Source organism: Trachinotus anak, unplaced genomic scaffold, assembly GCF_046630095.1.
Source record: "Trachinotus anak isolate AG129_WGS33_773 ecotype Australia unplaced genomic scaffold, CSIRO_AGI_Tana_v1 ptg000021l, whole genome shotgun sequence".
Lineage (NCBI taxonomy): Eukaryota > Metazoa > Chordata > Actinopteri > Carangiformes > Carangidae > Trachinotus > Trachinotus anak.
The window spans coordinates 7,294,388-7,349,186 of NW_027273872.1; the positions used below are offsets into that span (position 1 = coordinate 7,294,388).

General features: G+C 38.6%; 2 protein-coding genes across 2 annotated transcripts; one reads left to right on the plus strand and one right to left on the minus strand.

Annotated features, from left to right (window-relative positions):
* The first annotated feature begins 925 nt into the window (after nucleotides 1–925).
* Nucleotides 926–17,010, plus strand: aga (aspartylglucosaminidase). The gene is made up of 9 exons (XM_071457511.1): nucleotides 926–1,236; nucleotides 4,019–4,172; nucleotides 5,717–5,829; nucleotides 7,742–7,854; nucleotides 9,510–9,618; nucleotides 9,955–10,030; nucleotides 10,483–10,590; nucleotides 12,698–12,831; nucleotides 16,829–17,010. Exons 1-9 carry the CDS (start codon nucleotides 1,128–1,130, stop codon nucleotides 16,927–16,929), a joined length of 1,017 nt encoding a protein of 338 aa, XP_071313612.1. The 5' UTR covers nucleotides 926–1,127; the 3' UTR covers nucleotides 16,930–17,010.
* On the minus strand, nucleotides 14,266–26,262 carry neil3 (nei-like DNA glycosylase 3). Its single transcript, XM_071457510.1, has 10 exons — nucleotides 26,015–26,262; nucleotides 25,824–25,933; nucleotides 24,325–24,459; nucleotides 23,714–23,927; nucleotides 22,695–22,769; nucleotides 22,217–22,383; nucleotides 20,079–20,242; nucleotides 18,155–18,569; nucleotides 17,662–17,842; nucleotides 14,266–17,498 (listed from the first exon to the last, which is right to left on the minus strand). Exons 1-10 carry the CDS (start codon nucleotides 26,117–26,119, stop codon nucleotides 17,316–17,318), a joined length of 1,749 nt encoding a protein of 582 aa, XP_071313611.1. The 5' UTR covers nucleotides 26,120–26,262; the 3' UTR covers nucleotides 14,266–17,315.
* Nucleotides 26,263–54,799: the final 28,537 nt, after the last annotated feature.

The following is a 54,799-nucleotide window of genomic DNA, read 5'->3' on the forward strand; positions in this document are numbered from 1 at the left end:
CGGTCTTCCTACATAGTTAAACATTAGCATGTTAATGTGTTTTTATGATAGGTTGCTAGAATTGCCCACATAGTTAGAAGTGATTATTGCCTAGTTAAAATACTAATGTGGGTCCACTGGGTCAATAATGTTTTTCTAACATGTGGAAACTGCCCTATACATTTGAAATTTACATTCTTTTCTGTCTAATTAGCTATTTTAGTCTTTCTACTGAAATTTCTGGCACTTCAAAACATTATTTCTCATAATTAAATTTAACAACATGGATGCTACAAAGAAGATGTGCTGTATTTTATAGCCCAGGGCTTTTAAAACAAGTTGATAGCTATTTCTAGTATTTGTGTTACTAATTATCAGGGTTACAGCTAATAAATAACTTTTCTAACTAATCAAGGCCACTCTACATAGACAAAAACTAGCGGTTACAACCTAAGATATCCAAAATTAAATGTTACCAAAAAACTAATATGCAATATGTGAATTTGCACCATTAATCAAACGTTTCGTCCGCTGTTTCTGCGTATATGACGTCAACAGCTCGGCAAATCCTGTTGAGGGCGCATTCACTTGAATTTTCCCAGTGGGAAACTAAATTTTCCTATTATTCCGACACGAATGCAGAGTATTTCCCTGTGTATTGAAGTTATATTTCCATTATTATATTTTCCAAATACATTTATCATTATATTATTATCATTATTATTATTATATTTTAAAAGTCTTGCAACTGTTTCATTTGAAAGGCTACTGCAACAATGGTTAAATGCATGTGGGCTATTACATTCAACTTAATATTTTTTTTATTTTATTTTTTTAAAAACAGGACATTTGTATCACATAGTCTCATACCACAAAGCGCAGGCCAGATTTCCTCCTGCTCCGAAGTATTTGCACTGCCCCTTTAATGAAGACCCCGCCCACTCAGCATGTGACACAACAAGGAAGTTTGACTGTAACGTTTCAATAAAACAAAGTGTTGCTTTTTAGGAAATATACATGTAACACTGTTTTCTGTGTTTGGCGGTCTTCTAGGATGCGAGTTCTCCGTGGCGTGAAAAGTAGCAATGAATAGGAAATAGCAGCCGTGTGTGTCGTTGTAATGCTCATGCAACGTTGTGTCAGGGAAAATGTTCATATCGCTGCTTATTTCCACTCTAGGGTTACTGTTTCCACTTGGTCAAACATCACTCCCTCTCGTTATCAATACATGGCCTTTTAAGAATGCGACGGCTGCAGGTAGGCCTTGTGGTGTCTAACTATACGGTATTGCTTGAAAAGTTTCAGTCCAGAGCTCAGTCATGGGACATTTTGTCCAAAATCTGCAAACAAACATAGAATACCAATAGATACCCACTCAGAACAGTATTTGTGTATGTTGGTAATTAGTTTCTGTATATGCCTGGGTGTTAAATAATTCACTGAATAGCTTACCTCAGTTACAGGAAATTCTGCATAACACTGTGCTTTATACACTATAGGCTACTATACTCTCCTTATCCATTTGAAAATGAGAACTGTTTGGTTTGGTCATTAGTCTGCTTGCTAACAACCTGTATTGGCCATTATAAAAGCGTATTTTCTATTTTTAATGGTTTCCAAAGTATTCTGTAAAGAGGTGTTTTTATGTGGTGATAATTGAAAGAGAAGTAGAGGTTGGATAAACCTGCAATTCTGTTGACGGTCTGACATGACTTATTTTTCTAATATATCATCTACTTTATGTTTTTTGAAACCCATCTGTTACTTATCGACACCTGCATGTCTAACAGTCCAGTTAGCTGCAGACAGTGGTTGTAGTTTTATAAATGAATTCAATAGTATCATTTACTCATGTCTGTGCACAGTCATTTTCCTCACCATCATGTAAGGTGGCTTAATGTGACGTCCTTGACTTATGATGGTGTAAAATCTAAAAAATATATATGTAATTTAACAGTATGGTTATAGTGTTATGGTGGTTGTATTCGCTGAGTGTACGGTGAAGGGCACTGCATTATTTGCTGGGCTTAACTGTGAATAATCCGCCCTCACCCTCTTTAGTATTTATGATTCTTCAGCTTAATTATTTTTTTTCATTCCATTCCTGATTAAATTTTAATAAAAAGCCTAGAACTGAAATGATAAGTCCGTCAAATGACTTGTTGATCAACAGAAAATTAATCAGCAATTAATTTGATTATTGTTATCTATTTATCCATTAAATATGTCAGCCATCCTCTGGTTTACTCTGGTCTTTGTCATATATGATAACAAATTAAATTGGATTTGGTCTCTTGTTGGAAAAAATAAATGTTTTAATACATCACTTCTGGCTTTAGGAAACTGTGAAGCAGTTTTCAACATTTTCTTGCATTAACCAAACAATTAACCAATTAATCAAGAAAATGATTGCCAGACTATTTAAGGGTGAATATTATAGTTACCCTATGACCAGTTTTCCATCAGGAAAGGAGACAGAGTGTTTATGTATGAGCGTTGCATGTGTAGTGGAGTGCAATCCCTGACAGGCTCCATAACCAGGATTTTCAGGAATTCCTCCCTTGTATTACTATAAAATGTTTTTTTTTTTTTTTTTTTTTTTTTTTACACTATACGGTACTTGTGAATCTATTGCAGCTTAACCGCCGAAGTATGTAAGACCATCAGAGTCTTAGATGCTGATAGAAAATGGGCAGAACCCACTCGTCTTCATAACTGCCATTGCCAGCTCTGCCCTCACTCTATTTGATTTCCTTCAGGATGATACATTGGATATGTTCAAATTGAAACAGTTTCAGCATTGCTTTTCACTTATCAGTCAAGTGGAGCTCCACCAGGTGCAAAGCTCAACATGAAAAAAAAAGATAGAAATGTGTTGAAAACACCTCACGCAACAGGTGATTAAAGTGAACTTAAAAACTCACCATTTGAGAGATGGATACCCTTTAATTTATCAGATGTACATCACATGTTTTCCTCGAGGTAGCCATGAAAATGAAAAATGTACCAAGCCATCCATTCTGTAGGTAGACATTTAAAAGTGAGGTCTGTGAACCACTACTATTGATCCACACATGCAGATCTCTTTTCCTTTGGGGGCTTATGGAAGCAGCTGACAATAACAGACTAATCTCCTCTTCCATTCTGCAGCATTTTCTAAGTAAAAAAAAGATTGTAATGCTGAGTTTAATATTAAAAAAAGAAGAAAAAAGAAAATTACATCCTGAGACAAGAGCACTTACCTAAGATGGTAGATGAACAGAATTTAGAGATGGATAAATCATAACTGATGTGAGGAGGAATTTGTGGTAGTATCCTGCTGAACACAGAGTAACGGTCTGAGAATTTAGTGGCAAGCTGGTGACAGTGCTACCAGTTGGTATTTTGATCCCCCATGGGCACTTGGGGGATCAGTGACCAAATGCTTGATGCTTGTCAGCGCACGCTCCTTGTTTATTAGAAATTTACTGTAGTGGTCATCTTGTGCATCATCTGAACTTTTAACTCTGACTAAATCTGCTCAGACAGATTTTCTTTTTTTCCTTTTTTTTTTTTTTTTAAGATTTATAGATTTTTTTAGATTTAGTAGTTAACTACATCATTTGGCCTATATATTTAAAATCGTGCTCTACAAGACAGCACTAATATCGAATATTACATACTAGATATTACAGTCACTCCGGTAATTCCTAAATTGTAAAATCTTCTTCTCTGAATGTTTAATTTGACATTTACTGTCAAAAATGTTGTAAAACATTGTGATACAGTAAAGTTCCTTCAGAGCAGGACAACTTTTCTTTGTCAGCAGTGTCTATGTCAGACTCAACCATTTTCTGTTAAATAAAGACTGACAGGACAGAGTGACCCTATTCTTCCACTCCCACAGATAAGGTTAAGCTGCCTAAATGTTTGGTGGCCCTGACAACATGCTCCAAATTCTCTGCACGCTGTGAGGTTGTGTTTCCTATTGTGGGTGCAGGGTCTGTTTTGTAGTATATTGTACACTGAATGACTCTCTGTCTTCTGTTTTGTACTGCAGCGTGGAGTGTCCTGCAGTCCGGTGGCTCACTGCTGGATGCAGTGGAGGCGGGCTGTGCCCGCTGTGAAATGGAGCAGTGTGATGGCAGTGTAGGCTATGGCGGGAGTCCAGATGAGTCTGGAGAGACCACACTGGATGCCATGATCATGAATGGGTAAACCATGACACTAACTGCACTTTTATTAAAAGTAAAAATAGGAAATGACATTGTAAAGCATATTTGCATATTGGCAACATAATGAAGCAGTAATGATCGGTAAGATGGAAAATCTATTTTGCAAATATGACGTTTTAGCACTTTTGGTGAAAGCTTCACTCTCCGGCAATGCTCTCCTTCTGAATTCCCTAAATTGTAGAAAATATGAGAAAGAAACAGCTCTAGATAAACAGAGAACTGTTTGTGATTATTTTTAATCATAAATGACCTACGTATAATTGAAAATGATGACAATCTCACACTAATTAGGCATCTGCTGCTGTCAACATATTGTGTAACTGTCGACAGTTAGCTGCGGTGCTGTCTATGCATCTTAAAAGTTTACGGGTTTAACCAGTTGACCTTTCCAGCCAGCCGTTCTTTAATAAAGCACTAATTAAGAGTCTCATTAGGATCTGAAGGCTTGCCAATTATTAGGTCCTTAAATACAAACATTTACACACTCAGAAGTTTTCACTGGAGGCAAAAGTCAGCACACGATGGAAGACAAAAGACAAGCAGCAAGCTGTTCAGTATTACTCTGAGGAATGTTCCTTCCTCCATTTTACAGGAAAATTGACTTCCTCTGGTTGTGTAGTCATGAATATGTTCTAGGGCGAGGATTCAATATAGCTGCATAAGAAATGCGGTAGTTATCACTGGCAGACATGTTATACACAGTGACTGAGAACGAGAATCGAAACACCTGTACAATTTCATGCAATCCAATAGAACAGCCGCACAAAAAATAATGCATTTGTAAAAACTCTATAAAACAATGTTCAATTTTTGATATAGTGCCAGGGTAAGTTGACTCAACTCTGTGGTTTAGTTTGGCCTCTCAAGGCTTTAGTTTGCTGCGGTGGATAAATATTAGAAGCATCTCTCAATATAAAGCAAATCCATGAAGCCTCCACCACAACCCACAGCCTCAAAAACTAGATCACAGATATGAGTTCACTTCACTCTGACACCAGATCAGAAAAACTGAACATTATACTACAGATTTAACATTTCTAGTCAATTGCACTGCATTGAGAGTTCCTGTTTTACAATATGATTAGCTAACTCATAGATATCAGACACTGGGGACTGTAACGTTAACCTGAGCTGCATTTTAGGGGCTCCACTCATTTTGCTAATCAGCTCATCTCAACCACAATATATAAGGGATACAAATAATATCTACACAGTTTACTGGAAGAAATTTGTGTAATATTTATTGAGTCAAAAGCTTCTGAATTACCAACAACAACACACTATTTTCACACACCTTTGGTCTAATTTGCTTCATCATCTACAGTGTGATATAGAAATTATCTGTGCTAATCACTGGACAACCTTATATCAAGGGGACATGGGGTTAGTTGAGGGAGGACAGCATCAGCTGATTTATAAAGCTCATAGACAGATTTTCTTACTGTCTCTTAAATCTGACATTACTTGTGTCCAGCGGCCCAGCAGGAGTGTGTTTTTTCTCAGTGTGTATTCTCTGTGAGCAGGGACACAATGGAGGTGGGTGCAGTTGCAGACCTGAGAAGAATCAAGAATGCCATTGGAGTAGCAAGGGCTGTGATGGAGCGCACTGAGCACACACTGCTAGTGGGAGAGTCAGGTATGTGTAGATTTATTTCCCCACAAGTGTACAGCATCAGTCATTACAGGATGTAAATTCAATTCACTGACCGACAGAGTCTAACACCCTGTTATTCTAACAGCTTCTTTTTTAAAATGCTGTTGTGTCGTGCCACGGAAGAAGGGGAATAAAATATGTTTTATGAGACACCGTGATACATGAATTTACATTAGTTATCTTCATCAAGCAGCTGTCACATTAGCACCAAAGCCTTTTAGGCATTTATGTAATGCGTGGTTTTTGCAACACTCGAATAAGCTTTAATCCGTTGGTCAGTAGCATAAGCAGCTGGTGATGAATGCATGGGTCAGAGCTGCAGTATAATGCTCTGAGCATAAATAGAATGATTGCATAACAGACAAGTGGCCAGAAAAGGAAACATACAGTCCAGACAGTATTTGGACCGTTGAATGTTTTTTGGGGAGCTGTGTTTTCGTCTACATGTTAGGTCATGCACAAAAGAGCTTATACACGGCTCAGAGTTGACTGACAATGATGAGACTCAAAAAAGCTAAATTCCATCAGAAAGAAATCAAAGGTGGTTTGCACACAATTTGCACAGGGAAGAAAAACCTCCTGGTAGAGTTCTGCAACGCAGATCTCTGGACCAATGAAACGCAAATCATCCTCTGTCAAAATGGAAAGAGGAAGATGTGAATTAAAAAAGGATCAGCTCATGACCCAAAGCCACCACCTCAAATTGTCAAACATGGTGCTGGTTCTCTTGTGGCTTGGGCATGACGGCTGCCAATGAAACTGGCACACTGGCATTTATTGATGATTTCACTGCTGACAGATGCAACAGGGTGAATGCAGAGGTCTGCACTTTCTCTGTGCTCAGATTCAGCCAAAGGCATCAAAACCCACTGGATGACATTTCATCATTGAGCAGGACAACGATGCTAAACCTACAGCCAAAGAGCTTTTCAGGGTGGAGAGGTGGAGTAACTTTGACTGGCCTGATCCTACTGAGCTGCATTTCACTTGCTGAAGACCAGACTGAAGGTAGAGATCCCACAAGTAACAAGAAGTTGGTTACTGTGGAGGCCAGGGAGCGCAGGGGAAGATACAAAGCATCTGCTGGTGTCTGAGACTTCAGGCAGTCACTGAGTGCAAAGGCTTTTCCACAAAATATTGAATGAAATGACTAATTATTTAAATATTATTTAAATTATTAACTATACATAAAGATGTTTTATTTTGACTTACCGCATATCTGTCTAATTACATTTGAGTGCTTGCACTATGTTAGCCACTGTTTTAAAAGGGTTATATCTCCCACACAGCTCTTTCAATACTGATATACAGTAAACCTACGCAAACTAAAGCTGATACCTGGCACTTTGATGTAGTGTGCATTGTTTTATTTCAACCTGAATGTTGCTGAAGCACAAACCCTGAAGAACAGTTAATGTGAAACTGTCCAAATACTAATGTCTGGCAAGTGAATCCTTTTAGTTTTTTTTAAGGACAGTAATAAATGAATACATAAATGAGTGGAGAAAGACGAGGAGCACACCTCTCTCTGCAAGTCAGTTAAAGTGAAGTCCAATATTGAAGCCTTTTGTCTCTATGTGAAAAGTGTCTCCTAAATCAAATAATTTGGCTCATATGTCAAAATATCACAAGACCAACTTATTGTATTTTATACCAGTGAAATTCAATTCATTTGGCTTTATTCACCTGTAGTGGACCGTCATTCTTATGGAATGCTAAGGTCACTGCTGTAGCGATGTAAGACTTCCTCACAAGCTAGAGCTACAAGCCTAAATGAGATGAGATCGCCTCCAGTCCCTCCTTTATTTGTGACCCTTTGTTTTTCTTATAACCCAAGGTCAGTGTGGAGCAGAATGTGTAACCTGACCTGAAAGTATTGCTTCTCTCTTTATAGCGTCTGTGTTTGCTGAAAACATGGGCTTCATTGCAGAAGACCTGACTACCAACAAATCTGTGAATATTTTCTCGCAGTGGCTGAAGGGCAACTGCCAACCTAATTACCGAAAGGTGTGTGTGTGTATTTTTCTCTGACTTGTTTTGGCTACAGGCATGCTGCTTCTAAAAGATTGATATTAAGCTAGGAAATTGACAGGCATACTAAAGCAGTTAATAAAAAGTCAGCTTTTGTGGTAAAGGTGATGTCCTACAGCGCTGGGCTTTTTGTTATTCTTTAAAGCTCCACCTGTTTACCTCCCCAATAATGTCCCAAAGTCTCCAGAGTAAGAGTTGTTTTTCCTTTCAAGTCAGCTGTTATCTTTCCAGAGAGAGTATGCAGTGCTCTATTGATCAAACTTACAATATTTACACTTGGGGCTGCCTAGCACAAGTAGTCCTCTATTGATGGCCAATGTGCAGCCTCGCTACAAAACTTTAGGAGTTAAGTGCCTTGACAGTAGTTAAGGAATGGAAGACGCTGATCAATTCTACCATCCAAGTTCTCCCTTTCTTCACCTTTTCATGCCAAACAAATGCAATACTTTTTAATCAAAATTAGTCATATATACAGTAGTTGGTGCAGAGGCATAGCAAACTTTCACCAGTGAAAACTGAAAAATGGTTTACGATAAAAGTCAGAGGAAAGAATTCACAGGATTGGTCTCCATATATGCTGTGTGCATCTAGCACTGCCATAAATTGTGCAATCCACGTACTTTTAGAATAAAAAGGATATCAGATGTAATAAAAGTGTGGTTAGGTGTGGTTGTGTTTAAAATTTACAGCTGCACCAGCTTGAGTCTGCAGAGAGGTGTCATTATTCTCCTTTTACCTTGTAAACAAATTATCCTGTTGACAGGCTTTTTTGTGAAACTTCAGATTGTTGCTGAGGTCACTGGAGAACAACTGTACCTGTATTATTTATAACTAAAGAGATTGTTTTCAAGGGTTTTACCCTCACCTTCATGAAATGGAATATAACTGACTTCGTTTTATGAATAATGCACAGGCACTTTCATAAAACAGACTAGTTGAGCCCAACTTTGGTTTACTGATGGCATAATGAAAGCCCTGTAGAAAAGTAAAGCTGATATGGATACATATACTAAATGAAAAGATTCTAGTTTTGTTTTAATATTTCAGTTTAACTTTTATGGCTCCAAGCCTGCATTTTGTTACGGTTCACTTTAAACTAAAAATGAGACTTTTGTTTCCTAATCCCACTTATCTGTGACATCAAAGGAGCAGAAGACACTGGATGAACTTTTCACACCTCTGTGCAGGTCAACCTGGTACACTCAGTCACTCATGAGAGCAGAGGAGTCGCCCTGAGGTAGAGACACAGAGAAACCTTTTGTCAAACGACATGGCACTCTGACAGATAATCACATCCTGTGCTCTATCCAGGTCAGCTTAGATTGAATGAGCTGCTACAGTAGGCTGTCTGCGTCTCAATAAAACTGGTACTGGACTGCTGGAGGACACATTTTGGCAGCAGCAGGAATTTAAACTGGGATGTTTTGCGCATGAAATAGTCCAGACCACTGGGAACGTAATTTTTGTATGACTGCCAACCATGCATTGACAATCGTGCTGATTGTTCAGTAAGTAAATGCCCACGGATCAGCATGTCTTGCTTGTGTGTATAATGCGCGCGTGTGTGTGTGTATATACAGTACATAGTGGCATTCTGCAAGCAGCAATGACGTTTTCTCTCCTTTCAAAAGAATGTATTTCCAGATCCTTCCATGTCCTGCGGACCCTACAAGCCCAAGGCCAGACTGAAACAGAGGAATAGGGCACAGCATGCTAATACACGCTCCCATGACACCATAGGTAGGTTTTTATCAGTTAACAGTCAAAGTGAGGTCAGCTTTCCTCAGGCATTTTATACTTCAGCATATAAGCACTTCATTGAAACAAGACAAGATGAGAGCATGTTTAGCAGCACAACGTGCCAAAAAGCCGACTGAAGCAGAGCTTATCAGGGTCTGATTTGATGTCTCGTTTTTGTGTTTCTGTCAGAAAAAGGATCCAATCTAGTCACAAAAAACAGTGTAAGCAACAGCTCACACAAGGGCTTGAAATGACTTTGTCACACTGTTTTCTAGCTACTAGGATACCAGAGTGATGGCTGATGTTTCCATACCACTTGTTTTGTTTTTGCAACAGGGATGGTGGCTCTTGATCAAGATGGTCACGTGGTTGCTGGTACATCAACCAACGGACTAACTCACAAAGTTCCAGGGTACGTAGGTTATGTTGATATTAGTGTCAAAAATGAACAGAAAATGTATTAGTATGCTTGGCCTTGGGGAACATGCGTGTGAGAAAATAATGTATTCAACAGGTTTTATGCATCTCATATGTTTTAGCCTGCTGCTGAGTAAAAACACAGGTGTGCAGGTGTCTTTAAATATTTAATATAGGGTTCTTTTCAGTTGGAAAGAAACTATGAGAAGAATCAGTGTTGTTGCTAAATTACAAAATCAATTTGGTTGAAAAGGTTACATAATGCATTACAATACTAAAAGTTATTATGTTGTATATCTGCATAGGCATTCAATGCAGCACCTAGAAAGACAAACATTAACAAATATATTGATTAAAAAACAGAATTTAACTGTTTGTTTTTCTTTATTTGTGTATTATATATGGCAGTGGTCTGTGTTTAAACCCTGTCATTGTCCTGTCCTGCAGACGTGTTGGGGACTCTCCTGTAGTTGGAGCAGGGGCCTATGCAGACAGCTCAGCTGGTGGTGCTGCTGCTACTGGAGATGGAGACATCATGATGCGCTTTCTACCAAGGTACCTCACCTTTTGTCCTCTCGTAACACTGGTCATGTTCAATTAAAAATGTCCTTCCCATGTTGTTACCTTGTGTCATTGTGTGCTTCTCTGCATGAAATAGGACATTTATAAAGGGAAGGTCAGGAATCTGTGGGCCTACACATGGGTTTTATTTATCTCAGAAAAAAGGACCCACTAAAGCATGTGAGTGATGTGACAGTATTTTTCAGTGTCAGCAAAGAATCTTTAAAAATATGTATGAAATTTTTCCTGTACGTTGCAAAACAAAAAAGTGAGACTAGAATTTCACTTCTTGTAGGAAAACCTTGATGACCTTTATCTAATGTAGTATATCCAGATTCCCACACTTTATGGTTTGCACACCAGTTCAAAATGTATATGAAAATAATTTCCTATCATAAATTTTGATCCATCCCTAACAGTGTTGCATTCAAAATTTCATGAGACACGTTGGCTGGAACCCAACTCCTTCATGCACCCTCACCAGGGTTCATTTCCCAGCCACCTTTTTGAAGAACAAGTCTGTTAGATGGCTTTTTCTCCACTGAAGAATTATATTTCCGAGAATATTGTCATGCTCGACATGTGTAGCTTTTAAACAGCCAATTTCTGGTGTGAGCATTTAGGTGGAAGAGCAACAATGACAATATAAAGAGTGGAGTGGACTGTGTTGCCCCAAAACTGTCATTTGTACAATCCACAGAAGAGGCGAGATGTCACTGAAGCTGCTGTTTGTTTCCAGGCTGTGAGAATATGGCAGTCTCAAGGGTTTTTTTTAAAGCTTTATTTATCCAGGATATGTTGGTGAGCACACATACTGTTCTTTTAATTTTCACTGTTTTACATTCATAGTCACACACCACCACACCAGAGGGCTGCCTGTTTCAGTCATATGTTTCTGAGTCACATCCTGGAATTACTGGAGGTTTCTTTTTTCAAGAAGACCTTGCAGGGAGTGGACTGAAGTGTGTTTGTCATTCATTCTCCGTGCCCTAATGTTTCACAGCAGTCTGGATATTTTTAATTGATAAGTGTGTTTACAAGCCTGCCAAACCAGCCAGGGTTGGGCTGTTTTAAAGCAACATGTCATGTATGTAGGTATGCAGGACTCTACAGTGCCAATATTTCACTCATATTTCCTCCTTAAAATATAGATGTGCAAACTGTGAAAATAATGGAGGAGCACAGTGTGCAAGTAAAGATTACAACCATAAGACTGTATGAAACTCCACAGGGCTTTTAATTTAAAACAACGGATACAGTTGTACACATTTTTATGTTGGGCCTTTTTGAGCCCTGTGAAAGTGAAATTTAGTAGCAGTCTACATCACAATGCCTATTTAATAATGCTGCCAGCATCCATCCCTCCATCCATTTTCTGTACCGCTCACCCGAAACCGGGTCGCGGGGGTTGGAGCCAATCCCAGCTGACACTGTGTGAGGGCGGGGTACACCCTGGACAGGTTGCCAGTTTATCACAGGACTTAATGCTGCCAGCATTAGGACAAAAGAGTCCAATGTAATAAATAGTTTGTTAATACACTTTGTTACTTTAACATTTTTCACTGTGCTATTAAATTTCTTTGTGCACATGTGTACTTCCTGGGAACCTACAACTTCAACTCTATTTCCTGCCACAAGATACAGTCAAATGTAAACTATCTCTCTCCAAGAAAGGGGACTTTTCCTCAAGCTTATCTGCATGCTGTCTTGTGTGGGAAAAAAACACATAACATAATACATCTCCATTTTTTCCCACTTTAAAATCCCACAGACTCATTGTTTTATACATTTGACATTAGGCTAATGGAGTTAATGGCACCTGTGTAATTTAAATTGCAGTGATGGCAAATTACTGCAATTTCTCCACATGTTATGTGTAATACAGTTGCGAACACCTGAAAAGTATTGTCACGACTTTCTTGCATAACATGGAGTGCGGGTGTTTCTATTTTTAATCAGTGTTACTTAATATCATATTTGTTTGCACGAGATTTATCCCCCGCCATAATCGCTAGCACATCCCCGTCATCATCCTGGTTGGTGGCCTTGACAGCACTCGTTAAGTTTGCCTCATGTGTACTGCATGTAATCCTGCCAACAGTTACTTGGCCGTGGAGCTGATGAGAGCCGGGGCAGATCCCTCGGCAGCCTGCAAGACAGCTATTTCCAGAATCAAGAGGCATTACTCAGAGTTCTTTGGAGCCATCATCTGTGCTAACACAACAGGCCATTATGGTGAGTGTTTGGGTTCACAAATATAGACTATACAGCTTCCTGCCAAAGGAGCTAAGGCACACACCTGACACACACTCACATATCTCTGAAATTTCTCTAAATAATTAAACTGCAAGTTAAAATTTCATGACATTCTTGGAAAAGACAACCCAGGATTCTCCAAATCCAGTGTAAATTAGGCTTGTACGGGTGTAAAATAAAAAATACATTCAGAAGTTTTTAGCTTTTAAAAAAAAATGATAATCAGATGAATACAGGCAGTTACTTATCACACATATTCAAAGACTGCGTGGCCAAATAAATGGTCTCTCTGGAATCTGTCATAGCAATGGAGAGCTTTAATCCTTGCAGACTCCAGCACAATCCTTTCTACCTAGTGACTGCTTTGTTCTCATGACAACAGAGACATAGTTTAAGTCACTGCAGCAGCTGAGGTACCCATTTCTCTTACCTCCGTCAGGGAAATCATTAGATAACCTTTTCATTTTCAAACAATCTACAGTTTGCTCTGGATTATATCTATTTACCTTGTATCCTCAATGTTTAAACAGCCTGCTTTGCACCACAGTGATGAAAAATAAGATTGGAATGTAATAAGACATTAAAAACAAGCATGAGACATGAAAAACTTAAGAGACGGAGATTTAATTAGTCTTCAATTTCCTGAAGTCAAGGTTCTCAGAGAGAAACTTTAATTTCCAATAAGTTAAACTTATGACACATTCACATATGAAAAGAAATATATTGAAGGGAAATTTGTTGTAGTCCATGGATATCTGCAGGATGTTTTAGTTACTTCTCTGAGTGTTTATGCGCCTCCGTGATCTGAATGGAAAGTCTGTAAAGAAATCTTTGAATTATTAATCTCGGAGGCTCAGAGTATCTTAATTTGTGGGAGATGCTTTTATGCTAGACTTCAGCCGACTGTGGATGCAGCCAAACTTTACTACAAAGGAAAACTGCAAAAAAATATCACATTAATGTTGGGGGAGCTGTGGCTCTCAGACATATGGAGGGATCTGAATCTGATAAACAGGGATTATACCTCTTTTTCCTCACCCACACTGTCTACTCTTAACTATTAGGATTAACTATTTTTTTATGTTTCATAGAAGGTGATACATTTCTAATATTGGACAACAGACTTTGAGACAACACCCCAATTACTATAGATTTTAATATTAGGTTCTGAAAAGAAGAGCACCATCTGGAGGCTAAACACTGGGGTTCTAAATCAAATGAGGCAGCAAATAAGGCTGCATATATATAAGATTATTGATGGGAAAGTGTCCCCATTGATTCTTTGGAATAAAAGCAAAGCTGTTCATAGTGGGAAAATTATAGGCTATTGTCCTAAGCAGAGAAAAGGAAAAAATTGATCATTTACAAACAGAACAAAATTGTAGAACATACACAGAAAGACAATGAAACAAAGAAAAGCAGAAAGGATAATTTATTAAATAAAGCATCCTACAACAAATTCCATACAGAGCAAATTAAACCCAACAGTCATTTGAAACTTAAAAAAAATGTATACACATATCCATTCGATGAAACAAAGATGGAATCCTTTTTTGACCTGATAAAATTAGCTCAAGTGAGGGGCGAACTAAATAAGCTTCTAATTAGTGTAATTCCATAAAAAGATAAAGACATTAAAAAGGCAATATCAGATTTAAAACACAGTAAGGCCGCAGGACCACATGGTTTTCCCTCAAAGTGGTATACGGAAATGAATGATCTGCTGATTCCTACAATGACGAATAACCGTGTGCTCAAGACTCACATATCTCCCTCTTGGAGAGAGGCAGTGATTTCTTTGATACCAAAAAAAGGGTAAAGATAAACTTGAATATGGAGGTTATCAGCCAATAAGTGTACTGAACCAAGATTATCTTTACTCTCATTCTTGCAAGAAATGAAAAAATACTTCCTCAAATAATAAGTCTAAATCAGACAGGTTTTATTCAGCAAAAGCAGACACAAGGTAATGTGACTGAGCTTAGACTAAAAAAATAAACTCCAGGCAGTATTATTGAGCCCTGATGCAGAAAAAGCTTTTGATCAAGTCATTTGGGAGTTTTTATAAAGAGTATTACAAAAAAATCTGGATTTCATCAGAGCTTTATTAAAACTATTCTAACAATCTATAATAGCCCAAGAGCAAGAATAAAAATAAATGGAGCCATATCAAACTCATTCAGCTTGGAACGAGGCACCCGACAGGGCTGTCCAAAAGAGCCCATTACTGTTTGAAGCCTTAAGTCATGGGATCACTCAGAATAATATTATTACAGGTATGAAAATGTTGGGTCAAGAACATAAAATTTATTTGTGGATGAAATCTTAATTTACTTGTCAAACCCAGAGAGTTCATTTTTGAAATTATTGTCATTCTTAGATAGCTTTAGTTCCATCTCAGGTTATAAATTCAATGTTCCCAAGATCCAAATACTATGTTTCAATTACAGGCCTAGACAGATTAAGCTCCAGCATCTAACTAAATTCAGATCTGGTTGACATGAAATATTGGGAGTAAAAATAAGAAAGAAAATTACAAATTAGTCTGCCTTAAATTTTAATGGTAGGTCAGAGAATGAAGGAGACTTTCCAATTGAAATACCTGAAACTATTCAATGACTGGGATCATAAATTAGTATTGGGTACATTTGGCAAGAGAAAAATCTAAATCCAAGATTTCAAATACTTCAATAGGCTAAGAACCCTGCCTAAAGGACTATTATATAGTAGCCCAACTGAGGATCTTGATTTGCTGATGTAATTCTGATTCTAATGCGAGATGGAAAGAAAAATGTCCATAGTAGTTCCAATTCAGACATAAAAGACTAATTAAAAACTTGATGGAAACAGGTAATAAGTGGATCAAGTCATCTCTGAAAACACAGTTAAATACTACCACTGATTTTGAGGAGCTGGTGCTCTCATGACCTCAACTTTTTTTTAAATCAGGGGACACTGGGCAGTTTTCTCACATTGAAAAGACTACACAGCTTTTTTAAAATTTCTTAAGGTACACTATCACACAAAGAGTCGGAGAGTCAAAAGGTATTTGAAATCAACCTATTGAAAGTTTTTATTAGTGCCTATAGGACGGATTTGCAGCTTAAAGTAATTTTAAGACTACATGGGGGACTTCAGGAGGAAAACAAACCTGGGAAACAGATACATCCTGTTAGTCTGGAAATATTTTGAATTTTAATGGAGGTTATCAAGCTCAACCTCATGGAGAGTGTTTAGGTGGAAGAGTCTCAGTAGATGTTTTATCAGACCTATTCAGAAGTCTGAACACTCAGACTTTCAGCCACTGGAGGAACTGTGGCTCCCATGAAGCTATTCACCACCACTGGGTTGGGGCCTGTCCAAAGGTAAATACTTTTTGGCGTAGGAGTTATACAGAATTATTGACTATATTCAGGGCAAAAGTTACTTTTATTTGGGACAACTCCATTTTAGGCTTCTACATTCAACATGTACAAATATTAAAACAAAACTGGACTACTGCAAGAGAAACAGAAATGACTTAATCCGGACACCCCATCCATAGTGGACTGGTATGATATTGTTTATGAAATCTTTGTAATGGAAAGAAACCATCTTCTCCATGAGGCTTCAGGAAACTACATTTGAAGAAATCTGGGAGACATGGAAAAGGCCTGTTTCCCCCAAACACCCTTCTTTTGTGTAAATTTGTTTTGTGTAGAATTATACTGTAAAAAGCTGAAAAGATGGTTCGCTCTGTAAAGGTATCCAACTAAAGATGACTGTGTAAATGATGATTCCAAATAAAACATATAAAAAAGAAAACATCTGCATTAATACAGTAACAGTTGAAGGAAAAGTTATATTATTCACTGTCAAGATAGAAAATGTAAATATAATTCACATTTCAACAGCAGTACTAAATGTGTAAACTTGGTGAGAAGGGACAAAGTTTTGCTCTCCTGTGAAATCATTGTTTTCTCTTTTGTCTCCCCAGGTGCAGCCTGTAACAAAGTCCCTGGCTTCTCCCAGTTTCACTACATGGTGTCAGACTCTGAGTCAGACACACCACTACTGAAATCTGTGGACTGCTTTTGAATGGTTTCTGAATGTGTGCATCCATTTTATGTACAACTATTTTGGTTTTAACTCATAAATAAAATGAATTAGAAAAGGAAACGCATTTGTCACTTGAAATTATTATAGTTGCTGCTTTGGCTTGTTTAGATTTTTTATAAGATTTATCACAGTTTTCTAGTGGTTACTTTGAAACCTTAAAAAGATGGACATGGTCAGGTCATAGTACAATTTAAATGCAAATAGACACTTAATAAGAACATTTTTTTTACAAACTAGTGACTGGGCATGATCTGAAGAATATGTTTGATATATATTCTCTAATACATGTATATTTCAGGACAGACATACCGGCATAAATATAAAGTTATTGCATCTTTGTCTATCAGTTTACTTATATGAATGCATTAACAACCAGGGAGGATGGTTACCCCTGGTCCATTCGCTGCCCACTGAAAAAAATCACACTGTTTACTCTTTTGAAAGCTGCAGGTGTAGAAATTCCGGCCATTGTTGGGTCCTAGTTTCAGAACAGTCCTCATTAAACAGCGTTTACCATGGTGACAAAAAGGGAAGTGCAAGTCTGCCCACTGCAACAGAGAGAATAAGGTTTCTTTGAGTTAGATTTTTTGCAGTCATTTTAATCTGATGCAGATTAAATGTTGTAGATGCAGAAGATACTTAGAAATGATTGAAGGTATTTATTTTCCAGGCTACACAATGCAGTAGAGAAAAGTTTCTTTCCATTTTCACCTCAAAGAAGTTGCACTTGGTCTCTCTGGGAAGCGAGCAGGCATAGAACTGTCGTCCCTTATTCTCCCCCTCCTTATGCACCACTCTGAGGACAGCTGGACGACGATGGGATGCACAACAAGGGGCACTGGGACTGGAAGAAATAGAGGAGCCGTGGCTTGTTGCTCCTATTCTGCCGGTACTGACAGAAGTGAAGAAACAGTCTTATTAGCTTGAAATAAACTGAGAATAAAACACAGGAATACCTGTCACATCAACCCTTATTAGCGAGCAAACAACCACTCCTCAACTGTGTGTGATGATGTGTGTGAGTAATCATTGTATTTGCATGATATCCTACCATAGCTATTTATCAATCTGAACTTTTTTAACAATGCTGTATTAAAAATTCCATAGTAAGATGCTTTTTTATCCCACTCATCTGCCTGAAGTTGCAAAAAACTTCTCTTATTATAAACTTATCCATGAATAGCTAAGCAAGAGATTCACTCACCCGGAGTTGGGGGTTCCATTTTGAGCATTGTTACTGGGAAAGGGACCGTGATCAATTCTCATTTTCTTGGATGGGTGACTGTAGGAGGCCAGAGATTCCCAATTGGAGAGCTCAGCACTTTGCTTCTGCCAGCCACCAGAGGCATAATTGGGGCTTGTTGTCCCTTGGCAGACGTTGTATTTATATAAACCTCGCTCTGCCGCCAAGGAATTCAAATGACTGCCGGCTGGGGAGAGTGGGGAGTTTACAGGCTTTGGCTTCTTGCTCAAGTCAGAGAAAACAAGGGTGGAAGTCCCGAAGGCAGACCTCCAGTTGACTTTGAGCTCCTCTTGTGGTTTCTTGAAAGCAGTGCAAGGGTACTTAATCAAATCAGCGGTGAACGGGGATGCCTCAGTGCTAATGTCGTCTTTGTGGACTGTGAAGATGAAGCCAGGGTGAGAGACTCATTTCATGTTCAGCAGCTGCAGCGTATTTAGATGGTCAGGCTGCTCTCGTAAAATGCAGGTGGTTGTTAGCTTTAAGTGGTTAGCTTGCCATAAAATTTACCAGTAAGCAGAAGACTGCTGCGCTGTGTAGTCAATAAGACAAAAAGTCACACAATCTGTTGTGCTGATGATGCCCTTATGCAAAATACTGTGAAATGTATCCCCATTTAATAAAACTTCAAAACTTAGCAATGGTGAACTACACTCCTGGAGGACTACAATTAATTTGCCCCTGAGCAAGGCACTTAACCCCCAACTGTTTTAGTGGCGCTGCACAGTGGTCAACTAATATATAACTGTAGAAATGCAAATCAGGGTATTACTGAAAAAAAAAAAAAAAAACTTTCCCTGGAGAAACAAGTGTCCATTATTCATTTGCACATTTTTAAAAGTTTAACTTCATCTAAAAATGGAACCACTGTCATTAATCACTCACACTCATGTCAGTTCAAATAAATGCAGATGAACTTTACTGTACAAATGTATTGAGATCTAGTTAAATCCTATTTGCTTCTGTTTGGACAGCTTACAGCAACATTGTTGAACACAGATGGTTACAAGTACAGTATTTACATTTTATACAAGCATTTACCCCCTTTGGACATTTACATACTTCACTGTTTTACAACACTGAATCAAAGGAGATTTGATGTGGCTTTTTTTTTTTTTTTTTTTTTTTAAATACTAATCAACAAAAACAATGTTTTTAGAGCTCAAAATTGATTTAATATAAAATACTGTAAATGCAGCCAGATGCCTGAAATTGCAGGTTTCTGGTGTCCTGTGCACAGTGTGGTTTCTGTGGAATGAGAACATCTGAACCAACTGCAGGAACCAATGCCAAAATGACAGGCTGACATATGATAGTCAGCAGTTTACCCATGCCTGGGAAGCTCAGCATAACAAATGAACCATGGGCAAACTCTAGTCTGGAGTGATACTCATACGGCTTTTCAGCTGTTCAGTCAGCTATCATTTGAAAAATATAATTTGAAACGTGGGAGTATGATCTTTAAAAAAAAAAAAAACAACAACTATCGAATAGAAAAAAAAATTACAAAGTAAACCATCCAACTGCGGTTTGGCAGTTACAACAGACAGATAGCAAAAACATTTCTTTCAAAGACTCGTTCATAGCTGTCGAAACGTCTCTAAAGACGGTCAGAGAAAAATGGCCAGTTGACAGACATGCTCATTACTTGCGCAGCCACATAGAGACACGACTACAGAGAAAACAGCCTGTTTGACTGTAGTGTCACTTCAACGGCTCTGTGTTTGGTGCCTTGCTCAGAAGTACTTAAACATCGATGGCAAGCGATACGTGGGATCACTCAGCTAAACAGCCAAACTATAGCTACTATTATTTTATCTCTTGCTAACAAGGACGTTCTGTCGCCTCATTAAATTCAGTGACAGTGAAGCCCGAACATTTTACTCACCCTCAGGTCTTGGAGTGAGGCATGCATCACAGGCTTTTGCTGCTGGCTGGTTGATGAGCGTGCAGAGCTGACAGGCCCAGTCCTCTTCCTCCTTCTTAGCCACATTATCATTGGTTCTCTCATTGTGTGCCCAGTTAGTCAGACGGTTTCTGACTGGGAGCTTACTGGATAAAGAAAACACAGGAGAGACAACAGCGATTCTAATAAACCTTTGTTACTAATGGATGAAACATGAGCGCTGAAGCAGAAATCATTCTACTGTGTTAAAACTGGGCTCTGGAGCCTTTTGTGTTTACACAGACACACACAACCATCAATGAGGGTAGACAAATGTTTTGAACAATTAAACATTTTCTAATATTTTTTCAATCACAGAGAGGAAACTAAATACAAAAAAACACCTCACAAAATAACACAATACAGTTCAACAGCATCAGGAACTGAAAGCCTCTAAAACAACAGTAAAGTCGATTCAACAACTCTTTAAAGCAGTTTCAACAAAAACTGATCATCACAACCATGAGGCTCAAAGATAATTCTCCAGCAAGTCCACCAAAGAGACTTGTGCTCCCTTTGGGACAAGCAGGTGGCCCAGAAAGCAAAAGGAATTATCAGTCAATCCGACCATGTTCTGTCAAGTGAGTTCACTCTAACGCCCTCAGGCCGAACCACTACCTCAAGTCCTTCATTTCCTCCATCAGGCAACTAAACACCGACAGCTGTCATTTTAATAACCGTTACATAAAAAACCTATAAATTCAGTTGTTCATCTTATTATCTAAATTATTTAGTCTCTTCAAGAATTGCTACAAATGTGTGTGTGTGGTTTTTTTTTTTAAACTGTGAAGGAATTGCCCTTCTTGGGATTAATAAAGTTGACTGAATCTGAATCATCATGGTAGAATTTATTGCAGGCCTGTTGTATTACACTGCATTAGTAGTATCTTGGTGTACCTAATAAACTGGGAAATTAGTGTATTTTGCCTTTGGAAAGTTACACTTCCATACTGGGAAATGTGACATACGTTACTATTTCACTTTATCACTGTTTAGCAAAGGAGTACTTCCATATTTATTTACAACTTAAATTTCCTTGATTACTTATGAGCAATCAGTCCTTGGTACTGCAAGTGCAATACATATAAGTTATAGAACAACCGGGGTGCCCCAGTAGCCTATTGGTTAAGGCACATATCACATAACCATAACATCTGTCTTGGCTGGGGGACCTGTGTTGCATGTCTTACCCCCTCTCTCCACCCTTGTGTTCTGTCTCTCTCTATTCTGACCATCAAACCAAGGCAAAAATAATAATAATGATAAAAAATTTAACCATTATTATACCCTGAATATAGAAAACACAAAGAGAAAACCTGAACTTGACAAACATTTGCAGTTCAAGCAGAGGAAGAAGATGTGTGGGAAGACAAATGTGCTTCACATAATTGCCCCGAGCATACATGTTAGTGCTCTGACACGAAGCTCGACTATGTTTGACAAGACAGTAAATCTGCAATGCCAACAGTCATGGAGGAGGCAGGGAGAAAAACTTTCCTCACAGATTGCTTTATCAGCTGAGTAATGTGTTGTAAGGGCTTTAGGCTCTAACCCCTTGCAAAGCTTTGCTCAAACACAACCCAGGAGGTGTTGAGCCCGTGCCCTGTCTGGCAAACACAGCCTTATATGCGCATTAATTCCCCCCCCATAACACTTCCCACTCCCTGCCAAGCCCATCTGCCTGCAAAGATGGCCTCTCCAAATTTGAAGTTATTATCTGAAATGCTGTGGAACTTTCCGCAGAGGCTAGGTTTTGAAAAATGACACTTAGCTTAACGTGTTTTTTTTTTTTTGTATTATAGTGGTATTAGATTTATAGCAACAAAATGTATTAAGATTTTTTTTTTTTTAAGTTTTATCACATTTCTACTGATTATTATTGTTCATAAAAACTAACAAATTTTGGTACAAAATATGCATCTATGCTGCTGAGAAAAAACACTGTCATAAGAGTTCTTTTATTCTCACCTTAAACATTATTGTATCACCCACCTACACCAACCTTCACTGACACCATCCTTACAAGAATGGAAGACAATGCCTTTCCACTCAAAGTGGCAATGGTCTATGAGAATGTCTACCTGATGTCAACCCTGCTGGGATCTCCCTTCTGACAGCGCTCACAGAAGTAAGTCATCCTGCCGTTGTCTCCAAGACGACAGACTGTGATGACATGAAAGCACTGGCCGCACTGGGAGCGCTTGTAGACTTTGTAATGTTTGTAGAGAGGAGAGCCAGATTTGCGACACTGATAGAGACGAGAAGGGCAGACAAGAGTGAATAGAAAGATGAGGATAAAGAGAACAAGACTTGTCTATTATGCATGGAGAAAAAGGAATATTTGTTTTAGCTATTCTCTGGGCAACGGAGCTCTGACTTCTGCTCTCCTTCCTGGGCAATACAGAATTTAAAATTAATCCATTCTTGCAAGTCATGAATGAGGTGTCAGCAACATACCTAAAAGTAAATATGTCTACATCTGAATAAACAGGACACGTACAGATATACAACATCTAGAATAAATCAAAAAGTGTTTCCACTGATGAACAAAAGTCTAACCTTATAAAACAGAAGAGTAAAATCACGTGTCATTTTCACCAAGTGATGGATCTGTTCGTCTGTCAGCTGCTGAACCTGAGAATGAGGCAGCACAGTTACTTCCAGTTCACAGAGAGTGAGTAAGTCTTGTTTGTATTGCCCTTCATTTCAAAACAGAGATGAAAAGCGCCTCACAGTCAGCAAATCAATAATACACAAGCATATAACCAATAAAACAACCAGACATGAAGGAAAAACTGGATTTAAAATGATGCCACAGAGAAAAATTACATATAAGGTATTCCCAAGACTGGCATCTGAGGCAACAAGGACCTGACTTAGGCTCAGACAGTGCAAAAAAGAAAACACTGCTTGTAGCTCTTTCAGGACACCTAGGGGCTCGATAATGGAGGAGAAGCTCATAAAGATTCAGTGGTCCCAAAAGAAGAAAGGGCCAAAAGTCCTAGATTGATGTTTTGGTCCAATGTGCTATATTCTTATACCCCAGACCACATCTAATACTTTCTGAGGGGAGCAGAGCAGAGCCCCTGGTAATAGTTGAGTAATAGAAGTATTCATGCTGCAAAGTGTCTCCTGCTGTGGATAGGTCACTCCAAAAACCACAGTTTTATTCTATAGTTTGCTTAATAAAAATATTCCCTAAGAGCAATGTGAAGCACTGGACCTGTCACATTTCAAGTGATATGATTTCCAGATCAGGACCGGAAAATTTTTTATTTGTTTCTTTAAAATAAAAATATGTTATAAATCAGAAGGAAAAAACACATTTGAGACCCAATAAAGACTATATACATTCATAGGAAAAAAAGAAATTCCATTTCCATTTCCAAACTGCACCGAGGGAAAGGCATATCTATGCTGCAATGCGCTTGTTTGTCTTTTCCCTATTTCTCCATCCTCATTGCAATGCATCACACAATAAAACAAAAGCTTAAACTTTTTTCTGTAAGAGATGCCTTGCATTTTACCCTCTTTTTTTTTGTTCCTCTGCTGAACACAATCCATCATCTTTTCCATACCTTCACGGCTGGGTGGAGGCCCGAGTCAAACAGGGCTTCGTTTTTAATGATGTTGCCTACTCCCGGCATGACGGCCTGGTCTAGGAGAACGTCACAGAGCAGCCTGCTACTCTGGCTCCTCACTGCCTCCTCAGAGTGGGAGAAGCTGAACTTCGGGGAGCACACATCCAGACTCTCCAAAGCCCTCACCCTCTGCTCACAGTCCTCTGTCAACCTGCAAGTAGACAATTCTATAGTACAGGAAGAATTTTGAAAATATAAAGCTGCTGTTACAGCAAGTGTGCCACAAGGTCACTGGTGCACTTGTGAGGTCACACATTTTAAAATTGTTTCTTTCATATACTCTGCTTGAGTTTATTTGTTATGAGATGGAGCAGCATAGGTGAAATTTTCAAACAGTAGAAATAAATGTGTCTGACTACTGAACACTACACCAGGACCTTACAGTCAATGAACAGGACAAATGTCGAGGCAGACAGACAGTGTTTTTCATGCAACAATAGCCACTGTCTTCAGACGCAGCCTAATGTAGGACATACTCCCTGTATGAGACTCATACCCCAAGGTGAACTTCTGTCACCTCAATCTATCTAGGCTGGTGTCCCTGTTACCTCATTTCCACAGTGCTGTCAAAGAAGCACACGGTGTCGTTAGTCAGGTGTATTTCCAACACTGGTATGGAGCCCTTCCTATCCTTCCTCTCCGCAGGGTTTATACGCATTGATCCATTCATACCAAAGTGGACTCTAAAGGATGTGAGCATGATAGAGACAGAGAAAGAAGAGACACATTTACTTTAAAGATAGCGGGTCTCAATCCGTGTAAGACTGGACAACTAAAAGGACAGAGAGGTGGCCTGATGGTTAGAAGAATCCACTGTGTAATAGAAATGTCAAGCGGTCCATCCCAGCAGTGTGTTTCTATCTACAGCGATGTGTGCTACTGAAGTACTCCCGTGCAAAGCACTGGCAATTTTTCCTGCTCTCTCAAATCTATTCGGCTATAAATGTTGATGACTGATTTTATTTAATGCTTAAGGTAATGCTATAACTCTATAAATTAGGTGTGGGTGATATGACAATGTCAACAGTAGACAATATACATTTGTCAATTGTTTAAGATTATACAATACCATTTGTACAGTGGTATCTATCCCTCTAATATCACTTGCTATGTTAGGCCATGGTGGCCAATGTTGCACATTAATGACTCGATTATGGCTTTACTGCATTTCTATATAATTTCTTAATCAGTGTGATGAATTATTTGGATTTATTTGGTATTGTAGTATGCCTATGTGCCATCACAGGTTCTCAAATAATTTCCATAAAAAGGTACTACACCACAATGTATATCAATATTGTGACCTAAATTTACAAAATACCATGGCAATTGCAGTCATTAAAAGATAAAAACAAATTTCAATTATGGTCCTCAAACAGCAAACAACCCAAGCAACAATGACACATTAGTTAAACAAATTAAGCTTTTTTTTCTGGTGAAAATGTTAACAGTACAGCTGCAATTTAAGATTGTTTTCACTATGAATTAATTTGCTGGTTATTGTTTTTTTTTTTTTTTTTTTTTGCTTAATCCTTTGTCTACAAGATGTCAAAAAATAGCCTAAAATGTCTATCACAGCTTTACAGAGCCTGCTTGTGCTGTTTTTGAACCACAGGTCCAAATACCCAAAAATATTTAGTTTATAACTTTAATTGAAAAAGCAGGAAATCAGAGTCAGAAGATATGGTCTTGTTTCACTATTTTGCTTACAAAATGACTGAAATGATTAATCAATTATCAAATCAGTTTATCGATTAACTGACCAATAACAATAACAGGTGGTGTATTGAATTCTGTGACCCTGGTTGGTATTTTAACAATGATGGCTCCTCCACAGTGTTTGATAAATAGTTCCTACAACGTTTGGGTGGCAAAAATGAGTTTAGTGTAACACCAGGGTTGTGTCTACAGTGGAGGAAACATTAATCCCACGGTTAGAAAACACTGCTGGAGGGGGCAGACTTTAAACAGCACAACGAGCAGGTCTTGAATGAGCATTTATTTGGAAATGTGGTGACGGACAGTAGTAGTGTTCAGTCCACATTACCTCAGCGCCTTTGGACCAAAGTACAGGAAGAGCTCCTTCCCCAGAGTTTCCACACCGGTGTACAAACAACCGTAGAAACTGTGGAAGGCATGCCCCCCGGGGTTGTTTTTCTAGAAAGAGACATATCACAAAACTAAAATTAACTTTCGCTTGTTACCTCGCTGCGGAAACAGGGACATAACGTAACTCACGGTGGATGTTAGCAAACTGCCTCTGATCTCTTTTGCTTTCTGTCCTTTCTGGACTTTAGAGCGGATCTTCTCTCCGTTCAATGTGCAGCCCGGACCTTCAACCATCTTGGGGTTCAGTTTTTAAAGCCAGTTTCGTGTCAAACTGAGCATTAGCGGATAAACTTCCGACAGAAAAGGTTTGTTTTCGTTCTGATTCCCCGCCACAAAATTTAATGTTGCGCATGCGCGGTACGGGGAACTAGGGCGTTAAAGGTGCATTAACCACTTTCTCAGGTGGCAAATGTTCACTATGGAAAAGATACAGAAGTGATTGGAAATTAATCAACTCATAATTTTGCACAACTTAATGCGAAGATAGCTTATAGATAATTGTATAATTAGGTAGCCTATGTGTGAATCCCTTCACTATTCAAGGAAAATTACAATGTGACATTATAAAGCAATGGAGAAATGAGAAACATAATATTGGCCCTGCTGAAACTGGTAGTTTAGTTGACACCAGCTGACACATGGAGACTTTTTCTAATCCCTTATTCAATAGCTTATTTATTTCATTCATTATATAACTCAGCCCACAATGTAATATAACATGTAAAACTAATTCCATGATAGCAGCTACTGTCATGTCTTTGTAATCTTTTTGAGTAGGCCTAGTTCAAACTATGACATCTTCTAAAGATCTAGCACTCTCATTCAATCTGATTATTTAAAGTCCTGCAGCCTTATTTTAGAGCTTATCTGAATTCTTAAATGGTAGCTATAGCTTGTAATCTTTGGACAGAGAAACAGCACAACAGATGACAACAAAATATGTTTGTATACTTACTTCAATGTATGCCTGCATCATAAATAGTTTTTGATTAGTTGCACTTAATAAGTGTTGAACATTTGCATTTCTGATTTGTTCTATGTCAGGTGCTGAATGCAATCAAGTTCCTAGCAATGGCCAATATTGATTGCATAGGAGGCATTTCAATTCTCAAAGACAGATTTTTACTTTATTTTGAAAAACGGATCACATTCCAAAGGATGATGTTGTCAGTGTCAATCACATTCAAACAAAATCTTATCTCCTCACGTTTCATCAAACAGCATAAATCTTTATCAGCCTTTCAAAAGTGTGTATTTTCACAGGAGCCAACAATTTGCTGTAAATTAACGGTTAAGAGTAGTTTTATAGATTGTCCACTTGAGGGCGCTAATGCATTATTCTTGGGCCTGCAACACAGATCTGTGATGTAACCTGTGCTTTCCTGAATGTATTTGAGATAGATAGATAGATAGATAGATAGATAGATAGATAGATAGATAGATAGATAGATAGATAGATAGATAGATAGATAGATAGATAGATAGATAGATATGACTTTCATTTAACAGTACATGGTGTGTTCAAGTTCCTGAAAATGACCTTGATATGCCTCCTCAACTCCATTAACTTTACCATCATCTGAGGTTGAACTGAAAGTTCAGTTGGCAGCCCTGCCAAATGAGAGCCTTATGGTCTAGTCATTTGACCTTCCATATCTCTACCATGTTCCTTCAAGGGGCCCCATCTGGATGAAAAAAAAATTCAAAGGACTTATAATTTGCCTTATTGTCAAAAGATTTTCTGCATGGCTTGCTTGCGTAATTGCAACAACTTGTTTGCTCTGCAGTTTTGCCATCCAGAAACCCTTCTGTGGGCCCAGATAAAAATAGATAGACTACATGTTCTCCAGCCAAATGTACAGCCATGCCCTCCTTCCAAAAAGGCAGCACTCAGCAATAATGTGTATTAAAGTCTGAAGCAGCTCTCTCACATCGGCTCCAAGGGAAGCGGGGCACCTGAAGCTGGGTCTCACCCAAGGAATTATGATGTAATTCAATCCAAGTTGCTAAAAATCGGATTGTGCCCTCTTGCAGCCCTCTCTCCTGCCTCAGGGCCTGAACTATCCTGGGATGAAAGCAACCATTTCCTCCTCCTGTATCTGCAGAGTTCTGCTCCCTCCACAGAATGAGACATATTAAAGATTAAGAAGCAACAAGTCCGCAACATTTCTTCTGGTGGGGCGGCTCAAATGCTTCAGATTCAGTTTGAATGGTCCTTTTTCAATACAGGCAAAAAGACTTATCATGACACAAACTTAAAAATCAGAAAATAACAGCATCAGCAGCAGGTTCGTGCATGTTAGTTAACAGAGGGGACTCATGTGTCAAACTGCATTAAAGCATTGTCTTATACATTGAAAATAGACAGAAGAAAAACCTATAAATACCTACAATCCATTTTCATATTGCTGTGTTTTTATAGTAGCTGCAGTCTGTGAAGTTCTATACAGTGCTTGAACCCAAGGGTAGAACAGCAGGTGACACATTTGAAGGTTACATGAAAATACTGTGTAAATAACAAGCACAAACAAATTTAATCCACTGTATTCCAGTCTATTGAATTTACCTGATCTACAACTATAAACACACTGTTTGCCATGTTTTCCGAGCGTAAACAGTGCTCATTTGTACTGTGATATTTTTACCACACCATCAATTGTACATCTTTCACTCTCCCCTTGCACCGAGCATGTGTTGTTTCCCCTGCTTTGCTTTGTGCACCAGTTTGAACTATGAAACTTTTAGTTGTTGATATGCCCCGACACCAGCCCCCGCCAAGAAAACCTCTTGTTTTGCTGCAAGATCAATACAGTGACATCTGCTTTGACTAAGTAAAAGAAAGGGTATACTGTAGGCTCTTAAGCAACTTTAAAGGGATTTTTTTCTGCATGAAACCTCAGAGACTAAACTCAACCACAGGCTCAATGGAGCGAGCAGCACAGGGCTTGCAGTTTGTCAGCTAAAATGTAAAAAGTGCAGCTACAGGAGTTCGGTATTCCAGGATCTAGATGATCATCCAGGCGTGGCCCTGGAAACTGATGAGCACTGGGGGGGAAAGTGTCAAGGTGTGTCAAGATAAACGCATCATGCTTTCAGGTGTGGCCCACGGAGAGGAGCCAAAAATGGATCTCCACAGTGTGGATTTGGACAACTTTGCCTTGTGCGTGTACGAACAGACGTGTGTCTTTGTGTGTCTTTGTATGAATGCCGAGTGTCAATGCTCTACACACACTCTCATATTCATCACATGTCTTAACTTACACAGCATATTGTGATAAGCTACTGCCCATACTTAAGCTTTTTCATATGTCTGCTGTAAACTTTGCTGCTATGTCATATAAAAGCTGGAATCCATAATATTTGGCACATTTCTGTTCATAAATTTCTACTAATTGTGTGTGTGTGTGTGTGTGTGTGTGTGTGTGTGTGTGTGGGTGTGTGTGTGTGTGTGTGTGTGTGCGTGTGCATGTGTGTGTGGGAATGGTGAATCACATATGTTTATATAATATCCAGCTATTTTATGGCTACAGAAGTGAAGGAAATCTGCCCATAAAAAACTTTATGAGCAAACATAAAGTGTTTTTGCATCTTACCAGACATTGAATGGACCCCTTGAAAACATGTGGGCAATGAGCATCATGACTATTTCCATTTTACATCAAACCCTACAAAAACAGTGTAAGTTTGGGTTGAATTTTATTGGTAATCATTTCCTATAAAGAAATTATTATGATTGAATCTCAAAAATCCAGTTTGAATCCACAGAACCTACATTTTATATATGCTGATAAATAACTTTTATTACACATAAGTACCAATTTCCTCTTAATCAGCTTCCCATTTGACCACATGCTTGTGTAAGAGATTAAAGTACCACAGAATCACATCTGGTAATCATTGAGCGAGGAACAACTCTGCTACTGCTGCACTGAGCTCCTGAAGTTTGAAAATGAACTTCATAACAGTAAAAATGTTTGTGTTCAGAAAATATAAACTTGATGTACATGAACTTCTAACAAGTGTCTCTAGCTTTGGACCTATATTCAAAGGTGAATTGAGAAAGGTTGTCACAACATACCCTGACACTAACCATGATGATGATCACAGACTTTCAGGCTGTAAGGATTTAAGATGTATGCACAGATTAAAGTTTGACCGGCTTGCACAGCAACTCCAGTCCACAAATTCAACTGAACCATTACAAGACTCTTCATTCATCAAGTTAATTCTTAATTTTCCTAATCAGACTCCTAATTGTTAAATAAATAAGAAATACATTCGGGGATTGCAGTTCGTGTGCAGCTGTTTATGGTGTATATAAATGTATGTGAATGTGTCTTTTTGTGCATCTAACTGTGGACACATATGGAGTGTGCACTTTCATTTCACATGCATGAATACATAAATCATGTGTGTTTATCTTCATGGGCTGTTTTGTGTGTGTGTGTAGGATGTGTAGAAGATTTGAAAACACAGATAGTTAGTAAACTGCAGTTCTGTGTGTCTTAGTGGCTGATTCATGAATGCTTCATGTGGTCTGAAATGACATAAAATTTCAGTCATTAAATGGGAATCAAGAGCCAATTCAACCACAGGGAAATGGAGCATAAAGCAATGACCTGGGTATTGACTTGCAGTGCATAATTAATTTGGTTAACACTATCAGAAGTGTGAAGTCAACTGTGATTTCCACGCTTATAACAAGGTATTTTCTGTAAAAATAATCACTTTGTATTGAGATTTTTTTTTGATGGATCTCATACTTTACAGGACCTTGATTTTGTGCAAATAAATAATATTTTGAAAGTATTGAATCTGTGGTTATTCATTTCTTGTAATATTTATTGTTTTACAAAAGTAACATACATGTGTTTCCAGATTAGCTGCAGTATTAAGATGTGTTGATAAGACACAATCTCCTGATGAATGAGGAAAAGTAAGCCTATACTCTACAGACAGAATAATGTTTATGTTTTTCTCTGGAAAAGTTTTATTGTATAAAACTGCATGTGAAGCAAAAATGACAGTTGTTTCTTTGGTGGAGAGAAGCTTAACTGCAGATGGAGATGTGTTGCTATGCAACTGGGATTTCAGAAGTACTTGCAGCACCAGGGTCACATTTCAGTGTCTGTCTCCACCAGCTTGGCAGGAACTGATGACTGCTAATAATGCTATTTTTAAAGCATCTCATTTGCAACTCTCCAAATGTGAATATTCTATAGAATATGAAATGTGGCAGGACTTTTACTGTTTCTGAATAATATTCCAGAAATCTGACGTCTTCCTTTTCTTTCTTGTCAAATCTCAATATACATTATCATTCCAGGGACATACTGTAGTGGCACTGCACACATTCATATGTTCATCACAGAATGCTACCAATAATGTTGGCAATCTGCAATATAAGGTTTATCAAATGTTCATCTCGGTAGTAGATGATAAGACTTGAAATAAACACCTAAATGAAAATGTAGAATGTGACGGAGATGGAAAGACCAATGACATTCAGTTTCTGAACATCATATTATCGACTCATCCTGTTACCCATAAAAATATTTCCATCCATTATAAATAAATCTCTGCTTTAGACGTCTACTACACCCACACCCAAGCTCCTACTCAATAATCTACAGGGGTAGAGGAGTATTAGATGCACCTCATATATAATGTGTTCACTGTGTCATCTTTGCATGGAGGATATTTTATTACTGTTCCATCACTGTTTTCAGCGCCAAAGGTCATGAATAGTAGCACATATTGGGCAAGGAAAAAACAACTAGTCACTCTCTACTCCACTACTCCACCCTGAACACATGCATGCACTCACAGTCCCTCTGTACCTTTATAGGAAAGTGCCTCTTGTTTGATGCTTTTGGCTGGAAACAACCTGAAGAGCTTTGTTTCTTCTGTGTAAATGACAGAGGTCTTACTGCTCATTTAATAAAATATTCATTTTATTTCCTTAATCTCTAATAAAATCTAATCTTTTTTGTTGCAAGCTAAAAAAAATGACCACATCACTAGAAGAAAGAAATGATTTGAATGGTTTCTGATGAAACCAGCTGTTGATATAACCTTTAATTTTAAGATATTATTATTATTGTTATTATTATTATTACATAAATATGGATGTCAATAATGTAGAATTGGTTTGTTCCGTGAAGTATGAAACAAAAATACAGTAGAATGATGACAAATGCTGGCAAGACAGCAAATAAATCTTTAGTTTTAAGACTAAATAAAAGAGAGGAAGGATTTGTGAAGATGGATATTCTTTGTAGGGAGCTGCTTCCTCAGGCTGCCACGGCCCAGTTCACCACATCAAACCACATCCCAGCACTCAAGTCACGCACAGCACCTTTCAGAGTTGGAGGCCTACTGGGATATAGAGAGGTCAGCTGAACAGGGCAGGCCAAGCCTGTGAAGTCATGTACTGAGTCAACCATGGAATGACCGGGAAAACAGGAAACAACTAACACTGTTTCTATAGTGTGAAAGCAGTCACTGCAGCAAAACAACACACACATCAGAGAAACACTCACAGACCTTTGGCAACATTTTGCCCCCTTGACTGCCTCTGGCAAAGGAGCTATAACAGCAGTTATGCAGACAGAGCTCTGTCAATAGCAAGACACAAAAGCCAAGTTAGTGTCTGGCTTTTGACATGTTAGTGATGAAATCATTCACAACAAAATGGCTGCAAGAAAAAAAAAAAAAAGGCTACAGCTTAGAGTTAACATATTTCTCCTCTAGGTGGCAGTGTTCTCTTATTGATCGGTGATGGGCTTTTCTGAGGGGAATTGGACAGAACCGCTCACTTCTTCCTCACCTTTTTCACCAGGCTGCGCTTGTCACTGGGATAAGAGGTGTAAGATCAGGCATCAAAATAACTGCATTAGTTTCAGTTCAGGCATCCAGCTCTTTGAGCTCATTCAGTCCTGTCAGAAGAAAAACTTAATTGTCAGTTGACATCATTACTGCCATCGCTATTGCCCCCATACAGTGCATAGCCTACTGTTAGGCTAATTTGATAATGATGCATTTAATTAGATGTAAATGATGGCACTTGCAGCAGAGGACATGAAGCAGTGAGGAAGTCTCAATATAATATCATCAGACTGCTCTATGGTCAGGGTTCAAATCCAAACAGCTGCTCTAATAAAGTGTCATTAGGTAAGACAGAGGTCGGAGGTGTTGTTCTGTAGTTGACCTTGACCTCTGACCTTCCATAGAACAAAAGGAAAACAGCATCTTATTATTGTTCTTTGTGAGAAAAGAGTGGGGCTGTGGGAGTGGGAGTGTACCAGATGACAACGAATGATTCACATACCATTTCGTGAGGCTGTAGAGATGACTTTGATCATTTCAATACCACAGTTGACTGTGGTTTTAAGTCATTCCTAAGTGCTCATCACCAGGCAGCATGTAACCACAAACCTTATCTTGGGAATAAACATTGTTAGTCCTCAATAATTCGACATAAGTAAAGCAGCACAGTGGCAGTCAAATTTCAAATGTTTAAAAGGGAGTTTTCTGTTTTTAACCTGCAAAGTTTGCCAGTAGCAACTGTAAGGCATTGTGTAATTTTACTGAATATATCTGAATTGTACTGTAATATAGTATCATTATAGTCAGTTTAACAGTGTTTTATTCAGCTATTGAGGCAGGTCATCACAGTGGCAAAATACAGTGACTATAACTTGAACGTTGCTATAAACACACTTCATTTTCTTTGGGGTGGATCCCAAAATCATATCCTGCACTCACCAGAATTGGAACTGAGTGAACATATTTACATCTCTCTTAATGAAAGTGCTGACATGCAGACACAACAAATCACAGCGTCTCATTTTACTTCTTCAAATGTTTAAAATTTAAGTTTAAGTTTAATGAGTTTGAAGAAAAGAACTCTGTTTTATTTATGTGTAGGAGCTCAGGTCAGTGGTTTGGAGCAGTTTGTAGCGCAGCATTTGAAGACTTGAACTGCTCCTGCTTGACATTCAATCATATCAATTCTTACAAAGTGGGGCTGACAGTGGACTTGGTATTGATATGATCATGTGTGCATAATTGATGTTTTTCACAGTTATCAGAGATGCACAATTCTCTGAATCATCATTTCACGGAGTTTGTGATTCCCACCTGCTCTTTGAAATATTTTCTTTTTGAAGTGGATTCTACAAAAGAAATGTTCTAGAGGAATTTAATGAATATTTCCAACTTTGTCTGAACAGCAGTTTGATTAACATCTATTCTGAAGTAGGTGTTTTGCATTTTGTTTTGATATCCAGCCTGAATTTGCCATCTACAGTATAGTACCTGATGAAAAACAGGTTTCAAATCTCAGCTCTGGATCGTTTATAATTAATACAAACAATCCTGGTACAATGCAGAAGTGTCTCTGTACACAAAACTGCTGTTTCTTGCTCTATAGTTGTGTCCAGCTTTGTGTTCAGGTTCCTCTGAGATTTGGCATCACAGAGGCTTGCATCAGACTTCCCACTTTCATTCACAGCCACATGAGTCACCAGCTGAATAACCTCCCACCCAATGATATCCTTGTACATTTTTCATGTCATTTCATTTGTCTGTTTAGGATAAGGATGACTCATTGTAGCCTGTACCTTGGCAAACCCACCATAAGCTCAAAACCTGTAAGGTCAAAAAACGTACCACTTGTTCCTTCTTCTTTACCTGAATATGAGGGATAAAGTGCAGTGGGCACTGTTCTGGCACAGCTTGTTAAATCACAATTGATCTATTTTTTCTTAGTTTCTTCTTATATGAATTAACAAATAATGAACGATAAACTTTAATGATGCCAAATAACATGAAATAACCTAAAAAAGAATCTGTAATGTTCCCTCTAAAGGGATAAAGGACGACCTCTTCTCAGAACTGGTACATAGCTACATGTCAGTTCTTGAACTTCCTAATTTAGCACTTAAAGTATCCACTTAATTTATTTTTCTTATGCCACTCTTCACTTTCTTTTCTTTCTGTTTTTCTTTCTCTGACTGACTCTTCTTTTCATTGATCATTTTAGACGGCACATTTAAATATAATATGATGATTACCATGATGAAAACAAGACTAACTCAAAGCATCTGCATAAAAACACTCTCAACTGCACATTAAATGGTACGATGATGCATGAACTTAACAAAGAGGAGCAAATAAAACATGAAGGATGCACTGCATGATGAAATTAGTTGCTGAAGGCTTTTCCACAGTATCTCCATGAAATGTACATCGGTTAATTCTGCAATGTTAGGAAATGAACTTCTAGCTACACTAGCAGCGTGGCTCTGTTTGGCCTACCACTTTGGTCTGGAGTGAAATATCCTATCAGTTAGAAAATGGATTTCAATGAAATTTAGTACAGAGCTTCAAATTCTCCTCAGGATGAACTGTAATAACTTTGGCGATCCCCTGCCTTTTCATCTACCTTTGGTTCATGTATTAATACTTGTGAAACTAATGACTGACCCATCTTCTGTAGCTACTTTTGCATTTGTGCATGTGAGTTTATGGTGAGTAGCGTAATGCTAGCTAATGTTTTTGTGAAACACTGTCCCCTCAGCCTCTACTATGGTTTTTTTTTTTAAAGATGATGGTGCATGTTAGCACTGCCATTGTGAATGTGTTAGCATGCCAACGTCAGCATTTAGCTCTGCATACTGTAAATAGTGCCTCACAGAGCTGCTAGCATGGGTATGGATTTTTAATCTTAGCTACTCTAATGTTAATTCTTTCATATTGATTAGCATTTGTGCCTGTGAGTAAATGGTGTTTATGACGAGTGTAATGATTTTGTGAAACAATGCAGCAGGTATAGCATTTATATTGTTTGAAAGATTGGCCATAATGATCTTTACAGGAGACACAGGTATCCAGCAAATAAGATGTAACAAAATACCTTGAAAAAAAAAAAAAAGGTTTCTAGAAGAAGACCCCTGCACTGCTACTGCCACAAGCATACACACACACACACTCAAACAAACACACAAAACTCCACCCTCCTAGTATGTAGATCATGATGTGATCAATGATGTGTGATCAGCCGGTATCTCATTTAAGTGAAATATGATTACAGGCTGACAAAAACAACTCAATTAGTGCGACGGGTAGGCTACACTTACTATTTGTCGTTTTTATTTTGTATGTCTGTTTGTGTCTCTCTCTTTTTCTCTCTCACTTATTCACTTCAGGGATAATCGCACACCCACACGTACACACAACTGAAGCACATGGCCATTAATGTGCCCGGTGCATAGACTTCCACAGCTAATCCTTTGATCTGAGGCCTTGATTTTTGGGGAGCTGCTGTGCTCTCAGCTGCCTCAGGCTGCATTTGAGTTCTATTATTTATCGCTGAGTGTCACGAGGCCCAGAAGGGAAGGAAAGACAAGGGAAAACAAGGCTCATCTTCTGTTATTCTTTGATACACCTCCTCACACAACAGAGAGTGCTCAGTGTCAGTGTGAATTTTAATTGGTCTGTTTCAGGAGGCGTCATTGCTGTGGCAGTACAACCTGTCTCATTGTCCATTGTTTTCATGCTTTGCATGAAATGAAAATAATAACCATTAAGTTTGAGTTATGAAGTTTGCTTGGCAGCTTCAAAATCTACAACCATTCCCTGTCGAAGTGTAATTAATGGTGCAGTGTGTTACCTTAAATATGACTGTACAAAAAATACAGATTATGAAGGGGAAGAGAGAGAAAGGAATTGAATTCTGCAGAGGGTAAATGCACACTTCTTTTATTAAAAGAAACCAACATTACTTTTGACTTATGATGAGGGAGGGATAAGAAGTCCCAGTACTGAATCAAGTGCTGTCCAACCACTGCTCTGACCACCGCACCCAGGTCACTCTATTTCCTCCACTGGCGCTGACTCTAAATATACTGCAAATATACTCTAATATAGTGTAGAGATGTATTGCTTATAGATAACTACAAAAAATGCAATAAATAAAAAAGACTGCGTTTGAAATTAAGAGAAAAGTGTAATTCAGTTCCACACATGGCCAGTTCTGAGCAGCCAGATGCATCCAGACATAATTATTCTCCACAGTCTGCAGTAGTAATGACTTGGGTTAAGAGAGAAAACAAGTCCTGTGGTGTGCTGACAAAGACGAATGACATACTCCTTCTCCGACCTTTAATCCCCATCCTTTTTCCTGTGCGTCCAGCTGAGGCTACACCGGAGATGGTTACAGTTTTTCATGCTTGAGCTTAAAATTCCTATATCTGAGCAAGAGATAGAGAAGGAGGAGCAGACGGGACGACGTGGAGAAAAAGGATGCTCTAATTATCTAATTGGCCACTTGTGGTCTTTCCTCTGTGGAAATGGCCTTGCAACAGCTCTGTAATGGGCTCTCTCTCACACAGGTGCTTTCCCAGCATGACTCCAGCCGCCAGCACAGATGGAGGAACTTCATCTTAGTCTTCCTCCCACAGTCATTTGCCGTTTGTTCTTTTTATCTCTGTAATTTGGTGATGCTGTCCCTCACTATGTTGCCTTTGTCTTCTTACTGCATGATCACATTTTTCTGTCCTCCTCTCTCATTTACATTAAAATACTATACATCTGTAGTTCTCATTTTACCTGTAAATATTTAAAATAGCTTAATATGTTGGTGATTTTAAGATTTAGATAAAGAGTTTGCGGTTGGAAAGCTATAAATAACCTTGTACCCTTTGTGTCTGAGGGTAAAAACTTTGGTTTAGCAATTATTTTTTAATGCTTTACATGTTAATGTTTTTGTAACTGTATCTGAGAATGTGAAGACACTATGATCGCAATCATTTTGGCTTCAAGCTATTTGTCACTGCAGAAGGAAAGGTGTCCTTGTTGTTTGTCATAATCTGCCAAATATGAGGAAAACAAGATCATTACAAAACTGGGGCAAGTTGGAGATGTTTCTCAGAGGCTGTTGCCATGCAAGTGGAAAAAATGCATTTAGTACTTGAGATAAATATCACTGTGGAGCCAAAAAAACCCTCAAGTTATCGGTGATCAGAGATGTCAGAGACTTAATTTTTTGGCATGCTCACGTGCTATTATCAACATGTGCATTTTACAAGTATAAAAGCTGAGCTTATGATTAAAAAAGTCCAACAAGGCAGTGCTAGTCCTGACACTCTGAGGTGTCCAACATTAAAATAGTCAAGGTGAAAATGATGAACAATTTTATGGCCTTATCTTCCTGCAGCACTTTGAGGCCACGCTTTAAATTTTCTTGCCACAATAGTGGCAAATATTAAAAAAAAAAAGTTGTTCGTCAATATTTCATCCATCCAATAATTTCATTTTCTTCTTTATAATGAGTATTTTAGCATCGACTTGCCAGTGAAATCATTCGAAAAGGAATATTTAGTCAGCTGGAAGAGGTAAGTGTTCAGACAACAAGGCACTTGTTTGGAAGTAAAAATGAAAGTGAATGCACTAAGTAGAGCTGATGTAGTTAAAATGATGTAGCATCCCGAGTCCCTTTGAACCATCAATCCACTTTCACATTGAAACCTCTGAGAGAGCATGATTACGAAGAGAAGAAGAAGGTGTGGGTGGAATTCATCTTCTGACCAGACAGCAGGTCTTTAACAAGGCTTGAAATATCTCCAGGCAGTTTAATGGGCAGATTTTCCAGGTCTCAACACTCACCCAGAGGCACAATAGTGTATAATGTCAGAGCCAAGTGCAGAGGGGGAAAAAAACCCTCATATTATAAACTAAATTTGAAGCATGATGTCATTATCTCTATGCAATTGCCTCATATCAAAAGAAAAAGTACTTTCATAAATTAAAGAAAAATTGCAAGTCAGAGATGGGTACCAAATTAATTAGGGGTTGTCTGTCATAGTAAAAACTTTGTGTGACCAGTGGCTGTCAATGAGTCGTTTGAAGCAGACAGCAGACGTACTGCTTTTTAGACATGGAGCTGGGATCAAAAATATGCAACTCTTGCCTGGACCAGACATTTAACAAACATTACAAAAATATTTCATGTCTGATGCAGAAACTATCCAGTTCATGAAATTCACACCTGAGTGGAAACAATGTCTGTTTATTTGGTTATTATTATTATTATTATTATTATTATTATTATTATTATTATTATTATTATTATTACTACATTTATTTATTTATTTATTTATTTTTTAGATCTTTTTAGACCCAATAATGAGTATTACTGCAATGGATAGCACAATACAGTCCTAAGCTGCTGATAAGCTTTTCATAGAGCCACAACCTGTATACAAATATAGAATCCCCTCTCTTAGAGGTCTCTCATTGAAGCTGCACAAGCCCTGTGTTTGTTAAATGCAGATGCACAAAGATTATTTTCACTGGGTGAAATCTGATGACATCAGTATATCACAGTACGGGTGAATCACTGTCACGACTATTTAACAGAATATACAGACAGTGAAGTATTAAGGGTCTTTAGTGAAATGTGCCAGCTCCACATGCTATAAGGCAGAATGTAATCAGCATTTTAAATTTAAATCTGTTCCTCCTTATTTCCATTTATGCATCGCTCACATTTTGGTAAAAGTGTCCTCAGACCTCACACAAAGTGAATTTTTACTTTCTGTTAAGTTGATCCACTGAATGTCAAGTTGATCCCTGTTAATTTTCATCGGGCACCAAAGAGCAAATCACTTCTCATGGAGCTGCAGGCATCGCAGGACTGACCAGTGACACAGATAAAAGAGATCTCAAGCTGGAGATGTACATTTTTAGAGAAAACATAAATTGTTGGAGAAGGTTGTAAGTTGCATATTTAGACATTGTTTGCTAACAAGCAATAAGCACCACCAAGGCCTTTTCTCTGAGCTTTATAGCTGTGTAACTGTGGTGCCTCTAACTCCTGCTCAGTCTGCTTTTGAACTATTTAATAAGACACCACATAAGAGCATCATATAATCATATAAATGGATAAATGTGAGCTTTTCTGTTTTTAATTGCCCTTTAAACATCCAGACTGACACCATGTTCATCTAAGTGGTTTAAATCAAACGTCTGACTTGTGTTTGTGTAGCTTGCTGTGCAGGAAGGTTTCGCTGAAAAGAGACTTCAGTTCTAGGAGCTGGTAGTCCTGTTGCCTGGCAACCAGTTGTATAGTCTCAGACCAGAGCTGCAGCCTCAAAAATATGAGCCCACTCTTTTTAAATGACCAAACTGGGAGTTTCCTGCCTGCCAAACTGGCATCCGAGAGTCCCTATGGCTGTGGGCTGTGTTATTTGACTTGTTTCCATACAGCTTGTTAGAGACGTGTCAGATCCATAAACATTATATTCTGTAATTTACTCAAAATGTAAAATCAGTTAATGATTTCTGGCAACACTCTTCTTCTTCTCACCCTTTCTGGCTTTCACCTTTAGTTAAATTCCTTCATATTTAGTGATACACTCACACACCAACTTCTCATGCCAACATTCAAAATTTAAATCGGTCACCACACTTTGTAATGTCTCACATTACTTCACCTTTTTTTTTTTTTTTTTTGGCTGGACTGCAACAGTGGGGCCAGCCCTATAAATGGTTCTGTCACTGAGTGAGTGAGTGTGTCGCTGCAACTGCCAGCTCTACTGTAGCTTTGTCTACATAGAGTTTGCCTGATACTTGAATGTTGGATTTCTCTCCATTTTAAAGCACTTTCTTATTTATTTTTGAAAGAAAATGTCTCTAAAATGCCACCGTCTCCACGTGCAGTTGCTAAATATTTTTTCATGTCTCTGTCATACTCAGATTCAGCCTAGGCATAGGAAACTAGAAAGTGTCAGTTTTGTGTAATTCAGTTTTGTGCAGGCATGATGTCAACATGACATCAAAAGGTTTTTGTCTCACGCAGGCAGTGTGCTCGCTCTGATCCGTTAACATGGGCGCCGAAATGAAAAACAAGACGTGCTGCAGCCCCCACGCACATGCAACACATCCATTGTGCCAGAGCTCTAGGTGAATAAATCAGTGAGTGAATGAGTGAGTGAGTGAGTGATAATGTTTGACCATTACAGTAGTTGTTGCTCAATCAAAATGATTTGGCACGAACAAGCAATGTCGCCAACTTAGAGACGTTGTCGCTATGTTAACCGACTTTTCAGAAGCATTTACCGACTTTTTCAAAAAAGGAACCTGGCACAACTCTAATGACATTTCAGACAAACCTTAGCTGCTTTCTGGAGAAGAGCGCTGACAGAATTGCTCTGCGAGCATGAGGTCACATGTCACAGCACATCTGTTGTCTATAACTTAGATTTTGTTTTGTTTTGTTTTTTTAAAGAAGTGCAGAAGTGACATAGCAAATGCTTGGTGAGCACTTTGATGCAAAATGTCTGACTGCACCCATTGAACTATGAACTATGCAGTATTTGACAGTATTTTGTGGTGCTGTTAAGGGTGAGGCCTTCAATAACCAAGGAAAGGCAGAACAAGGTCCTGGGCTTCAAGAAGGAATCCTCTGAGAGCTGCAGGGCAAAGTGAGAAATGCTCTTTCTGGCACTACCTGTTTGTGGTCTGAGGTGTTTTCTCATGTATATACACACCTTAAATATCATCCTGCTGAGTCCTTTTAAGCAGCAATATTTATTTATTTATTTATTTATTTATTTATTTATTTATTTATTTAATGTTCAAACTTATTTGCTTATAGTTGGATGCAATTCATTTGTTGGCCACTTCACTCACAGAGTGTGCCACTGATATGTACGTGTTTGAGTGTGTGAGAGAGACGTGATCTACTGTCAGCATATCAATAATTCACAAATAATCCTGCCAAGTGCGGCGGCAGTGCGAGACTTTTTCAGCTGCTATGCCCTCAGGCGGCTTTTCAGTCTCATTTATGTGCTGCCTGAGGGAGATGTTTGCATATAGTAACTCTGCTTATGGAGGCAGTCTCTCCTGTGGACTAAGCCAGGTTGCCTATTACCATAGCAACGCTATTTCCAAGAAAGCTGGAGTGGGGCTTTGAACAGACAAGCAGGCTGTTGCACCATCTCTGCAAGTCATTTGCAAATATGCCTATCTGATCAAAGACAAAGAAGATGCTTTATTAATTAATAATGCGCTTACACAAGGGCATGACATCTGCAGTGTCTGAGGATAGTGTATTCACTGCAAAGATTTGTTTAAATTCTTAAAAGTATTATTAGGATTGCTGTTGTGTTATTATTATATTATTATTATTATTATTATTATTATTATTATTATGTCAGCTGGATGATGCAGGTATTAATAGTATAGTTGAGAGGCTATACAGACTAAAAACTCTCATATTCAGCGATTGAATCATCCTTTTCCTTTTGTAGAAGAATGAGAGATGTTTGTGTGTGTGGATTCAGCGGTTTCAATGTCTGGTTCATATTTTGACACATGGCAGCACAGCGTAGATCATCCCACAACTATGTCAAAAAAATGCCACTTGATATGCATGAGAAACAAGTATTTGCAGTGCTCACTGGAGGAAAAGTCTTTTTCCCATTCTGTCACTGCAGTAAATATGTCACGGAGCTGCAGTATTTCATCTAGCATATTTCAGATGAAGTAAACTAAGAATACAACATTGAAAATCTTTGTGCTCATTTTCTCACGATTAAGAAGGCCATTCTTGGTTATTTTCCTTTCAGACCGGCACAGATGTGGACATGGAGTGGTCAGAGCTCCAGTGGTCAGGGGTGTGGCCGACAGCATGGAGGAGTTTGTTTTAATATGTCCACTTGGAAAATCCTCAGGGGAAATATCATGGATTCTGCTGCAGCTGTTTCACTGTGTTAGCATGCTTGGAATTGGGGTTGGGCCCTTTGATCTAAATGAAAACGCACCGCAGAGGTTTGCAGTCTGGGCGAGTTCTAGCTCTGCTCAGAGAGCAAATCAGAAACCGTTCCCACCTCCGGATTTTCCCAGGTTCCCCTGCAGAGTCTACCTTCTGTGATCAGAGACATGGGAATACCACGGCCCGTCGCCTTGATCCATCTCTCTCTTGGCACAACCTGCGTCCATTTGGCATCTACAGTGGAAACACTCTGAGTCGGTGCCAGCAGTGGCAGACAACCAAAGCCTGCATGCTTCCTCCCACAGAGTTCATTTTTATATCAACTCTGCTCTATCATCAGTCTTTAGTTTCAGCACAGACTGGATTCTCTTCTGTAAAATACCTAAACAAAACAACTGAATATTTACTACAAGAAAAAAAGAGCAACATTGCCCATATCTTGGCTATAAAAAAAGATAAATCTAACAACCACTGTGGCTGTCATCTTAGAATCAAACTGCAGAAGTAATTGCAAGATTTGCAATCACATTTGTACATGCACAGGCTGTTTAACAGACTCTTAAGAATAATCCAGGAGTGGCTAATTGAGAGACTAAGTATGTGTATGCATCCAGTATAATGCAGTTCCTCTGCCTCCACACAGACCTTTACTGTGCACTATTGACCTGAGTGATGCTTGGAGAGACTCAGCCTCTGGCCACTGACTGTGGTCTGTCTGGCTTAGCCCTCTGTTGATGTTCCTGAGCTGTCTTTGACTGCTCACACACAGCATTGGCCTCCCTTGTATCCATGGGGATGGTCAGACACTTCCTTTTATTGGGTTATGTCAGGAAACCATTACTTGCAACACCTTTCAGGTTCATGTTTTTACAGCAGAGTAGGAAACTTATTTTCCCCCCAGAAGGCAAACCATGGTCTCATAATCTAATTTTGTGTCCCCTTCTCTTTCTATGTTGGAAACTGAAATCAGGCCCAACCGGAGGGGACAGTTTTGTTTCTCTTAGTCTCTGTCTGCACTAGATATTGATTGGCTCATTTTTTGTTGGTGTGGTGGCTGATGCTGGTCAGTTTTTTTTTAAAATCCTGTGCTAGTTTTGTATTATTTTTCCTAATGCTTCAGATTGTTAAAGTTGTTCGGCCTTATTTATTCAGCCTTTCTGATTCACAGTCAGATACACACTGTAAGACATAAAAAGTCTGAAATATTATTAAGACATCATCATGTAAGGGAGATGAATGAGTGGAATTACTGCATAAACTCAAGCTGTGTTGGCGTGTGCAGTAATGGCCACCAACATTTTTCCAAATTCAGTGTTTGTGTCTTCTCAATGTTGGTGATGACCAATGGATTTTTTTTAATCCGTGACTCATAATGGTGAGAGCACTAGCTATCCTCTACCTGTTTCAGTGTATAGCAGCAGCAATTAGAGGAAAAAAAGCTTGCATAGAAGAATCTAAATACAATTTTAACTTATAATCAGTTTGTTCCACTTGGTGAAGTGAATGATTTTTGTTGTGGAATAGGATATGGAAATAATTCACAAGATCATATATCATATCAAAAATTACATTAAAGATCTGAGTTCAAAAATAAATATTGATGTATATTGTAAATGGAACAGGATCCAGTATTGATCCTTGTGGGACACCATTTTCAGTATTTAAGGGGGTTTTATTTAAAACATCCATAAAAACAATTTGTTCCGCTTGGGGGAAGTAGTGTGTCGGAAAACCAGAATCAGAGTTGTCAAAACTCACTGGAGGTAACATGTCTTACAGAATGTTGTGACAATATCAAAATCCTCATGAGAAACAGATCTCAAATATTTGATTTCCTCAGGGTGAACTTTTTTCAAATATATCTCTTATGTCTGTAACTGGGCTCCTGATTTGGCTCTTTTTTTTTTTTTTTTCTTCTTATATTAGCAGATGTTGGACATTTATGAGCATTTCCATATTCTGATACAAAATTGTAAAAGTCATTGAGAAAATATATGGTTTGGCTGGGGCATGTCCCAGGCTTTTTATTGCTTGGCATTTGCAGTCAAGTTTGAGTGCTGCTGCTAATGAATTACACTATTGGTACTATTATTACATCAATATTTGTAGCTAGTGCAGTCCGTGATGATATGCAGAATCTAACAATTTGAGTAAAAAAGTAAAAAAGCAGTTAAAAATAGCAGCTGTGTGCCTGTATTTGCAGATCTGTGGTCAAACTACTGCTGCACTTACTCTCCTGACCTGTAGATGGAGCATTTTGACACATGTAGAACTTCAGATCTGAAATCTGCTGTTGCTGTGGCTCTGCAAGTGGACATCGAACACGCAGGGGTTTTAATAGTTTATAAAATAAATGTTTGTTTTATGAAATATGGCATTATTTCTTCAGTTATTTATTTTTATTGCTCATGTTGCTTTCTGTCTGTGATTTCCTTTTCTTTGTATCATCCTTTCTTCAGAAAGATGGAAAGATGTGTTGGATTATATTAATAAAAACTATCAAAACTAGGATGCTGAAACAAATTCAATCAATACAATCTGGGATCATAAGTAAATTTATTGACAATCTTTGTCACATTAAAATAAAATGTTTAGTCCAACCTCAACATCAAAGTTTTGCCTTTTTAGGACCTCATCATATGTAGTTCATGTGTGCTATTTTTTAAATGTGGGGCAACATTTGCAACTCCTACTGAAATGTATACAATTCATTAATAAAACATATGAGTAATCATGTCCTTTCCTATATAACTTAAAACATTGATTTCATGTGGCACAATTCCTCGAGCACCTCTACATTAGTTACAGCTTTGTTCATAAAACTTGTCTGGATCAGTAAAGATATTTAAGAGGCAAACCTCACTTTCTTAAAACACACTCAAATTCTGTGAGCACATCTGAGACCTCAACAAAACGTACAGAGGCCTCATCAGCCTTCATCCTTGATAATCATCAGATGGTATTGACAGGGTGAGGAGGTTTGATGTTCTCTGCCTTTGGGCAACTTTACATTTGAAATGTCTACAGGGGGCTCACAGGACTTTCTGTAAGTGTTATGAGATGAAAGTGCTGCATGGTAAATGCACCATTCACATCTTTTACCCATAAAGCAACAGCATCTGACTTACACTACCCTGAAGCTGTTTCCTCATTAAATACAGACTCCTACCACAGACGCATTAAGTTGTAAATGAGGTAGCTGAGCTGGAGTCTTCTTAAATGAAAACTCCCATCACATTTGCCACAGTAATATCCAGTAGATCTATTAACAGGGTTCATGGGTATGAGTTAGCAGCACCTCATACATCATGAAGCATTGTAAAAGCCCCAAACACATGGGGAGATAAAGCTTTTATCAATTAGATGGAATGTAAATAATTGTTTCGTGGTTAAAATATTTACAAACCGCCTCACTCACTAGTGAAGTTGAAAGCAAAGTCAGGACCTCACAAGCTACTTAAGACACTGTGGGCTATGCCTGCTCAAGCTAAACGCTCCATGAGCCAAGCACTAAAGAGCCAATAAAAACAGCCTCATTTAAGCTGCAGTCACTTGGCACACTGTGCTTTCAGATGAAAACAGCCTCTACGCCCCATCAGTTTCGTGCAGTGCTGTGCATGTACAGTGTGCAAGCTGGGCTAAAATCATAGTTACAAATAAAAAGAAGTCAGGACATATTCTTTGAAAAGTCAGTTTGAATTACAGGACGTCTAAACACAGCTTAAATGATCACAATTTACTTACTTTAAAAGGAGTGATTTCACCACTGTTCGCAATCTATTTAACAACTTATGTCACTGGAAATAAGAAATATAGAGTCAACACTGCTAACAAAAATCTGCTTTTTATTTCATTATTCAGAGTTTGATGACAGTGTTGATCCTTTGTTGAATGTTTCTACAGATTGCTGGATTTCTCAGCACATAGAATATGTTCTGTTACCACAGAATCAAAAGCCCGTAGTTGTTGTTTCTCACTCTTGAACAGATCTGCAGTTCATTTTTGTGACCTTCATTAAACTGAGGCTCTTCAAACTTTTTAAATAATTTCCAAACCCCACCACCATAAGTGAGAAACTTCTTTTTGTTTGCTGGAAGTTTACTGGTCAGAGAGACGTGACAGCAGTAGTACATCACTGATGCACAAGTCCTGTCATGCTACTTTAACCTATCTAAGCCAATAGTCAGGGATGCTTTTATGCCTTTCAGACAAAGGTGGATAATGTTTTTTATAAGCTCTGCCCTTAATAATTCTGTTACAGTTTTATTTTAGACTGTTTGATCTTATCTCCGACAGACTTCAAAGACATTTTTATTAAGAAAAACTTCAGCAGATGACGCAGTACAAAAAGCCGTGCAGTGCACTAAATGCCAGATAGTCCCTAGACAAAAAGGAACCAAAGCAAACTCTCAGATTGAGGGGTGTGTTTTGCCATTTTCACATCAAAGGTTATTCTGTCACAACATATATTGAAATCCTGATTGCAAATCTCTCAGTGGGTTGTGATAAATGTTTCCAAAGGGAAATGAGAGATCACCTGCAACAAAAGATCACACCAGTTTACTGAAATGATCATTTCCACTGAATAACCACCACAGCTGCACCACATTACTGAGAAAAAATGATGCAATTGTTACAGTAATTGCCACATGCATTGCAGCAACTGTGGACAGTTTTCCATTTCATTTATGTTTCAGTATTTTTTTTTTTTTGTCAGAGGAACATGAGGTGGCAAGACAAGATTCTTCATTAATATTTAATTTAGGATTTCTACTTCAGGCAGCTGTAGGATAGTCATGTCTTTGCCTGTTAAAGCTGCAGCATCTTTTGATCTTGAAATTGCAGTGATCAAGATAGCTATTCATTTTATATAATTTATTTGTTGTGCAGGTTTAACGCTCGCAGCATGTCCAGAGGATCTGGAGAACAATGTGGCCCCAGGACATGGCAGATTTTCAAAATCCATTGTCAGGGAGGTGTTTGCAGACATGTAATAAAACAATAGCAAACACTCTCAGAAGTCTCAGTTGCTTTTGATGGAGAAAAAAAAAGTGCACTTGAACAATAACTCTGTTCCCAGCTCAGGGACTGGATCTTTCAGAGTCTGCGTTGCTAGACCAAATACATCATAACAGCTTGATAAGGTCTGTCCCTTTCCAGCGTAGCCTTATTTTGCCTCAATTTGGCACATACTGCGAAAAGAGATGACTGCGCTTAACTCATCAGTGAGTGAGTAAGTGAGTCATCAGTCAATTGTTCACTTAAACTAAACTACTGGAAGGTCTGAGTGAAGTCAGATACATTTACACTGAACATGCTGCAATATTTTCCAGACTATCGTGTACTGAACTGTCACAACTTGTAAACTCAGGTTTCATAAAAACAGTTGTAGTTTTCTCCATTGTTTGGCTGAACTCTTTAAGGTGCTGATGCCCAGATCCAACGTTTTCTCTCCCCGTCTCTTTCTCTCTCTCTGATTCCTCAGCTCAAGTAATCTGCTGATACCAAGTATGGAACCGATATCATTGCTCTCTTTTCCCAAATTTAACATCAGTACATCCTCATTTGAATGACTGTTATGTGAGGTAACATGAGCACGACTGCTGTGGTAGCAGAAACACTGAAGCTGTAAATGAACTGTACTTAATGTGAATCCATCTTGTCGTGGCCAATACCCAGTTTGCTGAGTAAGATAATTATTGGCACACTGGACTACTGGACGGTGCAACCGCCCCTTGTTTGAGGGCAACTTCCTGTTGATTTACTGTTGGATAGAGACCTAATTTCAGTCTCCTTGTGGAAGGAGGTGCAAGTTTAGCTGGGCTTTTCAGTTACCTGTCAGTTTCATTTAAAATCAGAATGCAACCAATCACGTCTCCTTTATTAGAGTGGAAGTTAATTCAAAAATGACTTTACACTGATCTGATATAATTCTAAAGCTGGATACTCTACTGAAGGGGTTCGATGGTTGGGTCAGAACTTATTAAACTGTATTGAGGTGATTTAGGCATCAGGTACATAGACAATTGATTACAATCTGTCAGTGTAATCCATCTGCCTGCCACACTGCAGGGGTTTGGGGGTAGATGTACATGGGTGTGTGAAGGATTTACTTGGATATAGTCTTGCTGGGCTGGTTGCTATGGTGATTAATTGTCCTGTTAATGAGCACACTGCCGGAGCCGTATACAAATAACATCAATAAGTAACTTTCATACACCTACTGTAACTGGTAACAGAAGCAAAGGATGAAAGCGCACAGGACCTTCCACACATGAAGACCCACATGCAAATGTAACATATGCACATATATTCAATTCCCATGTATGAGATTTATGTACATACGAAGTAAAAACATATGTATGTATATGTAAAAAAAAAAAAAAAATAATAAAATTGCATATGGAACCTGTAGAAATTGGAACTACTGACATGTATTTCTAGCTCATACAAATATGTATGTATGGTAATACTGTAAACGTATGTTATATAAATATATGTCTATCCCAGAGCCTGTCAGTATATGTGGATATTATAGCCTATTAGTAAATATAAAGGACAGACGTGTATTTAGAATTAATAAATATTGATAAGGAAAACATATTAACATATAGAACTTTATATGTATGTTGTTTTAATAAACTTGCACATATTAAATATATAAATTAAATATGTCACGATCACTGGAGCAGACAAAGGAGAACCCAGAAGCACAACAATGAGGCAGACGAGTAGGAAGGGAAGATCAGTTTACTTAGCCCAAAAAACAGGCAGAGTCAAAACCAGGAGATCAGAATCAGGCAAACAAATCCGACAAGGAGCAGGCAGGTATCCGTAGTCCAAGAAAGGCAAAACAGGGTCAGAACAGGAAGGCAGAACTGGAAATGCTGGAGAGCTTGGCAACGTATAACAATCTGGCCAAGACAATCTGGCAGGGAACAAGTGAAAATGGACTAATATATATACTGAGGAACTAATGAGCAAATGGACTGCAGGTGAGGAGGAGGTGGGCGGGGAAACCCAGGTGAAGGAAATGAGTTGATTGCATGGCAGGGAAGAAAGGCAGGATCTGAAATGACAGGAGAGTTAGTGAAGTGACATGAAACCAAAATAAAAATGAAAACAAACGAAGAGTTAGTGTAACTACGTTACAAAATATATATCATTAACAAATATAGTTGTATGTTAGGGTTATATACCAAATAAAAATTCATCATATAGATGTTTCTAATAAATGTACATTTACATTTTTACATGGGGTATTTCATATGCTATATACTTATATCTTCATACATCCAGAGGATGTGTGATAATAAATCTCCTCATAGGTGACATATAATATGGCAACATCACTCTTTATATAGGGGCATACACTGTATGTCATATTACATTTCTGTATGAGGAGATATTAGTCAAAGACCCTCATAAATGAAACATAGTGTCTATTGTAGTAAAAGTATGTGAAAAGTGTGAGGTAAATGAGTTTACACCACACAGTTTTCACAGCCTTCAAGTCGTTGAAACAGCTGAAGATACTGTACATACCACCTCCTGCAATTTCTGTATGGTCGTCTCAACTGCTGTTGATTAAAGTCAAGTGCACCCCTCAGGACCAGACTGGGCGATTGTGAGTAAAAATGTTCCCACAAAACATAAACTTAACAGGGAAAAGTGTAAGCAAGCAGGAAAAATAAATGCAGTGGCAGCTCTGAGTTTAAAAATGTAAAAACTAGAACGGGTCTGCGTTAGTTTAAGAGACTGGCAGCACAGACAGACATTTGGCATCTGATGTTGTCTTTGGTTTCCCTTCAAAGTGCATGTTACCCACCATTATGTTTCAGAAATGGTGGTATGTTCAAACATTGTTCCGTCTTCCTTAAAAGGAGACCGGCTGGTCTATGTTTACAAGGTTATGCGATGGGAGAGTTTATTTTAGCTTCACTCAGGACTTAATTTGAAATACTTGTCTACATTGTTAACAGGCAGCAGAAACAGAGAAGGGCTGACTTATTCAGAGCTCTGCTTTGGTGTGTCTCTCATTAAATCAAACAGGATATTTAAGGGCTGCCTTTAATTCCTAGTTTGTGCAGTGTGCTTGGCTGATTTTAAGTAAAGACAAACATTTGCTTCAGATTAGTGCCTAGCTGATGCTATCGGCACTGAGTGCACTGATGTTGCGTGTTCACCGGTACCTCACATAATTACAGCGATGTTGTGCTGAGAATTTCCAGACGCTGAATGACTGGAAAGTCTACAGGAAAGAAGATGCCCATGTCATCAGCCAAGGCTGGTTTCCTAAATTTGTACACCTTCACTGCTCGAGCGTAAACTGATCCCGTCCGTTGTTTTTCTCCCCCACTGACCACATCAGTCGAGTAGATTTTTCAGAACTGGCTCAGCGGTGCCTCGACATGAATGGGACATTTAGAGCACTGCTGACTGGAACCTGTGTTGTGCCTCACATGTGGTCTGTGACCCTCATTTCAAACAGTGTCGAAAAAAGAAAACAGGATGCCCTAAACCATTTGACTCGGCCCATTTGTGCGTGTGACTAAAAGTGAGGCGATGGGGCAAGTCCAGACATGTAGAAAAGAAAATAATTCACTGATGGTCAGAGTCTCCTGCGCCTGCTGTGTTCAGTCAATGATCTAATGCTCAGCTCTAGAAATGCAAAGCAAACTTTAAACCACAGCCTTTCACACAATCCTCTCTATATATTTCACCCTTCCTGTGAAACCAGCACATGGACACAGGGCCCTTCGGTAAATATCGCATATTCAACTAGAAATCCTACTTTTTTTTTCAACACAAAAATTTCACAAGGAGATACTGAATTAGAGACAGTTCCTCTTAATTAAACATTCTTTGCCATCCTTTGGGGCAATTGTCACTTCTGAGAACTTTGTAGATAAAAAGTAAAGATTAGTTCTGCTGTTCTCTTTTATACTTTTTAGGAAACTCATACTTGAATAAAAGATAAAATATAATGCTAGTGATCCCCCCCCCCCCCCCCCCCCCCCTTTCCTCACACGTATGTTTAATTAAAGCCTAGTTTACATTTGTACCCTGCCACTCTTTCACCCTGTGAAAGACACACAAAGTGGCATTAGGGATCATCAGTCTCTGTCTCGAGTGTGACAGAGAGGCCTTGTGTTTTGCTATAACTCAGATGTAAAAGCTAACATGGAGTCAGCTCTCTCACTAAGGATCATGTCCTAACTAGCTGAGTAAAGGCAGCAGTCCCTGTAGGTAACGTAAAGAGATGAAATTAGGGAGATTGTGCAGCCATCATGAAAATAAAACTACAGATTTTCTATTTTTTGAGAACTTAAACTTGTTACATTAAAGGTCCCATAATTTAGACTTTTCTAGTCTTTTATTTGAAATGTGATATCCATAAGAAGACATATTTATGGTTCTAAGTACCAAAAAATATCTCAATGTAGTTTTACATCTCCTCTCTCAGGCTTCTGTCTGGAACTGGTCAGTGCGTTATCTGAGTGATCAAATTAAAATATAGCAGATTTCAGGTAAACACTGAGAGAAACTTGGGGCATAACTGAGAGTGGTGACCGCTTTGTTGTGACATCACAAAGTTACAGAAGTCCTGATGGCTCATTTTACAGCTCAGTTTCAAAAAAGACACGGACATCTCACTTTATACAATATGGGAGCTTTGAGGGGAATTATCTTTACTTGAAAATAAATATGAGCATCCACAGACTCAGTGTTTAATGTTTGTCATGAAAACAGGTTGGAAACAACTGGACACAAAGTGAGCAGAAATTAAGTTTGTTTAAACGTAGGTCCATGATGGCAGAATTCATTCATGGTGTAACAAAAGGTGAAGAAAATATACAGTAAATTATTGAGAATAACAGATAAATTATGAGAAGAAACTTAACCTCATTAAAGAAACTACAGGCCTTTCTTACAGCAGAGATTTTGACCTGTTGTTGCAGCAAAAGAGGGAAAATGATGCGAAAGTTAAACTAAAGCTTGATTATAGAGGTTAGAAAAACGTGCTCCCTTATTTATGTTTGATGTGCAAGATTCAAGGTTTTCTCATGAATCTCTAAAACGTCCGTCCCTCCCCTCAGCAGCGTTTGAATGAAATCACCTAATCACTTGTTCTTATTTCAGCGGCTAGCACAGCATGTGGTGATTAGCAACACTAGCACGGGACAATAATGTGCTTTACACAAAACTATGAATCACACTTTATCTTTTCATCCACATCTATTTGATTCATTAAACACCAGAAATGATTATAACACACACATACAGTATCAAATATATAATATATAGAACCAAATTGTCTCTGTGTGTAATCAGCTCCATGCATGTCCTCAAGTGTCAGGAAGAGTCTGGATATCTGTCAGTTTCACTGGAGTGTTGGGATCCACGTCCCCTGGCTTCTACTGTGAGTGATTACCCACAGACCCCTGGGAGATCATGTGACCTTTACCACCTAAGGCCATATGGAGCACACATCTGTCAGCTATGTGGCCACAACATATCAGTCACCTGCAATGACACCTCAGAGTTAATTTGCATACATTTCTGGCAGATACAGCCGTGTCAAATACCTGACTTCTCCACGAGAGCGTTTGTTTGATGAGGAACAGTTATCTTATCTCTCACAGCCTCACAGATTAAGGCAGATAAAAACTGTGCATGTTAACATTCATTCTAATCTGTGCAACTTTAAAGCATGGCTAGCTGCATGGGCTTTTTCCTCAGAAGACATTTTGACTTACCAGGAAAATCAAAGGTGTAACTAATAACATCAACAATGGCTCCACGCCTTTTCAGTGTCCCAGTGCGTCATGGAAATGAGCCGGTATGCATATAACTGGCAGATCTAAATCAAACACAGCGATGATTACGTTATCAATTACACATGTTCTTTTTCCTGCGAGGACATTCTGTCTAAAAATGTCTGCTGCGGCTCATGCAGTTAATTCTGACAATTAGCAAATGTCATGTCATCACCAAACCCATGCCATTAGCTGACCTGACGTGATGAAGATGTGAAAACAGTGTATTTAATTCATGCTATTGCCACATATTTCTTTGTGAAGGAGCGAAATCTTCTCGTTGAGAGGTATGCACCAGAGAGGAGAATTTGTGCTCCTCCTAATAAATTCTGTTTGACTGTTCAGACTCAGGGCCCAGGCATCTTTAGCTGCACTCAGAGAAATGAAAAAAAAAAAAAAAAAATCCAACAAAAACAAAAACCTTTCTTTCAGTCCCTGTAACTATATTTGATACTTTTATTTTTGCCCTCCATAATATTAAACCAAACACTTAAAAAGAGAGAGCTGCTTTCCCCTTAGTTTGAATTCATCATTAGAGACCTACAAAGTGTACCTCCAGCAAAACACACTGCCAATTAACTGGATGACTGGATGACACAGGAATCAGTGACCTCTGACCTTGTTTTCTATTAAGGATGCTTCTCTGTCATGGCCGTCGGCAGGGTTTGATGTTCGTGAGTAACAGCGTCAGAGCTCATCAGTCCTGGACCCCAGTGTATCTACAACACTGCCACCATGTTATGCTGTGTGTGTGTGTGTATTGGAAGAGATATGCTATGACATGAATGTAGCTCACACAATATCACTTCCCCAGATGTGCTCGGGGATAAAGCGAAGCGCTCAGTCAGATGACATTTGCTAAGTGATTCAAAAGTGACGTGTTACCGTCGAGGCAGAGGCGGTGACAACCTGCCTGAGTCGGACACTTTTCAATTGCTGCCGATTGTTGAATGTTGGGTGACTACTTGCATGGTGACCCTTAAAGCTGATACACTGAACTTTCTAGCAGTTTCAGTACAGTCAGGTATTGTACTCTACTTTTCCTGTGGTTTCTCAGTTTGGTAAAATTGTTGTGTATACTGTACGCTTACATGTTTGATTCTTGGTAGGATGTGTAATGTATTATAGAGTTCGGGTTAAATCCTTTCATCTTTGTGTGGTAACACGGAGTGGTTAAACGTTGGACGTAATGAGGAGATGAAGGCTGAAATGGGAGACATCTGTCAAATGATTTAACCTACAGTGTATTTAACGTGAAGCTCTCCTATGCCGGGCTGCTTTCTAAATGATTTCCTGAGCCATGATTAATACTAC

What these genes read in the sequence shown, in the direction of transcription:
- aga (XM_071457511.1), top strand. Translation starts at nt 1,128, where the DNA reads ATGTTCATATCGCTGCTTATTTCCACTCTAGGGTTACTGTTTCCACTT. An exon ending in ACGCTCCCATGACACCATAG is followed by an intron (nt 9,619 to 9,954) that starts GTAGGTTTTTAT and finishes TTTTTGCAACAG; the next exon opens with GGATGGTGGCTCTTGATCAA. An exon ending in ATGATGCGCTTTCTACCAAG is followed by an intron (nt 10,591 to 12,697) that starts GTACCTCACCTT and finishes TCCTGCCAACAG; the next exon opens with TTACTTGGCCGTGGAGCTGA.
- neil3 (XM_071457510.1), bottom strand. Translation starts at nt 26,119, where the DNA reads ATGGTTGAAGGTCCGGGCTGCACATTGAACGGAGAGAAGATCCGCTCT. An exon ending in CCCAGCAGGGTTGACATCAG is followed by an intron (nt 20,243 to 22,216) that starts GTAGACATTCTC and finishes TTCTTTATCCAG; the next exon opens with TAAGCTCCCAGTCAGAAACC. An exon ending in AATGGAACCCCCAACTCCGG is followed by an intron (nt 17,843 to 18,154) that starts GTGAGTGAATCT and finishes CACTTCTGTCAG; the next exon opens with TACCGGCAGAATAGGAGCAA.